We start from the raw sequence: 69,370 nt of genomic DNA, 5'->3' as shown, positions 1-69,370 counted from the left end.
CTGGTGCTGAGCTGCTTTGGATCCTGATTCTTCCCACGGAGTCCTCCCTCACCCCCATTTTAGAGGTGTGGAGACTGAGGCCTGGAGTGTTTCTGTGATCTGTTCAAGCACATGCGACTGGGGAACAGATGGCCCACGCTGGTCTGATTCCAGAACTTTGCTGTTTCCCCCTACTTTCGGGCTGTGGTGCAATCCATAGCCTCGAATAGGGGACCCCGGTCTGGGAGGAGTGTCCCGTCTCCTCCTTGCCCCCAGTGTCCGTCACATCAGGTCCCCTGCAGCAGCTGCCAGTGGGGGTCCCCCTCCCCCCAGGTGACTTGCGAGCCTCTGGGCCTCTCCTTCCCCACCCGTCCCTGTGCCTGCCTCCCCGTGGGCCCTGTCCTTGTCACTTGGCACACCATCATGGTTGCAAACACTGAAGAATGATGGCAGGGCTTTGGCCCAGCGTCTCCAAGGTCTCCGTTTAATATACAGGGAGGCCAGAAGAGGAGACGAGGGAGTGAGGACTGACATTCCAGATTGATGCGGAGCTGTTTACACCTGAGCCTCCCTCAGAAGGCGGCCTCCGGGGGCGCCTGGGTGGCGCAGTCGGTTGAGCGTCCGACTTCAGCCGGGTCACGATCTCGCGGTCCGTGAGTTCGAGCCCCGCGTCAGGCTCTGGGCTGCTGGCTCGGAGCCTGGAGCCTGTTTCCGATTCTGTGTCTCCCTCTCTCTCTGCCCCTCCCCCGTTCATGCTCTGTCTCTCTCTGTCCCAAAAATAAATAAAAAATGTTGAAAAAAAAAAAAAAAAAAAAAAAAAAAAAAAAGAAGGCGGCCTCCGGAAGGCAGGCTCGGCCAGCCTGTTCCTCTCCCCGGGGCCCAGCTCCCCTGCCAGGGTGACGCCGTCATCGCCAGGCAAAGCCGCCTTCCCGAGCGTGGCGTTCAAGGCCCCTTGTATCTGGACTCCGGCCTCCCTGTCTCTCCAGCCTCATCCTTTGCTTGCTCATTTATTTTAAAAAACACTTATTGATCACTTGGGTGCCTCGGCAGTGTTCTAGGTACTGAAGATGCGGCAGAGACCGGAATAGATAAAGCCTCTGCCCTCCTGGGAGAAACTGACAGTAGGCAAGTTAGTTATACATCGAAAAACGTTATTCTGGGAAGGGGGCGTCTAGGCTTCACCGGATGCCAAAGGGTTCAGGGTCCCAGATGGGGGGCTCCCGGGGGGAAAGAAGAATGCAGAGGAGCGGAGCCAGGGGTGGAAGGGTCAGGAGGGCCTCTCGGGGGAGGTGACATTCGGGCGGTGACCTGAAGGAGGCAGAGACACTGCCACACAACAGTTCTGAGCGAAATTCATTCTGGGCCGAGGGAACAGCAAGTCTAGGGGCTCTGAGTGGGGAGGGGCTAGGAGGCCGGCGTGGCTGGAGCAAAGTGACAGTGGCTTAGCAGGAAGCCACTGCAGGGTGCTGAGCTTTCCACTGCAGGACCGCATTCCAATTGATGGAGCAGGGGGCCACTTTGGAGGTTGAGCAGAGAAGGGAGCACTGAGCAGTGAGCCAGAGGGGAGCAGGAGACTAGGCGCGAGGCCCCTGCAGTCTTCCAGGGGACCGAGGGTGGCCGCTTGGACCAGGGCGGGGATGGGAGAGGCGGTCCCATCCGGGAGATATTTTGAGGCAAGAGCCGACAGGACTTAGACTGAGAGAGCCCCGCCGAGCTTTCACACCTCTGTGCTTCAGCGTCCGCTCACCCCCCCGCCCCCTGGGCCGTGCCTTCCTGTGGCTTCAAACCTCTGGCCCAGAACCCTCTGATTCTCCACCATGTGGCAGAGCCAGCTAGCAATCTACTCTTACCCAGTTCTCCCTCCTTTCCTACTAACAGATCCCCAGCATGATCTGGGAGAGTGATGTGCCCACCACAGATCTCCGCCTCCTTCTAACTGGGAGGTGCCACAACCAGGTGATAGGAAGTCACAGCGTGCAGTCTCCAGGAACAGGCTTTCATAGGACGTGCACTCAGCCTTTGGCCCCTCTTCTTCCTCTTTCTTCCTGCCAGAAACAGGGACATGATGGCCGGAGCCCCTTCCCCCAACAGCTTTTTAGAGACCGTGAGGGAAATGTCAAGGACATGACAATAACCTCAACTCCGATGTCCTTGGGGGCTGAACCTCTATCAAAACTCATCTTGAGAAAGATCAAACCTTTGTGGATTCAAGCCACTGTCGTTGGATCTCTGTTACTAGCAGTAGGATAAAATTCCCACCTGATATGACCCCAACCCAACTGCCCATTGGATGTGTCCCTCTGAATAACACAAGCCCCTCGGGCTTAACATGTCTGCTGCTGGGTCTGCCAGCTTTCTCTCAAGGAACTTCTGACTGGGGAGTCCAGACATCTGGGAGAAAAGAGAACTAACCGTACAAGAGCTGCATCTGTTCACCCACCTCCCACCTTTCTATTTATCCATCCACTTTTATATCAACCTATCCATCCATTCATCCATCCGTCCATCCACCCTTCTGTTTGTCTGTGCATCCGTGTATCTGACAAACTGCTTTTTTTTTTTTTTTTAAGTGTTTATTTACTTTTGAGAGAGAGAGACCAAGTATGAGCAGGGGCGGGGGAGAGAGAGAGAGGGAGACACAGAATCCGCAGCAGGCTCCAGGCTCCGAGCTGTCAGCACAGAGCCCGACGCGGGGCTCAAACTCACGAGCCGCGAGATCGTAACCGGAGCCGAAGTCGGACGCTCCACCTACTGAGCCACCCAGGCGGCCCTTCTGACAAACTTTTATCAAGCGTCTACCGTGTACCGGGCCCTGTGCTAGACCCAGGAGATAGAGATGCGAATAACATATTTTATTTGATGCCCGGTTGCTCCTATATGAGCAGAATATCTGTGGGAGGATGCGCCAGAGGCTGGAAACCATGTCTGTCCCCACAGAGGGGGACTGGGCACCAGGAGACAGGGATATGTATTCCTTTTGAACCCTTTGAATTTCGCATCCTGCGTTTGTGCTATCTAAACATTCTAAAATTAAAAATATACGCACATCTCATCTGGATTTTCGGAATTTGCTTTGCTCCTGAAAGGATTTGAGGCACTTACGAGAATACACAGAGATGAACAGATGCTACCCTGCTGACGGGGGGTTGACAGTCTCGTGGGGAAGAGAGAGGAGCAGACAATTCCAATATCGTGTCCCATAAGGGGCAGCGGGCTGCAGGATGCTACTTGGCAGGGTCTTGAATGGTCCTGGCGGGGCACTCAGCCATGGCCCCCCAGGCAATGCCCTGGCACAGGCACCTTTATCTTGTCCCTGTCCGGGCTTGAAAACTAAGATGCCTACCTCCGGAACTTAGATGGATGGCCAAGACCCCCTCCCTTCCAAGTTCAGGCCCTTCTCCTTCTTCTTCCTCCTCCTCCCCCTCTTCTTCTTTCTTTAACATTTATTATTGAGAGACAGAGAGACACAGAGCATGAGCAGGCGAAGGGTAGAGAGAGAGACAGACACAGATTCCGAAGCAGGCTCCAGGCTCTGAGCTGTCAGCACAGAGCCCGACGCGGGGCTCAAACCCACCAACTGCGAGATCATGACCTGAGCCGAAGTTGGTTGCCCAACCGACTGAGCCACCCAGGCGCCCCCAAGTTCAGGCCCTTCTGTGAGCTGACCCCTAAAGTCACTGAGCCACACTCAGTCCTTATGCCCAGGTCAGGGATGGCCGGAAAAGCAGCCCATGGCTGGGGAAACACCCATCCTCATTGCCCGTGTGTTGTCGGTGTGTTTATTCTTTACTTTGCACCGCTGGGCCTGGGTGTGAATGCCCCGAGTACAGGAGGGAACTGGTCTCTGGGGCCCTGATGTCCAGCACGGCTGTGACCTCTGGCTGGGAAGCGAGGGCTGGGGCTGAGGAGGGGCAGGAGCCGAGCAGGGGGGAGAGAGGACCAGCCAGGCTGCTTGGAGAATGCGGTCTTTTTCTGAGCAGCCCTTTGAAATCGAGCAAGAATAACTTTAAACAATAAGATGCTTCTCTCTCTCCCCCTCGGCTGTTGCCCAGGCAACGCCAGAGTGCTCAACAACTGTTTAGTTTTTTAAGAAACCAAATCCCCCTCCCTTTGGTCAGCTACCGCCAGGAAGATGAAGAGGCAGCGTAGGCGCCCCTGGCGGCCCATTGTGTGGGAACCCGGGTCAGCCGCCTGCAGCAGTGACATTTAAATCTGACGCTACATATTATATATGAACCTGGAGCCGCACTCCTCAGTGGCTTGTGCTCCCTAACCGGGGGAGGCTTCAATCTCCCGCCCCAGACTCTTTGCCTGCATGTGGCTCTGACAGTTTGGGGGTCACTGCAGAGGCTGATCGCCGCCTGCAAAGCGGCGGGTGGCAGCGTGGGTGTTGGGAGGCGATCTGTCCCCAACCCTCTGCATCACCTCACCCAGGAGAGTCCTCGTCAGGCCAGAGGTCACTGTGTCCACGCAGGGTAGTGTTTAGCCTCCAGAGGCTCTCCTAAAATCCCCGCCTTTGTGGGACTTTGACCATTAACACCAGCAGCTCACCTACTTTACATTTTCCTGCTGGTGGGACTGAGGCCCATTATCTCTGTGGGGCCTCCAACAACCCAGCGGGGGAGCTTTTTGGCCTCCCCAGGTTACACAGAAATCCAGGTGGCAGGGAGTCCTGAAAGAAGGCTACTGGGGGCTACGCACTTAAAAAACACAGCTCCGTAGGGCCGTGCAAGGAGGTGGATGTTACCGTGAACCCACTTTATCGGAAGCGGAAACTGAGGCTCCAGGGGCTGACATGACAGCTGGTGGATATGGCAGGATTTGGATTTGGGCGGGCGCAAGTTCAGAGCCTGCGCTCCTCTGTCCCACCTTGGTGAGGCTGTCCCACCTTGGTGAGGCTCTGTGATCTGGGGAGACAGATGGGCAGATCTTCCTCTGGCTCCTGGGACTTGGCCAACGGGCTCTTCTGGAGGGGCGACTGCTTTCCTTCTGGAAGGAAAGTGGTGAGCTTTGGCGTCGAGGAGTTCTGGATTCGGGGTCCTAAGGCAAGCCAGAGAGCGTATTTAGCCCCCCACCCCTGGCTTATCTGTAAGATGCAGTGCAGTGGGGGAAAGATAGTAGCTGCCAATCAGGGAGAGGCTTCCCTGCGGGAGGCAGCCTGCTCACACATATTCCCTCATTTAATCATCTAGTGACTCCTGACACAGGTATTCTCTCCATTTTCAGACGAAGAGCTGGAGACCCGGGGAGGCGGAGCCCCTGGCCCAAAGTCACAGCTACAAGTGAGAGCTCCTGAAGATAAACCACAGGGCCAGGTCCTGGCACGTAGTAGGTGCAGGGCAGGTGCGGGCTCCAGTCTCCCAGGAAGAGAAACAGAGGGGCTCCGTCGCCCGGGAAACAAAACTGTGGGACAAAGTTAAATTTAGAAGAGCCAGACCGGGTTAGAACAAGCCCCATATCCAGCTCAGCCGCAGAAGCAGGACGGGGAATTGGCTTCAGCCACGACAAAAGCCTAGAAGTCTGGACACTGGTGAAATGAACCAGGCCGCAGTGGGGGAGGGCGGCTGCGGGGCGGGGGAGGGGGGGCCACCTGGGCTGAGGAAGGAGCCCCCACCTGGGTCAGGTGGTCTTGCCCGGCCCCCGGCCCTGGGAGTCCCAGCAGTGACAAGGCAGGGCGCCACATCCGGGCTGACACCTCCGCCCCCGCGGCCGGTCCCCCCGCGGACAGCGGCAGAAGGGAGGTCCCCCTCCGCTTCCCACCTCCTCCCCCAGAAAGCCCGGTCCCCGCCCAGCCCGCGTGGCTCGTTTAGCACCGCTAAGTGGCAAGCCCGGAGGGGCGGCGGCGGGAGGGGCCGGGTAATGAACTCCTATTGGCTTCCTTCACAAGATCACTGCCTTAATTTACGAGGCCTGAGCGACTCTCATTTCCCCAGTGCGCGTTGAGTAATTAACTATTAATAAAAGCATTACCGAGTTAACCACGGGGGCATGTTTAATTCATGGGGCAGCCCTGGAACAGGACGGGAGGCTTTGGCTCAGTGGGGGATTCCTCCCAGAGCAAAATATTGCCAGCGGGAGGCTGACCCCAGAGCCAGTCTCTCTGCCATCCTGGACGCCCCTCACCAGGGGATGCCAGCATCCCCTCCAGAGCGGGCCTTGGGAGGTATGAATCCCAGTGGAGACGGCTCCTTGCTGTGACGGGGAGCTAGCAAGTGACCTTGGACAAGTCACTTGGGCTCTCTGAGCCTGTTTGTCATCTGGAAAACGGGGTGGCCGATGACACTGACCTCCCAGGGGTGGACTGCAGGTGTGAAGGAAGTCACTCACACTTTTCTTGTGTCTTTGAATCAGCTCTCCTCCCTGCCTGGTATGCCTTACTCCTTGTCTGTGGGGCAATTCCTATTTAATCTTCAAGGCTTTAGTCTTCAAAAGGGTCAGCTTCCCCCGAGAATCTTTACTCTCCTCCTGCCCCAGGCAGAATTGGTTGCTCCCCTTTCTGTCCTTCCCATACGTTCTATTATGGAATCCATCCATCCACCCACATACCCACCCACCCACCCAACCACCCACCCATCCAGGCATCCATCCACCCACCCACCCACCCATCCAGCTATCCATCCATCCATCCATCCATCCATCCATCCATCCACCTACCCGTCCAGGCATCCATCCACCCATCCATCCATCCATCCATCCATCCATCCATCCATCCATCCACCCATCCAGCTATCCATCCATCCATCCATCCATCCATCCATCCATCCACCTACCCGTCCAGGCATCCATCCACCCACCCACCCACCCACCCATCCAGGCATCCATCCACCCACCCACCCACCCATCCAGCTATCCATCCATCCATCCATCCATCCATCCATCCATCCATCCACCTACCCGTCCAGGCATCCATCCACCCATCCATCCATCCATCCATCCATCCATCCATCCACCCACCCACCCATCCAGGTATCCATCCACCCACCCACCCATCTACCCATCCATCCATCCCATCCATCCATCCATCCATCCATCCATCCATCCATCCACCCATCCAGGCATCCATCCATCCATCCATCCACCCACCAAGGCATCCATCCAGGCATCCACCCATCCATCCATCCACCCACCCACCCATCCAGGCATCCATCCAGGCATCCATCCATCCATCCATCCATCCATCCATCCATCCAGGCATCCATCCATCCATCCATCCATCCACCCACTCATCCATTCACCCACCCACCCATCCAGGCATCCATCCAGGCATCCATCCAGCCACCCATCCACCCACCCATCCATCCAGGCATCCATCCATCCACCCACCCACTCATCCAGGTATCCATCCATCCATCCATCCATCCATCCACCCATCCACCCGTCCAAGTACCCATCCACCCATCTACCCATCCATCCATCCCATCCATCCATCCATCCATCCATCCATCCATCCATCCACCCAGGCATCCATCCAGGCATCCACCCATCCATCCATCCACCCACCCACCCATCCAGGCATCCATCCAGGCATCCATCCAGGCATCCATCCATCCATCCATCCATCCATCCAGGCATCCATCCATCCATCCATCCATCCATCCATCCACCCACCCACCCATCCATTCACCCATCCACTCATTCATATTTATTGAGTAGCTATAGTTTGCATCTCTGATTATGTTGTTTTGAAGTTACGGATAAGCGTGGCTCTCCTGAGACCAGCGGCTCTTGTCTTTGGGGGGTCAGGGTCACTCCCCCAGAAAAACGCACATATGCACACACATGCCTTGTAGCTTCCCTCTTCAAAGATTTCTGGTCGCCACTGAAGTTGGGCTGTGGACCCCCATGTGGCAGGTGCTGTGCAGTGCTGCTCAGATCCCTCTTTGGGATTGAAAGACTGATTCCCCAGCTGCTGGGGCTGGGGTCGTGGCTGGAAGATAGCCAGCCCTCTTTGGAGACCGTGCTGATTGGAAGAAAACTGCCTCACCCAAAGTCATGCCTTCTACCAGGGGTAGGCCCACTGTGTCACTGTTGCAGTGACAGATCAATTCGGACCTGCAAAGGCCCGAACCTCTCACGCCCACGTGAGCTAAGTCCGCAGGGTTATTCCCTCCCCAGAACTCTCTGGTGGGACTGCTTCAAAGCTGGGCTGCTTCTGCCCAGACCTTCGTCCTGCTCCTCCCTTCTGCAGGTGTTTTTCCCAAGAGCACTTTCTAAACAACATCCTACACACCAATCTCCAGCTCTGAGTCTACTTCCCAGGGAACCCGGTGGATTAAAAAGCGCTGGGGAAGTTGTCTGAGGACAGCGTCAGTGTCTTCGTGACTTCTGCATCTCCTGCAGCTCTCGCCGGCTGCGGTGCACCGTGGATGCTCCAGAAACATGTACAGGATACATCTTAGTGCATTTTCTCCTGGTTCTCTGCTCTGTCTTCCTGTTGTCCCAGAGAGAGAGTTCTCAGGACACCCAGGAGAAAGGGACAGACGGCCCTGCCAGCAGGATGCCAGTGGGACCAGCGCTGTAGGCCTGTTTCTGGGAAATGTACTAGTTGCCAACGAAGCCGTAAATAACCATGGGAACAGAAGTCAGGCTAATTGGTTGCTACAAAGCGGGGGCAAAGGGGCCTGGAGGATGTCAGGCTCTGTGGTTGGGGTGAAGGCTCCCGGGAATGGCTGGGAGGCTGGAGGCCAGCAGGGATGGGTGGTGCCGGTTAGGGGAGGGCAGCGTGTTCTTGCGGGGGAATCATTTAGAAGCTACACCGAGGTCTCCAGAACCTGGAAAATCCCCTTCGGTTTCCACTATTGAAATTCCTTCACAGAACAAATATCTATTAAGTGTCTCCACTGCGCCAGGCGTTGTAGGAAGGATGGTGGCCTCGAGGGGCCGGGGGCTTCCATACTGACTCCTCTCCCTTGTTTCGTCACCCAGCAAGTATGGTGCACCCTCGACGCCGACGGGTGCTAAGTGGTCACTAGGATGTGCCCAGCACCGTGCTAACTGCCTTAACTACGTGACTCTATTTCGTCTGTATAAGAGCTTCATTAAGAGATATGGATTATTATTATTCCTTCCTAACAGACGAGGAGACCGGCTCAGAGGGGATCAGCAACGTGCCTGAGACACACGCCTCATCACAGGGCTGCGAGGAGATAAAAATCCAAGTCGGGGGTGGGGGGGGCGAGGCTGCTTTTAGTCACCGTGGTGCTAAAACCTCCACCAGCTTCCTTCCCACAGCTATGAAATAGGTACAATCGGTCCCTACTGCACTGGGCTGTTGGGGACAAAGAGCCTATACGAGAGGCCCGGAGGGTGCCCGGTGAAGGTGCATTCTGTTCTCCTCCCCAGTTCCCTCGCCCCCTGTCTCAAAGCTCCCCCGGGACCGGGAGGAAGGGTGGCCCCATTTGCTCTCTCTCCAAGGACACAAATCCCTAGTCCAAGTCCGGCACAGCGCCCGGCACGCGGCCAGCGCTCGCCGAGTGTGGCTGACCCACATGGATGATCTGTGAGTCCCAACTGTGTCCTCTGGATTGCAAGCTGGGGACCCCTCTCAGTCCAACATTACTCAGTGAGGCGGAAAGCTGTGGCCACCACGGCGAAGACAATTCTCTTGGTGCCCAGAGGACTCCACTCTCAGGCCACTGGGATTTTCAGGCTTCTCTCAGCGGAAAGGAGCAGAAAGAAACGAAGGTGGTCCCCGAGCCCAGGCAGGGCAGGTGTCTCCCACAGGCAAACCCAGCTGGCTCTCATCCCCACCACGAACCCCAACTGCAGACATCCTCACGTATCGGGGGCATTAACCTTCCTTCCACCGCAGGCTCTGGGGAGAGACGGTGGGCATGTAAGCACTTAAAACTTGAACCTGCGGGTCAGCCCTCCTTCCTCCCTCCCTCCTCCGCAGCAGCTCAGGAGTCGGAGGCTGCATGCGGACAGACGTCACAGCCTTGGAGAGACAAGTCACATCCTCAGCTTCCCTCAACCTGTTCGAGCACCGAGTTGCCATGGCGACGCTGCAGCCCTGAGATGCATTGGCTGCAGCTAGCATGGGTGCTCCTAGGGCTCAAAGCCGAGTGGACGCGGTCTGGCCTCGTGGGCCAGGGACGGGGGCGGGGGGGGCCCTCCTCTAGGCTCAGCTGCTAATTGCTGCTAAGTGAGGGGCTGTCATTGAACCCAATATGCAGGCACCCTGTAATTACCGCACCAGACAGCGGGTGCTTACTCCCTGCGTGGGGAGAGGGGGACGGAGGGGGAGCAGACAGGAAGCTCTCATTCACCTGAGCCGGCGGGGCTGTGGCAGGCTCTCTCCGGCAGCGGCGGGAGGCCCCCAGCCCCTCCTCTCCGCTGGCTCTCCCCAGTCATCCGTCATCCGGTGTGGAACATTGTCGCCTTTAATCCTGGCCTCTGAGCTTGTAGAATCCGAGGGGGGCAGAGGTGCAGACACAGATAAGGCACCACCTCAGGGGAGCTCTTGGTGTTGTCCCCTCGTTTCCAGAGGAAGCGTGTCTGCATCGTGCTGCCCTGCTGGAGGCAGCTGTCATTCTAGTTCCAGCACGTCTGGGTGGCTCGGTCGGTTGAGGTCTGACTTCGGGTCAGGTCACGATCTTGCAGTTCAAGAGTTCAAGCCCCGCGTGTGCTGACAGCTCAGAGCCCGGAGCCTGCTTCAGATTGTGTCTCCCTCTCCCTCTCCCTCTCCCTGCCTCTCCTCTCCCCACCCCGTTTGCGCTTGGTCTCTCAAAAATAAAACATTTAAAAAAATCTTGTTCTAGTTCCTCCGGAGCCTGGAGGCTCTGAGGACCTCAGGCTAGTCACTGCCCCTCCTAAGCCTCAGTTTCCTTCGCTGTATGACCAGAAGGTGGGTCTCAATCATTCTTAAGGGTTTTTCTACAGCAGGGGTTGGCAAGCCAGAGGCCACAAGCTGAATCCTGTTTTTGTAGGGTTTCGGTGGAACGCAGCCACACCCTCTTGCTCCGGTGTCCCTGTCTGCTTTCCGGCTACAATGGCAGACCTGAGCAGCTGTGATAGGGACTATGAGGCCCTTTACAGAAAGTTCGCGGACCTGTTTCTAAAGTATCGACGTTTCCCTAAGCTTAACCGAGGAAGCTTCTGTCACTTCGATGTGATGAGAACAACTCATTAACAAGCCCTATCCTGGTCCCCACCCACAGACACCACAGTCCTCTTCCGAGGACCCCAGCCTGGATTTGGAGAGCGGAGGCAGGCGGGGCGGTGCCGAGTCGCTGCGTGGTGCAATGGCGCCACCTGCTGTGAGTGCCCGAAAACACTTCTGCCTGGAAGTACTTGTCCCCACGAGGGGCTGGGGGGCGGGGGCGGTGGGGGAGGAGCCGGCTCCCAGGAGCAGCCCAGGCTTCCGAACCCTTGCACATCAGAGCCAGGATCTCGCACCGTCCTCCCCATTTTATGAAGACCGCAGCGTAGAGGGGCGGCCTGGCCTGACTGGTCCAAGGTAGGGGGAGCAGGAAGCTCAGGTCCCGGAGGCCCGGAGGCCACTCCATCTATGTTCCGCGGGCACAGACTTGGCATACAGACCTGGCGGTGAATCCTCGTTCCATCACTCATTTGGGGTCTCGGTTCCACGGCTGTTGAAAGCATTCTCAACACAAACACGTAACATCTGTTACCAACTCGGACTCAATCTTCTGAATAACTCTGAAATAATTCTTCCCATTGCACGGGTTAAAACACTGTGGTACAGAGAGTTTAAGGAATTCGCTTAAGGTCACAGAGCCAGCGACAGTCAGGATTCAAATCCAGGCTATGAAAGCACTACACGCCCCGGAACACCACTCTATACATTTTTTTCCTGCCTGCAGGTGTGCTGGGGCCCCAAGAGAGGGCCCAGGGGCCCAGAGGAACCCAAGAGATGCAGGGAAGCCTGGAGTCTGCCCAGTCATCTGCAGAAGCCCCAGCCAGGAACGAGAGTGAGGCCCCCGCCACCCCCTCCTGCCCCCATGCCTCCAGGCAACACGAAGTGGCCGCGGACCGTAAATCCTTTATTTCCAAACTATAAATAGATCTGCTCTCTGAGAAAAGACGCTGTCCAGGTGATGAGGCTCCAGCCTCTCCTTCTCCCCTTCCCAAGTGCTCCGCAGTCTAAACCCAGTCCCCCAAGAAACCCGCTGTGCCCCGGAAAGCACCACCTTGGCCGCCAGAGCCTGGCAAGCGGCCGAGGACCGCCCATTCCCTTGTCCCGCTGGGCCTCCAGCAAGGCCTCTGCCCTGCTCTGGCCCGACGCGCACCCCGCAGTCTCCTCAGCTCCCCGAGCGAGCCCCGCCAGGCGGTCGCGCGCTCCCCAAGGCCCGGCCTGGGAGAGGCCTGGCCCGCTGCTCCCCAGCTGCCACGAAGGGCCCCCTGGGTCCCCGGGCTGCTGTGAGGTGTGAGGGCGGGGAGAGGCCTGCCTCCAAGCTGGTCTCCCGGCTAGTCACTGCTGCCCCTGGGCCACGAAGTACGCCTCTTCCTCCTCATTGTCGTCCTCCTCTGGCTGCCCGCTCCGGAGCAGCAGCTCCAGGTCGGGGTGGGAGCCCAGCCCCTTCGAGGGCTTAGGGCCCGCATCACCTAGAGACAGAGAGAAGCCAGCTGCAGACCACTCGTGCTTTCCTCGGCGTGCCCTGATGGGGGTGCTGAGTCGCCTAGGCCCCCACCTACCCCCCCCGCCCGCTCCCAGGACACCGCCCGTCTTCTCGGAGCAACGGTGGCAGGATCGCCGGGCTTACTCCCTGGCGGAGGGGCGGCCAACGCGGAGGCGGCTGAGCCATGCGGACCGCCACCGGGCTGGAACCGCCTGTGGGCATGCCGAGGGCCACCTGCCTCTTCCTGGTTGGGTGGCTGGGGACCCAGGGCCGGGCCGAGGGGAGAGCAGAGGGACTGAGTCACGAGAACACCTTCAGAAAAGAGGCCTCGGGAAGGCGCTCCGGTTTACCTCTGGAGTGCAGAGCTTTGAGAGCAACGTGCAGGGATATGCCCGAGAGGCAGAGGGCGAAGCCCAGCCAGTTCAGGAGGCTGATCTGGTCCCCCAGCAGGTGAGCTGCCAGCAGCAGAGTGCAGACTTCCTGAGGGCAGACAGGCGGGAAGCGCAAGTGATCAGGAGGAGGAGGTGGCCCCTTTGCCAGGAAGGTGGACGGCAAGGCCACCACCACAGGGGAGAGCCTGACCTGCCCGAACTCCCGGGGCCTGGGCGGGCTGGCCAGCTGGGCAGAAAAGGGGCTTCCCTGCGCCCAGAAGACCAGGCCTGCCCGCAGGGCTTTCCTCCCCTCGCGCGGCTAAGATGGGACAAAGCAGATGTTTGCATAGTTGTTGCGTCAGGGCTACGAGGGGGGAAACCAAACTCGGGGCTGGGAGCAGAGCGCCTGGCCCACAGCCCTGTCCGCAGGAATAAAGGGCGGCCACACCTGCGGATGGACAGCCCGACAACGTCACAGGAGAATGCAGTGTCACAGGGCTCCGCGGGACACACGCTGGCCACAGGGCTCTTCACGTGGTGGCTGTCATACACAGTGGCTGCAAATGGGGCTGGTGGGGCGGCTCATTCTGAGAACCACAGCTCACGCCTCGTCTAAGCCCCTTGGGGAGACTTACGGTTCTGGGTTTGGGCAACACTAGTCCAGCACCTGTGTCTGCTTAGTCAAGGTGAAACTGCACTGCCCCACGGCCCTGAGCAGGGTGTGGTGAGAGGCGGCAGGGGAGGGGGAAGCTGAGAGCAGAGGCATGCGTGTGGCCAGGCAGCAGTAAAGGCAAGACAGGCAAACACCGGGCACTCATGCCTAGCACTGCCCCTTACTCTGACCACGGCAGGCATCACCAGTCAATCACCGAACTCTTTCCCCATGAGTCTGGATGGGGCTTCTCAAGCCAACTGCAGGCCACGGCCAGGCAGCCAGAGTCGGCATTCACGGTAAAATAAGAGTGTGTCCCAGGCCTGGTGGTCCGAATCCCAGCTCGGCCACACACTGGCTGGGTATCTGTGGGTAGATCAGCCCATCTGTGGAACGGGGATGACCGCCCTTACCCCCAGAGCTGCGGCCACGATGGGAGTTACAGACAGGAGCACGGCACACGGGGCCCTAACGAGGCACTTCCGTCTCCTCTGCAGGGCCCTGGGGCACGGGAGCTGGGACCGAAGCTGCGACTGAGCTTGGGGGCTGCACTCTAAGACAGGACCAGGGCCACCCCCAAGTCTGTACCTTAAAAATGCCAGCAATGGAGAGAGTGAGGCTGGAGGTTCTGGAGACCAGGAGGAACTCGGAGAAGCCCAAACCGAAGGCGAGAATCCCGCCAAGGAAGAGGCTCCCTAGTACCCGCAGGAGCAGCCCTGTGTCCTGGAAACGGAAGATTTTCTCAGACGTGGACAAATGGAGACCTGAAAGCAGAGGGGGGAGACAGCGGGAGGCCGCGTCCTGGGTGAGCCTGCCTGGGTGGCCTCACCCTGCCCGGTGACCCAGCACCGTTGCAGCCACGCCCCCTGAGCACCTGCAGACTGGCCGAGGCCCGGAGGACAAGGACAGGCAGGGAAGAGAACCCTGCGGCAGATGGCCTGACACTTGGGGGGCCGGGGCAGCAGTGATGGTTCCCAGAGAGTCTCGCAGGGAGCCACGTGGAGGGCTTCCGAGCCACTGGGCTCGGGTAGAGAGCACGGCACTTCACAGAACATCGGCCGGAAACACCTGTCCCTTCCCACGGTAGGTACCTGTCTTTGGGAAGGAGGGCGACTTCATGTGGCCCTTGCTGCTGTGGTTAAGAGAGCAGGCGGGCAGCCCATCCCGTGAGGACTGTCAATGCCCTGGGCCACCTACCAACAGGGACAAGTCTTATCCTCACAAACCTTCCCCGCTTTAATCCCGGTCTTGCTATCACCCAGCTGTGGCACTAGGTTGAGATGTGTCCTCTTTCAGGACCAGTTTCCCCAGTGATAAAATGAGAGCATTTCGACAAGCCCAGCGTTTCTCAGAAAGTAGAATGTGACAAACAGTTCTCAGAAAGTATACACACACACTGCAAATATAGGACAAAGCATTCTAAAGACACCCGCATGGGCACCCACACACCAAAGTTTGCTCGACTTCCAGAGGATTCCCGGCCCTCCAACACCACCCCTCTGAGAGAGTGATTTTGCAGGTCTGTCTGCACAAGAACGGCCCGAGCTAGGCACAGCAGAGACACTTGGGGGCGGGGGGGGGGGGGGGGGGGGGGGGGGGACACGCGGGGATGGAGGCTGGCCAGGCACTTGGGGAGATTTTTGGAGGGAAGCACCAAAGAAATGCAGAGTGACGGTCCCTCCCAGGCAAACAGCCTCACGATGTAGGACATCTTGTCTGGTGCTGGGCTCAGCAGTACCGCAAAGGCGTCGGCAAATTGAAGGGAATTCGGGAAAGAGCAACATAAGTAATGAAGGCGCTTGGGGGATTAATTTACCAGAAAAGATTAAAGGAGCTAAATCCACGCAGCTTTGCTAAGTGACGACTATCAGGGCTTTCGGATGAGGGTCTGCGGAGATGGGGAGCAGTGTAAACAGCCAGGACAGGAGGCGGCGGCTGTGGGCGCGGGGGGCACGAGGAATGGGGGGCGGGGGGAGAGACATTAAAAAGGAGAAAAACGAGGCTGCAGAAGTTTCCTGGACAACGGGGCTGCAGAATAATTTTCTCAGAGAGGTTTGAGACGCTTCACTGCTTGAAACTGAAATGGATGTGGGACAGAATGCTCTGAAATGACCCTGAGCACAGAAAGGACTCTGGGAGGAAGGAGAAACAGACAGGCGACAAAGACTAATCTCAAAACATGGGAGGAAGGAAGGACATGGAGTGCACTGCCAGCCTAGACCATTCTCCCTGCCTCGCCTCGCCTCTCCCCTCTCCGGGAGGCAATGGGGGGCGGGACTGCTCACCGGCCCAGACTCCTGTGCAAGGGCTGGCCGCACAAAGTCCGGCACACTCCCCCTGTCCCAACCTACTGTTCTGCCACCATCGGCCTGTCAAAGTCCCATCCAGCCTCCAAAATACGTTGCCTGGTAAGCCTTTCTGACTTGGCTTTCCACCCTAGCATCCTGAAATAATTCATGGCCTTCCGTTCCTTCTAAGAGACAGAACACATCATGGTTAACACGAAGGACTTGGAAGCCTGCTGGAACCAAATGCTGGCTTGTTTATGAACCACAGGACCTTGGGCAAGGTTATCTTCTCCCCACTTGTTTCTTTAACTTGCGCGATGGGCATAATGATAGTACGGCCATGTGGGGTTTTGGGGCGTATGAGTTAGTATGTTTAAAATGATCAGAAGAGCCCTGGCACACCTGTCCGCATCCACTGTCATCATCATCTGCTGTCTTTCATACACACTTTCTGTGTAAGCATTTATCATGCTGGATTCCAGCCATCCGGTTTAATGTCTCTCTGGCCCTTGAACCAGGCACTACCAAGGGACGGACTACACCTTTGAGGTCTGTAAACTGTGCAGCTACCACAGGGCTGGGCTCAGAGCAGGGACCGGGGATCTGTTGTACCGAGGGGCCGCCAAGATGGACGACCCAACCTACCTTCAAATATGGCAAAGAGAGGGAAGAGCCCCAGAAACATGAGTGGCTGCAGGTGGAACATGGTGTCAATGGGGTTCTGGAGCCCTGCGGAATGGGGACACGGGTGAGCTGCCAGGCCTGGCCTGGCCTGCCCCCACCCTGCCCGGTGCCCCCAGGCCCCTCTCTCACCAAGTTCCGCCTTCTGCAGGAGCATCTGGGTTAGGGTCCAGCGGATGCCGCCGATGAACGAGGCCCCCAGCACCAAGGCGAAGCCCTCCACGTTGAACTGTGTGGACTTATAGGTGAACATGAAGAGGCCTCCGGCGATGAGGAGGACCACCAGGACCAGCGCTGCGCGCTATGAGGATGAGGAGCAGTGGCAACTGACTGTGGGCTCTTGAGTTCCTCAAACCTGGAGCTTAGGCTCGGTAGCCATGTTGGCTGACCCTGGGGCAGGAAACCCTTCTCCCCTTCGACCTTGGGGGTCCCGGCCAGCAACTTCCCATCAATGTAGGCACGGCTGACGTTCAGTAGATATGTACCCTGCATCCCTCCTTGATCTAAACTTCTTTAGTGCTTTCCTTCGGTTATAGCAAAGGGCCAGCTGTGCCTGGTCCCTGACCTTGAACCCTTTCTCCCTTGGTCATTCTTTTGGTCATTTCACCTGCCACGCCAGTTGCTAAGTATTATTAGCAGTGGCCTGTCCTAGGTCCTTCCTCAGTGACAGGAGTTACTGCCACCTGGGCTCGTCTCCTCTGTCACATACAGTGATTAGCTACTGCCCAGTCCTCCCTTTTATTCTTAGCATCTGTGGGGGTAGGAGGGACCAGGGGAGCTGAGGCCTCACCAGCTCCTCCAGCTTGAAGATCAGCGAGAAGATCAGGATGAAGAGGACAGCGGAGGACTTGGTCATCGTGTACCTGCAAGGACAAAGTACCCACGATGCACCGCCAGGGCTCAGGGCTCAGACCCGCCACCAGGAGAGGAGCCCACGGACACTGCTGGAAAAGGCGGGAGGCCGGGGGAGCTCTGATTTCCCTGAGGGCAGCCGGCTCTGCTCAGGGCAGCCGGGCAATCTGGGTATAGAAGACCACAGGAAGGCAGCCTGAGTCATCTGGACTGATGACGTGACCTTTAATCAGAAGAAATCTTGGCCTAAGAGGACTCTTGCTACCGCCAGAGAGAAAAGGCCGCGGGTTGGACGCTGAGCTCACTGAGTCCTATTATACCTGCTCCTCCGTGGAGACCAGGATAAGGAAGGAAGGAAGGAAGGAAGGAAGGAAGGAAGGAAGGAAGGAAGGAAGGAAGGAAGGAGAAAAAGAAGGCAAAGGCTGTGCTCCCTGAAGTGCAGAGTCAGAGATGAGGGAGGACGGTCACACCTGCCCTTCTGCGCAGCCACAGGCACCACACACCGGTCAGTGCCCTCTCTCCCCTGCATACGGTCACCACTCTGAGTCCCTGGCTCCCCCCGGGGTCGCCGGGCAGGCAGGCACAGCACCCCTGCGAGCTAAGTTTACCGCAGAGGCTGTCGGCTTCCCAGAGAGCCGCTGGGTGTCAGGAAGGAGCGGAGATCAAGGGCCGGTCCCAGAGAGGGGTACGGCGCTGGCCCGCCGGCAGGGTGCGCGCGAAAGGCTGGACGGAGGTGGCGGGGTGTGGCCGGTACTCACAGCGAGACGGTGATGTAGAGGAAGCTCCAGTTGGACAAGCCCACGTCAAGCGCTGTTGCCAGTGCTGTGGAGACAGGGGCGCCCCCGGACATGCAGCCAGGGCAGGCCGGCACGCGAGCGCCGGCCGTTCAGACACCTCCGAGAGGCCCCCGAGTGTTCCCTGCTTTGCCCCGAACACCCCGGCTTTCTCTGGGGCCCTCGGGCCTTCCTTTCACAGCAGCTGAAGGGTCAACTCCTGGCCACAAAACGCAGGGGGTTCCGCTCCAGCATTAGGACTGGGTAGTTCCCAGTGGCTGAATACGGCGAATGTGTGAATGTCTCCTCCCTCAGGATACAGGAACACTCGTCCTGGAGGCCTGGGTCCTCCAGGGTCTGTCCCTGCCACCCCCTCATTTCTCCCACTTCCCCTCACCAGCGCTGAGTCTCGGCGTCCGGAGACGCTTTCAGTTCCCTTTCAGACCCGCACACGCACTGAAGCCTCGGCCGCTGTAGCCCAAGCTCTGGGAAGCCTCCCCCTGGGCCTGGGCTGGTGCCTCTGGGCTCCCAGGCACCCCTCATCGTCCCACTACCGCCAGGACAGGGACGGGACTCCGCTCACTGCCGTCTCCAGGGCAGGTGTCGGCTCAGCATACACATCGAAGGCCAGACAACGACAAGGCCATTGCTGCCTCCATGTGCACGAGAGTGCGAGCACTGTGTGTATGTGGGGGGCAGGGGGCTGGGGAGTGCATAAGAGGAAGAAGCAGGGCCGGGCTAGGGGGGGAGGCAGGAAGAGAGGAGCGGGAGGGCCTAAGCTCCGAGACACCAAGCCCTTGTGTTCTTGGCCCGTGGCTTTCCAAGCGCCCTCCTCTGCCCCGGCCCCAGGCAGGCCTGTACCTGTGGGAGCTACTCTCCTGAGGTAGTCCGTCCAGCTCAGCACCACGCGGGCCCTGTGGCTGGAGCACTGAACCAGCGCCCTGGACAGGGCAGAGAACAGGAAGATCACGGCCAGGTGCAGCATCGTCATGAAGAGGGGGAAGTGGAAGCTCTACGGAGCCCAAAGCACAGACCGCCCAGCACGGGTTACAGCCTGCCCGCAGCCCGTCCCCCCGTCCGGTGGCAGCGACGCCAACCGGGTGGCTCCCGAGGGTCTGCAGCAGCCCAGGGGCTTTCACCCACGTTATAGTCACTGGAGACAAGAGACGTGTGGTTCCAATTTCAGAAGTCACACAGAGAGCAGGTGGCGGGCACGGCGCCGTCCCCACCGCCCTCGGCCTCCTGCTGCGGCCCCTCCCCAGGAAGGGCCTGTGCGGCCGGCTCTGCTGCACCGGTCATGAAAACCCTGAACCGCTTCTCCACTGGCCGGTGAGCAGCTGCCGCCTTAAGCCTCCCCAGTGCCCCCACTCATCCTCAGTCCTCCCGCTTTCCCGGATTCCCCTCCCTCCGCCCGTTTGAGGGGAAGCCTTGGCACGGTGGGGCTCTAGGGCCCGGTCCCATCACCAGCGTGACTGGCTTCCAGTCTGACTGGCTGAAGCCTGTGCCGTCCTGTTGCTAAATATTAGGGGTCGCTGTAGCCACGGCCACAGTCACCTGCCACCCAGCCCCCTGCCCAGCAAGGACCCCATTACCTTGGTGAGCCATTTGTTGTAGAAGGTGATGCCGATGGAGAAGCAGTAATAGAGGAGGACCAGCCCCAGAGTCAACACCGCCTTCCACACAAAGGCCACGTCGAGGGCCCACCTCCCCATCCGGGGAAGCCGCAACCCCCTAGCTCTGGGTCGGTGGGAGCCTCTCCCGAAGACAGCCGGCAGGATGGGCCGGCCAAGCTGGGCCACAACTTTCAACAGGAAGGTCTCCTGGCCGGAGGAGTCCTCTTTGCCTCCATGATTCAGAATCGTCCACGGAGCCCCAGGCAGAGTCCTCACCTAAGGGGCTGGTGGCCCAGGCCAACCCTCTCCATGATTAAGTGGACGCAGGGCTCACACGTCCCCAGGGCGGAGGCTAGAGGAATGGAAAGGAAAGAGGGCTGTCTGACTGGTCCACCCCACCCCTGCCCACATGGGGCAGGCCAGAGTGGACTCAGCAGGAGCAGGAAGGGGCCCAAGCCCAGCACAGGCGCTCAAGGGAGCTCCAATCACGTCAGCTCTGTCGCCTCGAGCCGTTCTCCGTGATTTGCCACCAAACTGACCTTTTAAGAACGTAAATCTGATCATGTCAGATCAGACATCGGCCCTTCAGTGGCTCCCAGTGCTCTTATGATAAAGACCAAAAGCCTTTCTGTCCGCTAAGACGGCCTGATCTGTCCCTGCTGGGCTCTGTCCCCATCCCACCGGCCACCTCAGCTCCCCAAACACACAGGCTCTTTCCTACCACCTGAAGGAATGGACCTGCCACCCTTCTCCATTCCTGTCTCACCTGGTCCTAGTCAACTTCAGCTCAAATGTCGCTTCCTCGGGGGCTACCCTGTGATGGGGCTGCTCTCACGGCCCCCTACTTTTCCTTCAGTGCCCTTGTGTGGGGCGTGGTCATCTGAGTGACGTCTCTGTCCCCTGGGAGGCTGTGAGCTCCGTGAAGACAGGGACCACCGTGCCCCTTAGTCTTACGCTCACTGGGCACATCGTGAGTTGTCCATACGGTTCCATGACTCAGCGCAAGACACCGGGCACTTGGCTCTCTGGGGGCTGATCTGGTCTTTGAGGCGTTAAAAATGGACCAGGAGGGGCGCCTGGGTGGCGCAGTCGGTTGGGCGTCCGACTTCAGCCAGGTCACGATCTCGCGGTCCGTGAGTTCGAGCCCCGCGTCAGGCTCTGGGCTGATGGCTCAGAGCCTGGAGCCTGTTTCCGATTCTGTGTCTCCCTCTCTCTCTGCCCCTCCCCCGTTCATGCTCTGTCTCTCTCTGTCCCAAAAATAAATAAACGTTGAAAAAAAAAAAAAATGGACCAGGAAACCAACACCTCCCTGCCCCCAGCCTCTAACAAGCACCCCCACAGTCGCCGTGCCCGCCTGAGGCTCTTGCCAAACCTCACCGCTCCCAGCCTATCGATGCAGGCAACTCTAGTGAGTGTCCAGAGCGTGTGGGCTCTGCGGACACCGGGCGGACCCAGGTCCCGAGTTATCCTGCCCGTTACTTCATCTGTGCGTCCCTCCGATCCCCATCTCCTCCTCGGAGAGGTTCCCAACCTGCTCCAGTGCCGCCACCTTCTTAAAGCCTTCCTAGAACCATCTGCTCAGACATCTACTTTCCCCACCCCCAGCCCTTTCCGAAAGGAGGAACTGCATTCAGTTCTGGACAGGGAAGCTGGGTTATCACTTCCTGTCCCCCAAGGCGAGATGGGAGCCAGCACAAGGCTTTGCCCAGAGGATACCCCCCAGGGCTGCTGTTCTCTCCAGGGGAGCTTTGGAACCTGCCGGTGGTATTTTGGGGGAATTCTCCTAGCTTTTTTTTTTTCAAGTGTATTTATTTATATTGATAGAGACGGCATGTGAGCAGGGGAGGGGCAGAGGGAGAGAAGAGAGAATCCCAAGCAGGATCCACGCTGTCAGCACAGAGTCTGATGTGGGGCTCCAACTCATGAACCGTGAGATCATGACCTGAGCCGAAACCAAGAATCAGACGCTTAACTGACTGAGCCAGTCAGGCACCCCAGAACCCTCCTAGCTTTTAGGGGGGGGGGGAGGGGCGGAGCGGGGTGGGGAAGACAGTCCACATAACTAAGACTCACTCTGGATCCTTTGTAGGGTAGAAGACTTACTTAAAATTACCTGAATCTAGAACCCAACTCTGTGTGTGTGTGTGTGTGTGTGTGTGTGTGTGTGTGTGTGTGCGCGCTTTTAAGTAAATTCTACCCCCAACGTGGGGCTCCAACTCGTGACACCAAGATCCAGGGTTGCACGCTGTACTGACTGAGCCAGCCAGGTGTCCCCAGACCCCAACTGTCTTACATGGGACACAGAGCAGTCTTTCCGTGGTTCCACAATGCACTGAAATTCGTTTGCCACGTACACCGAGGAGACGGCACTGCTTTTGATAAACAGTTTGGAGAAACCACGACATCCACAGCAATGGCACACGTGGTGTTTGAGCTGTCACACTCAAACGTGGCTGGGGCACTGAGCACAGGAGCTACCGCGTTCCCGGGGGTTCTGTGGGGTGGTGAAAGCATGGACTGCTTCCTCGCGGCTTCTAGCATCCTTGGACTCGGGAACTTACATATCGAAACACATTTTATTGCCGATTACCTTTTATTAGCAATAAGTTGACATCTCCCCAGCGTGTAGCCCTCCCTCTGACCTCGTCGTCAACTCCAGAGGAATAGCCAGTGGCCGACTGTCTGTCCGCACCTGGATGCCTAGTGTCCGGCACCCTGCCCCTGGGCAGGCACCCTAGCCTGCCCAGCACGGACTCCTGTTTCCTAGCAGGCGTCCAAACCTGCCCCTCCTCCCACCGCAGCCAGTGACACCTCCGTCCACCTAGGGGCTCAGGCCACAAATCTCGTCCCCAGCCTGATTCCTCTCTCCTTCAGCCCACGTGCAGTCGGCAAGTACTGTCACCTCAGGCTTCAAAAACATCCCCGATCTGGTCACATCTGCTGTCCTCCACCACTGCCCTCCGGGCCGCCATCCTCTCCCCCACCACACGATGCGCAGTCTCCTCCGCTTCTCCCCACATCTCCTGCAGGTCAGGCTCCTGCCTGCCCAGCTGGGGAGTGGGGCACACGGGCACCAAACCTACACCTAACAGGTCTTAAGGCCCACACGCTTTCCCTATACCTAGGTTTCTCAATCTTGGCATCACGGACAGGTGGGGCCAGATCATTCTCTGTGCCCTGTGGGATGTCTAGGAACGTTCCTGGTCTCCATCTACTAGGTGCCCATAACGGCCCCTCATCCTCAGCTGTGACAACCAAAAATGTCTCCAGACGGGGCCAGAGGCCACGGGGGGGGGGGGGGGGGGGAGGGGGGGGCAAAACTGCTCCCTGCCGAGAACATGCTTACACCACACAGGCAACCACACGGCGTTATAGCTTCTAGCACTCGCTCCCCAGGGTTTCCCACCCACGGCTCCCAAGCCGGGGCAGTCTACCATTTCCGTGAGTCAACTTCTTGCATCTTCTGCTTTTGGTGCAGTTCCCATTCCAGCGCTGCGATCTGTGCACCCCACCTCCCCGCCCTGTTCACGGCCTACCCTGCCTTCAGCCAGTCCAGGTCCTCCACCTCCAAAAAGTCCCCATGACTACCCCAGCCCGCGGCGAGCACGGTCTCCAAGTTAACAACACTCATTCTCGTTATGAGTCACCTAACCCCAAACGCAAGATCAGACTTCAGCCAGAAGGGCTCTTGGAAATCATGTGGCCACTTACTCAATGTGCATTTATTAAGCGCCACGGTATACCCAGCTCTGGAGACAGAGATACGTAACTGATAAGGTCCCTGCCTTTCTTTTAGGATAAGGGAAACCAGCCTGAAAGGGGCAAATGCTCTTTTTCAAATCACATTTGCCAAGAAAGGAATTCTATGTCGGCCTTACTTTTCCCCAGGGGGCAGCCCGGCTGGGAGCAGCAGCCCCCTCAGGGGAGGGCACCGTAGCACCTGGTCCCCCTCACTCTGTGTGGCTGTAACCTGGGCAGTGCAGTTTAGCGCTTCCAAGTGTGGGCTTGGAGTGAGAAAGACCTGGGATCCAGGCTTGGCTTCTTTACTACCTGGTGGCCTCTGAATTACCTGAACGCTGGACCTCAGTTTCCACAACAGTGTATCCACGACAGAGGATAAACTCATCTGCCTCTTGGGAGAGGAGTCAAGAGCATCATGTCCAAAACTGGATGCTGGTTTGTGGCAGCAGCGGCTTGCACCCCCTCCTGGCTCCTTTACAACAAACTCCCCCAGGGCCCCGTGTCCTGCCGTCCCTACTCCTTCCCAGTCTGTCCCCACTGCTCCGAGTCACCACACCCTACTCCTGGCTGCCCCTCCGAGGATCAAGTCTCAGCACCTTACACAACTGACCACCTCCTCCTCTGCGGAAAACCTTCTCTTGGCTGCCACACCACACTGTCCTGCTTTTTCTTCCTTTCTTGAACTCCTTTTCCCAACTCCCTGCCTTCTTCGCTGGTTCCTTCTCATCAACCAACCTGTAAAAGTTGGCCGCCTGAGCATTGGACCCTGGCTTCTCTTCCCTTCATTCTTGGGTCATCTCATTCCATCTGATGGACATTCCAGTGATTTCTAAATCCTTTTCATTTGCCCTACCCTCTTTTGCCAGCTCCCAGGCTGGTATATCTAACAGTCTACTTGGTAGCTCTACTCGAGATACCTCAAACTGAAGGTGCCCCCAACCTATACCATTAGCGAATGCCAGCAAAACACACCTGGTTACTTACGCGCAAGCCCCCAAATCAACGATGAGCTCATCCTTGCCCACTCTTTCCCTCCCTCCTCAAACCCTATCCTGTCCGTTCCTGCTCCCATATCCCTGTGGCCCAGCTGCCTTCGCCTCGGTGGGGGCCGGCAGCCTCAGCCACGCTGATTTCTCACCTAGCGGCTGCAGCAGTCCCCTAACTGGTGTCCTCATTTCCTCTTCCTGACAGCCTCGAGTCCACGAGGCAGGGCAGCAGGGGCGAAGGCTTAAAACACAGAAAGCACGCCACGCCCTCCCAGGGCGAATCCCAACCCCCGAGCGGGCCCGCGGGGAGGGCCTCCCACCATCTGGCCTCTGCCGGTGTCTGTCCCGGTGCCGCGGCCGCCGCCACGCTGGCCCCTGGCCGCTCGCCAAACCCATCCCGCCCGTGTCGTTCTTTGCACTCGCCGTTCCCTCCTCCCTAGACCTTTGCTCGGCCGAACCCTCCTCAAGGGTCCGCGACTCGGGCTCCCGGCACCTCCCACCACCTGACGTTGCCCTGTTTGCCCACGTGTTTACTGCGCGCCCCGCACTCCCACCCCGCCGCGGGCTGCGGCCTCTCGGCGGCCCGGGCCGCGTCCGCGCAGTTCCCGCCTGGCTCCGGCCCCGGGACGTCGCGCGGGGCGCAGGCAGCGCCGGGAAACGCGCGGCGGGCGGCCGGGCAGGGCGCGTGGAGGCCTCGCCCCCTCCACGGCGCCGACACTGCGACCCGGAAGGGACAGGAGCCGGAGCGCTTCGCGCCGCGCAGAGCCCGGCCGAGACCCCACTCCCCGGCCCGGGCCGGTCGGCCCCGCCCTCGGGAGCGCGCGCGGGCCCCGCCGCGCGCCCACTCACCTCGGTCTCGGGAGTTACGGTCCGGATCCTCCCGCCGGAAGTGCGAGGCCGAGCGCCGCCGCGAAGGGTGTGAACTTCCGCCAGAAGCCGCCGAGGGGCGGGACCGACCGTCGGCCGCCGGCCGCCGGCCGCCGGCGGGGCGGGGCTCCGGGGGTGGGGCCTCCAGCATTGTCCGCCGCGGCCCCGCGCGGCTTGCCCTCGATCCCGGCTCCGAGCAGCCCTTCGTGGTGTGGTCGCTTGCGTCTCCGCCGCCCAATGATCGGCCTCGCTCTGGAGACCAGTCAGTGCCTGCTGGGGAGCCATGCGCACCGGGGGCAGCCAGAAAATAGCATCCTGTTTACGTCTATTGAACAGATTAATTTACTTTATTCCAGCCCAGTGCTGTGCCAGGCAGCCATGGAACCACGAAGATAAATCTCTCATGGGCTTTTTCTTCTGAGAACTCGTCAGCTGGGGAGTGATAACTCAGGGGCATTAAATTTTAGGACTTAGAAGATCCATGGGAGATGATAAATAGTAAACATTTATGAAACATTCTGTGTGCCTGAAACTTAAAAAAATTTTTTTTTAAGTTTACTTAGAGAGCAAGCTGCGGAGGGGCAGAGAGAGGGACAGAGAACGAATCCCAAGCAGGCTCCACACTGCCAGTGCGGGCCGGATGCAGGGCTCCCACCCACGAACTGCGAGATCATGACTTTAGCCCAAATCCAGTCAGATGCTTAACGGATTGAGCCTCCCAGGCACCCCTGAAACTTTTTCTTTTTATGTTTATTTATTTTGAGAGAGAGAGGGGAAATCCCAAGCAGCCTCAGTGCTGTCAGGTGCCTCCTGAGGTGGAGTTCGAACCCACAAACCATGAGATCATGACCCGAGCTGAAATCAAGAGCTCAACCGACTGAGCCACCCAGGCATCTCCCCTGCCTGAAACTTTCTAAGAAGAATTACCTCAATTTCCACAGGTTGAGTAGGAGAGGTGGGGAATGTCCTGGGCACAGGAAATAGGAGGAGAGGGGAAGACTGGAGCCTGGCTGTAGCCCAGTTGCTTATAAGGAGAGTTAACCAAAGCTATGGTTGGAAAAGTAGCTAAGGGGCAGGTTGCAGTGGTCTCAGAAACGCCAGCTAAGGAGTTCAGATCTCACTCGTCTTGCAGGATGGATGAGAAGAGGCAGAGGCAAGAACCCTTAGGAGGTCAGGGCAGGCTAGGGTTGCAGACTGAGGCCCAGTTTAGGACTTTTTGTCCTCCCTTCCCAGTGCCTCCTCGGCTCTCTTTTAACACTGGCTGCAAACGTGGATCCTGGTGTGTGACTTCCCTGGCCCCTCTGAAAAGAAGGCTCAAGACCTGGGTGTAAGCAGCGCGTTCTGCAAACCGCTGCCACTCCCAGCCACCGCCAGCTGGCATCACGCAGGCACTGGTTCCAAGCACCCACAGCACCCATCACTGCCCAAGGTCTTGGCTGTAGTTAGTTCTAAAGGCCTGTACCGCATGCACTTTCTATGCCTTTTGAAAGAGCTCGTCCTCGCCCCCTTCTCGAGGGGAGAGAGAGGATCTATTTTCATCACCACCCTCATTCAGGCCTCCCAGCTACCAAGGCTGAGTTTTGGAGCAACAGCCTCCAACACCAGCTGGAGGGCTGGGCACTAAGCACCGGCAACACACAGGGTGAAGAACGTGTCTTCTTTGTAAGTCACAAGAATTTGAGCTGTTCCCTGGCCGTGTCCCTGGCAGGGAGAAGAGGGAGGATATGTTCACGGGGGTGTACAGTATGCCTTTCCCTGCTGTGCCCAGCAAGCCTGGGCAGAAAACACTTTGTCCTGGTGCAACAATCTGTGAGCATCCTTAACTGCGGAAGCGTGCGTGTGTGTGTGTGTGTGCGCGTGCATGCACACACACGGGGAGGGCGGAGTGGTTGAAAAGGTGGGGGGGGACCCTTGGAAGCTGGCTGGTGGCTCCAGCTGGAGCTCTCCAAGTCTCCCAGACACAATGAAATGAAGGCTTGTGAAGGTGAGAGCTCCCTTGGGCGGACGGCAAGTACAGAGACACGGCTGTTAATAGGTACCGCAGTTTGTACATGAAAGAGTATTTATTGAAAACATGGTTACTGACAGGAAGCTCCTGGCTGCTCTCGGGTCACTCTCTTGACTCACAACGGGAAGTGGTTTTTGTTTTGTTTTTTTTTTAGGGGGAGCCTCCAATTTTATTTTCCCTCCAACGTTGCATCCTAGGATAGGGAGATCTTATATAAATATATATACACGTCTGTATAAGTATGGCCTATAGTAAAGAAAATATATAGTACACTCTTCATGGGGCAGTACCTATCATGCCAGGCTACCAATGCTGAATGCCACCGTGTTCACGTGTCCAAGGGGAGAGGCTGGGCACGTGGTTTATAGGTGCCGCAGCACCAGGGAAGCCCCATTGGCACAGCTGTGGCCTCAGCCAGCTCCCTGAAATCATGGCCAATGGCAGAAACCACAACACTGGGAGCAGGGGGAAGGGAAGGCCAAACTTCCTGAGGTCGGGGAGGCCAAAGGAAAGCCAAGTGGAGGGCCGCAATCCAGGTTAGGTGGGAGATCTCTCTCCGAGGAAGGAAAAAATGAAAATTGGGGGGCGGGGGGGGGTTGGCGGGAGTGGACTCTAGTGGCCTCACCAGCCCCAGCCCAGGCCTCATCTGGGCTCTCCCTGCAGAGTTCTTTGAGACTAGAGGACAGGACTTAGCTCGCACGTCTTTGACTTGCCAGGATGAGACACCGAGAGCTTGTAGGGAGAACTTTCCCTCTGCCCAGACAGCTGTGTGGGCAAGAGAGATCTGGTGGCTCCGGAGACCAGAGATGTTAGAGCCGAGCCTCAGTAGCAGCAGCTCGTTGGCACTGAATGAGGCCGGAGTGAGCCCTCACGAAGGCGACGAGAGCAAGGGCAAGGCATCTACCAAGCAAAGGACGAGGCCTCCACTTGGATCGGAGACACAGGCACGGGTCACCCACAGGCAGTCTCTCTGAGGCTCTCGACACGCCCAGAACTTCTGTCTTCTGCGGGGCAGCCTTTCCCGGGCCAGCTGTTGCCCACAAGGGGATCCAGCCAACTGGAGAGCAGGCTCAGGAAGAAAAGGTGAGTGAGTGACTCTCGTTAACTCCAGCGCAAGCAGTCCCCGGCCGGGAAGGCAAGAGCGTCTGCTATTCATGCCTCACGCTCTGATCCCAGGCTCCATGGTGACGGTGGGGGCAGAGCACCCCCGCCCTCGTGACTTAGAGTGGGCAGGGACCCAGAGGAAGCTCTGGATGGTCCGAGGTGAGTTTGAGGAATGGCTGGCGTTTACTGGCCACCACGGTCACTACAGATTCTGTACAAGCAAAAGACAAGGCACCAGACTGTAGGTGTTTCTCCTGGGCCCAAAATCCCTTCCTGGGTACACGGAGTCTGGCTCCGGGCTCAGCCGTAGTGATAGACAAAGTCATAGCTGCTGGGCTCCTTGGGCACTGGTGGTGGGGCTTCGGGAATCTGGATGTTCTCCAGGTCCAGGAGCCGTAGCTTCATTTCCATGCTCAGCAAGGTGTCCAGGTCACTCTTGGTCAGCTCACTGGACATGTCCTTCCCCAGAAGGGCACTGAGGCCATCGATCCAGATGCAGTACTGTGGGGGGCAAGTTGCAAAACGTCACATGGTGGCCCCTGGTCAGCAGGAGGTCCTGCCAAGGTCCCTTTGCTGAGAGGACTCATAATGGGCTCTTCTGGCACGACTTAGTGTGTCGGCAAAACCGATTCGGGATAATAGCAAAGACAAATCGGGAGGCGATCGTTCACTTTCTCAAGGACACCTTTTGGCTTTTATGAGGGGTTTACGCTTAAGCTTCCTGAGATAATCTGAAATATGATTTGTTTTTATTTTATTTTTTGAAATAGAATTGTTTTAGAAGTTTTTAAAATTTATTTATTTATTTTGAGAGAGAGAAAGAGTGTGGGAGGGGCAGAGAGAGAAAGAGAGAGAGAGAGAGAGAGAGAGAGAGAGAGAGAGAGAGAATCCCAAGCAGGCTCTGCACTGTCAGTGCTGAGCCTGATGTGGGGCTAAAACTCACGAACCGTGAGGTCATGACCTGAGCCCACACCAAGAGTCAGGCACTTAACCGACTGAGCCACTCTGGTGCCCTTGAAACATGATTTTTTAAAAAAAGTTTTACTCGGGGCACCTGGGTGGCTCAGTCGGTTAAGCGGCCGACTTCGGCTCGGGTCATGATCTCACGGTCCGTGAGTTCGGGCCCCGCGTCGGGCTCTGTGCTGACAGCTCAGAGCCTGGAGCCTGTTTCAGATTCTGTGTCTCCCTCTCTCTGACCTTCCCCTGTTCATGCTCTTTCTCTGTCTCAAAAACAAATAAACGTTAAAAAAAATTAAAAAAAAAAATTAAAAAAGTTTTACTTATGTAAGTAATCTCTACACCCCATGTGGGGCTCAAACCCATGACTCCAAGATCAAGAGTCATATGCTCCTCTGACTGAGCCAGCCAGGTACCCCGAAATATGATTTCTACAAACGCAACGAATGGATACAGCAAAACGAGACCTGAGTACTGGGGCGTCAGCTACCTGAAACTACCCATGAAATTAGCAATGGCGGGGGCAATACATATTAGGCGAAAAAAGCAGGATACAGAAGGAATCACTGTAGGATCTCAATTCTGTTTCAAAAAAAGTAAATTAAAAAAAAAAAAAAAAAAGCCCAGTCAGCAAATGTTAAAATAAGGCTAGAGAAACTGAACTTGAGGGTCTCAGCATAAGCAGGAATAATAGAGAATTCTCGGCCCGTCCCTCTCTAACTCCACTTGTCAGGTCTTTTTCCATGCCTTTGCTCACTTGTCTCCCCACCTGCTACTTCTTCCTTTCTTCCCAGCAGAACTCCACTGGCAGCTCAGGGCCTGCCTAAGCATCTCCTCTTCCAGAAGCCCCACCTCCAGTTCCCTCTGATGCCCCCGGAGCTCAGCAGACACGCAGGGCTCAACCCCAGTCACTCACTGCGCATGCAGTATCTTCTGGGGCCGCGGGCAGAGCTGCGAGCCCCGCGTCAGCAGGACCGGGTCCATCCGGCCTCAGAGCCCAGGCCCTGGGCTACCGCAGGTGCCCAGCAGCCCTTACGAGGGAGAATCTGTCAGGTTCGCTTGGGAAGGTGGCCATGCAGAGATTGAAAACGGGGAGAACTTTCCTAGTCCAGACAGGTTAAGTTAGCCCCTGGTGACCCTGTCTTTCTAATGACAACTCACGACTGTCGCTAAAGAGCAACCTGGGGAGCCCAGCACAGATGGATGGACCCCAGCCTGGCAGATCTCAGTGCCAAAAAGCCTTCATGACATGCTGGGGTCCCCTGCCTTTCGGGGGATGTCCCTGTTCTGCCCACTCCTCTCCTGCAACTGAAGAGACGGAGAGGGCTCGGCTGTCCAAAGCGGCTCCACACTGCTTACCTCATACTTGTTAGGTGCGATGAAGTTTAAGGTCTCATCGGGGTCATACAGGATGGAGAAGGCCAACTCCAACACCTCCTGAAGGAGAAAGGGTTTCAGTTACGTGGAGCAATGGGATGGCCTGCGCTGAGCACGCCAAGATCGTGGCCAAAGTCCTAGTCACTTGGCCCCATCACTGAACGTGCTGATCCAGAAGTGGTATCGTCAGGCCCCAGGGCACGTGCCCAAGTGTGGCTGCAGACTCCCCGCCTGAGTCACACCTAAGATGTGGACACTTCTAACAATGGAGAAAAGTCATTTCCCAACACTCAGAACCCCTGAATGTCAGAGTCCATGACTGGAGATCACCTTCAGTTACACGTGTTGGTGATCAAACTGAAAGTCTTTACAGTTTTTTTTAATCTTGATTTTTTTAGGTTTTTTTTCAATGTTTTTTATCTTTAAGAGGGAGAGAGAGAGAGAGAGAGAGAGAGAGAGACCGTGAGCAGGGGAGGGGCAGAGAGAGGAAGACACAGAATCTGAAGCAGGCTCTAGGCTCTGAGCTGTCAGCACAGAGTCTGACGTGAGGCTCAAACTCATGAACCACGAGATCATGACCTGAGCCGGAGTCGGACGCTTAATCAACTGAGGCCCCCAGGCGCCCCAAGTCTTAACTGTTTAAAACCACCATAATGGTAACAAATTGTGGCCAAAGATGGGGGAATTGAAGCATCGACAGCATAACTGTAATGGAGTGGAACAAATATCATCTGCTTAAGTCTAAGAGTTCACAGGAACACATCCACAAAACACATACACAAAGTTGGTCACTGTTGGATGATACCAGAGAACCAACTCATTGTTTTAAAAGTGGGTACTTTTATAAAAGGAAAGAATCAATCGCTTATCCTTTCTTATATAAAGTGGACCACTGGGAAACCAAGAGTAGATGATGGTAAGTTTCTCTTTAGAGAAGTAGTTCAGCTCATAAATGAAAAGGAACAACTGCACTGGAACACTGTTAGTTTGCAAATATTAATTGGCCAGTGGATTGAGGCACTCGGCATTAACAGTCTGCTAACATCACAAAAAGAGAGACCATCGCGCATCGTGTGTCTCTTGATAGAACATAATGCCACCTAGCAAGTAGTCTTGCCAAAAAAAAAAAAAAAAAAAGGGTCAAACCTGAACTGGATCAAGCCTCCCCCGAGGTCTCTCCACCAACGTCCAGATCTGGGACGGAGGGACAAGTTAAACTATACCATGGGGAGACGATCAGCAAATTTCAGACTCTGAGAAGATACCAAACAAGCAACCTGGTTTCTTCCACTGATAAACTGTCAAGAGTGAAACGAACATGGAAAAGCTAGAGGGGAACTTGGTAATCAAGGAACTTAAAAGAATAATCACAGTGTGCAGACCCTGTTTGGTTTCTGATTTAGCGAACAGAACGGTGTGAGCGTGCGTATGTGTGCGCACACCGTTTGTGTGTTTTTATACAGAGAAATTACGCTATTCACAAGACAGCGCAAACATCTGTGGGATATCTGACATTAAGTAACAACTTTTTCTTTCTTTTTAGGTGTGATCATGGTATGGTGATTATGGTAGGAGCCCTTATAATTTACAGATCCATTCTACACGTTGAAAAGGAAACGACGGCATAACTTGAGATTTTCTTCAAAGTAGTACAGTAGGTGGATAGCTGGGACCTGCCAAGGTTGTTGAGGCCGGGTGGTGCATACGCGGGGGTTCTGCAAGACCTGAAGGAACAACTTAGCGGGAGAGAGTGGACAGAAGAGCGTGTGCTCGGACAGCGGCCACCGCCGACTGCACTCTCCAGGCGTCGCAGTGACGGTGACTCTGCCAGGGCCCCCGTTCCACTCACCTTGTTCTGCTTCAGAGCGCTCTTCTCTTTCATGTGTGGGCAATCTTTCCCGGTGACAATGGCCTTAATGTCTGCAACAGGAACTGGCAAATGAAGAGAGTTAGCCCGGAAGATTTATGCTGTAAATGGGTCTCTGCGTCAGTGCTGGAGGGGAAGCCCCAGCCCCCGGACCACAGGGCTTGATCAGCTCAGAGAGAGAAGCCTTGTGTTGTTTCCTCCTCCGTGGTCCCTTCCCGTGGGCCACGGCTGGCTGGGCTGTGTCAGATCTGACTGGGGGTCAGTTCAGGGCTTTGGGATGGTCTCCCCGAAGGTCTGGGGCCTCAGAGGCTCACGCCCCCTCCACGGCATAGCATAGCGGTTAAGAGAACAATGCCACGAGCAAGTAGCTGTGCTCACTTACTACGTGACAGCCAATGTTGTAAGCGATTTACTTACACGACTCACTCAATCCCCTTACAAAGGAAATGTGCCTATTATTCCCATTTTGCACAAGAAACCAAGGCAGAGGTGAGAATTAACTTGCAGTTAATGAGAATTAACGGCAAAGCTAGGATTTGAACGCAGCAATCTGGCTTCTGAGCTTCGGCTCGTTAACACCGCCTTTCAACACAGTCCTGTATCACCCTTGACAGTCTACAAAGCCCAATCACATCAGAATCTCACGGAATTCTCCAAATAGCTCTGTGAGGTAGTCCAGGTAGAGATGACCTCTGACAGAGGAGGCCAGAGAGACAAGCGGCTCAAGACCAGATAATCGGCCTGAAACGGCCGGGACTAAAACGCAGGTCTCCTGACATGGAGTCCAGCTACTATGACACGTCAACGGAGAAGTGAACCTACTTTTCTCCTGCAGGGACTCAAACGTCACCTCCCCTTGAGGGTTGTCGTCCAAGTCACCATAGTGCAGGACCTTGTGGTTCAGGGCCAAGCGGCAGTACCAGAAACGTTCTGCAACACACGGGAAGACAAACAAGTGACCAAAGACAGGTCCGGGAAGGGCCTGGGCACACGGAAGGCAAAACGACGACCTGTCCCCTGTCCGGCAGGCTCTCTCCCCAGGGCACTGACTCTGAGTGGTAAGGACCGGCCCAGGGGCCCAGGCCCCCTCACCTTGCCTTCGGCGGTTCCCAATCTTCCGGAAGCTGCTGCCCTCACAGAGACGGTTCAGGCGCTGCTGCTTGATCAGCTCAAGGATCTCGGGCTGGATCTTCTCCCTCAGCTCCCTGTGTGGACACGCACCGGAGCGAGGGGAGGTCACGGGACGGCACGGCTGGTGGCGCCTCCCCCCAGCCCAGCCGGCAGCACTTACACGATCGGCGGGGACTGGAAGTCGTCCTGACTCATCCGCTCGGACTGGCGCAGCCGCAGGATCTCAGAGTAGCTCAGGCTACGCAGTTTGCTCTTGAACTGATCCAAGGAGCTGGGTTTGGAGGGCAAAGCTCGAGTGATCTGCTCTCGAACCACCTGCATGACCTGGAAGGGAAGAAAGGAGGATGGCGTCTGCCTGGGCCCCTCCGGTGAGGGGCCAGGCTGGTTCCGGGTCCCATGGCTCTGCCCCCACCCCGGAGGCCCTACAGACACCCGCTGGGTGAACAGGAGTACTGGCTCTCTAAGGCACACCTTCTTAGATGGCCCCTTAGGACAAGTGCCTCATGGTGACAAATGCACAGGTTTTGAAGTTGGTGAGAAATGGGCTGAGATCCTGACCCCATCTCTTAATCTGTTCCTGGAGCAAGTTGCTTAGGGTCTGCAGGCCCCCACCCCCACTCATCTTTTATTTTTTTTAACATTTATTTATTTTTGAGACAGAGAGAGACAGAGCATGAACAGGGGAGGGTCAGAGAGAGAGGGAGACACAGAAGCCGAAGCAGGCTCCAGGCTCTGAGCTGTCAGCACAGAGCCCGACGCGGAGCTCGAACTCACGGACTGTGAGATCATGACCTGAGCCGAAGTCGGACACTTAACCGACTGAGCCACCCAGGCGCCCCCCCACTCATCTTTAAAACATGAGAAAGGAAGGCACATTTTCGGGTATATGCTGCCCAGAGGCGCCATATGGATGCTATATGGACGCACAGCGTCTGGCACACTGAGGTGGGTTCAAAAGATGGGGTATTTCCCTAAAACAACAGGTAAAGAAAAAAAGGGCCATCACACCACACATCCAACAGCTCTGCACTCAGCGGGGCCGAGTCTATAGGGGAAAAGAAGACGAGAGAGAAACAGGGAAATGGTCGTCGCTGGGTGGTGCGATTATAGAGAATGTTCTCCTCTCTATACTTTGCCAGTTTTTTACAATGAGATGAGAAGTTTCTAGATTATTCTAGCTTCGGAGGGCCCAGCGGGGCGCGACAGAGAGCAGGTACGTGGTGTGCCCTGGGAGTCGGTACCGAGTGGGTAGCCGGACCACACTCACCACGGAGGTCCGCCCCCACTCTCGCCAATGTTTCCCGCCTACAGAACCACACCAGTGCCTGCCCATAGTGGGTGTTTGGCAGACCACGGCGATTAGTGTCAGGCTTGGCTTCCTGTCCTCCATGGAAGACGGGCGGGGCACGGCCTGGCTCCACTGGGTCAATGAGGGGCCCAGGGCACTGAGGGGCAGGTCCCGGCTCCAGGCTATCACAGAAGAACAAGCGGAGGGACCCGAGGCGCTCTCGTGCTCCGTCTCGGGACCCAGTGCCGCCGACCAAGCCGGTTTCCCAGCTCAGGGGGTCACAGACCGTCACGCGCCCACCTCAGCCCGTGGGCATCAGAGCTCTGGGACACTGACCTTGTTGAAGTCCTCGGCTGTCGCCCTCATCTCCTTCCAGGTCTTGTTCAACAGCTGGATGCAGATCCCAAAGAGCTCCTCAAACGCCCGGTCATGGGTAAAGAACATCGGGTGGTAGTCGTTGCGGCCCTCGTTTGCTACAGAGGATGAGAAACAGGAGGGTGGAGCTGGGTCCTCGCACTCAGAAATGTTGCATCGTGTGCACCGAGGCCCCAAGGAACAAAACAGAGCAAGGCCAGGGCGAATGAAGAGTGTGAGACGGGCCTCTCTCGACTTCCTTCGCCAGGACGCTTTCTTGGTCTGGCACTGCCTTCTCAGAGGCTCAGCCAGCCTCACGCACAGGGGCAAACGGATGCTGGTGTAGCTCCGAACACCTTCAAATTACCCGCTCAAACAAGGCAGCAGCCATGATTCCCTTAGACGAGGATAGGACGGATCACAGCTCACACACCGATTACCAGAACTACACACAGTAATTGTCCAGTCCCATCGACCCCTGACCTTGTAACCTCGAGTCCCCCAAGGCTCCTGAGTTTGGAACGTCTGATAGAAGAGTGAAGCGGCGGGGACTTACGCAGTTCCCCAACCTGCAGGATCTCACAGAGCATCTTGGTGAGCTCGATGGCGCTGCGGCCGAAGGGGCACTCGTGTTTATCCTCTCGGCTGCTGTTCTCCAAGACGATCTGTGAGGACAGAGGGAGGGGGGATTAGGGAGGCAAGAGACGTAGCAGGGCTGAGCCAGCTGGCCCCCAGCCTTTACCCGGATGTAGGTGTCCTGATGGACTTTAGCCAAGTACAGCATGTTGTCCAAGGCCAGCATTCCAGGAGGAGTCTGGGTAAAGTCCATCGCTGGGTTGATGTGGTTCTGGGGAAATAAAGAAACCCAATTTGAGACTCGGTAGCCTCACGTGTGCAGAGCCACTGGCGGGGAAGCCCTACTGCCCTCCCCTCGATGACACTAGCTCTTGTGCTCACCTCCTTCCTTCCCGCCATCTCTACGAGACTGGGAGCTCCTGACCCTGGCTGTGCGGACTCATCCCGTCTCCCCAGAGCCCAGCACGCCATGCCCCGAGGAGGCAGGTGCACAGTGAGTATTTAATTGAACGAACTTCATCCTCAGGCTTTGTGTCCAATCACAAAATAGCCACTCTTGCATTTCAAAGAACCTAGCTGCTGCGGTGAGAGGTCCTCTCTTTGTCTACGTGACTGACCTCCTGGGCCCTCCAACAGAGAGATTCGTTCCACGGGGCCAGATGCTGCACAGAAATGTGTAATCTGCCGTCACCAAGGCAAACTAAGTATCAGCCCCCCGCCCCCACCAGCCCCTCGATGTCATCTGTTCCAGGACCTCCATTATGAAGGGGGGCTTCTCAGGGCTCTGTGAGGGTGGGCCCTCTGACCTCCTATCAGGGGAGAACGTCTACCAAGATCCGTGCTTTGGGAAACTTACTGTAAACCCCAGCATTTTGTAGTCCTTGGTGTACATGGCTTTGCGTTTTTCAGTCCCACTCCCGGGGACGTTGCTAGGGTCGGACTCTGCATCAAACGCGATCCTCCTCAGTTCAAATATAATGTCTCTTTGAGCCTGAGAAGTCAAACAGACAGTCAGCAGGTGAATCAGCCAACCCAGGGAAGCAAGGAAAAGAAAGAGCAGGTCGGACTTTTCTGCACGGAACTCTGGCCCCGATCAATCCCCGAGAAGGCATCACCTCTACCTTGGCAGGACAGAGGTGGGCTTGGCCCAGAGAGTCACCCAGAGGGAAGCGACCGCAGGGAGGCAGAGCCAGGTTTCCCAGGGCAACACAAGCCATTTCTGCAGACACAATCAAACACAGTCCCTGGCACACAGTAGGTGCTCAACGCATGGCCTAATGGTGGAATGTACCACATCAAACAATGCATGATTTAAGCCAGGAGAGCTCTGTCCCGCTGAGCACTTACCTGGTCATTGGGGTCCATCTTGGTCATCATCCTTTCTTCCAGAAGGTTAAAGGTCAGGACTTGGAGGACATACAGCTGATGGGCCATCTCAGTTTTGATTGGGCGGTTCCCTCGGATCACATGCTGTAAAAAGTAAGGGCAGGGGGCAGAGGGCTGAACTGATTTTCTTCTGCGGGAGAGTCACATCCATGCTGGTGAAAAAGAAAGTACGCTGGGCAGGGAACAGGGTTTCCCTCTTACACTCAGAACTTCGAGACTTCGTGTTCTGGAAGGGATGGAGCATGAAAGGGCTTGATTCAGGGTGAGATGATTCACTGCAGGCCCAAAGGGCACAGTCTCTTTCTCTGCATTCCCCTGGGCAGGGAAAGTGGAACCAAGGGTGGAGGCTGTACCCAGCCACGCCAAAGATGAGGGAGGCTACCCGGCTAAGATTATGACGCAGGTCGGGGCGCCTGGGTGGCTCAGTCGGTTACGCTTCTGACTCCCGGTTTCAGCCCAGGGCATGATCTCACAGTCTGTGAGTTCGAGCCCTTTGCAGGGCTCCGCGCTGACAGTGCGGAGCCTGCATGGGATTCTCTCTCTGCCCCTCCCCCACTCACACAGACATGCTCTCTCCCTCTCTCAAAAGAAGTACGTTAAAACTTATTTAAAAAAAGATTATGAAGTAGGGCTCAGCAGTGGGACTTTCCCCCAGTTGGGCACTCAATCCAAGATGAGAGAGTGTGTACAGAGGACTCCACTCTGTCTTTCTTTAGAAAAACACAACGGCGTGGATGGCCTCACCAAGTACAGGCTTTAGGAAAGGTCGTTTTCTTCAAATGGTACGGAGACACCTCCACAAGGAGGGCATCTAATGCTCCTTGTCTACGCCCAACACTCCCACCACCTTCTCTCCTGTCATTCTCTATGTACCCTCCTCCCTATATCCCCTGTGTTCTGTCCTGTCCCCTCTCTTCCCATGACCTCCACCATGCCCTCTCAGTCCATCACTACCTCCCTTCGTCCATCTGACACCCACCCCACTTCTCCTTTCCTCATGCCCCACCTTTTTCTTGCATGGTACCTCTCCCTGTGTCCCTTGGGTTGACCAATGCCTCACGACGTCCTTGTCTCCTACGGTCCGGCTCTCACTCTCCCAATGGCTGCCCTTTCTCACTCGCTCCCCTGTATTTCTCGCTCCTCCGCTGTCTTACCCGCCATCTTGAGTCTAGTTGTTCTTGGTCTCTCCTCACCCAAATGAGACTCTTGCCCAGTTCCCCCCACACGCTACCTCTGTGTCCTCTATGTTCTCTCACTCACTCCAGCTCTATGTCTCTGGAGCTCTGCTGTCCAATATGGTGGCCCCTCGCCACGTGTGTTTCCGTGAGTTAAAATTAATTTGAGGTAAAAATTCCGGTCTTTGGTCACACCAGCCCCATTTTAAGCTCGACAGGTATATGTGGCTAGTGGCTACCACCCAATGAGAAGAGTAGATATAAAACAGCGCCATTAGCATAGAAAGTCCTAGCAGACAGCACTGCTCTAGAGTTCCGTAACTCTAGAGCCTACTCTGGCTCGAGATCAAGGTCTTAGGCCTGTGATGTCCATTGAACACTGGAAACACGGCTGGTCCAAACTGAGATGTGCTGTGAATGTAAAATGTACGCTAGATCTCAGCGCCTTAGCGCGAAAGAGAAAATGCAAAATATTTCATTAGTCGTTTTCTATCGATTACACGTTGAACGCATAGTATTTTGGATATATTGGGTTAAACCGAATCTACCGTTGAAATTGACTTCCTGTATTCCTTTGTTAATGCTGCGACTACAGCATTTAAAACGAAATCAGTGGCTCTCACTGTCATTTCTACGTGACGGCACTGCTCTAGACTTCCTCTCCCCGGCACGTGACTCCAGGGTGCTCTTCATTCCTCTAGATCTGCCCAGCTCAACGCAGCAGCCACAAGCCACGTGTGGGTGTTTTAACTGAAATTTTAGAAGATTACAAATTTGGCTCCCCAGTCACAACTAGACACGTTGCCGGGGCTCAGTAGCCACACGCGGCTAGTGGCCACCATTCCGGACGGCACGTTCATGCTGCGGAAGGTTCTGCGGACGGCGCTGCTCCTGACCTCTCACTGGAGCGAGTGCCGAGGCCCCCACCTCCTCCGAGCAGGGGCTGTCTGTGGCTGTCTCCACCTCCCGGACTCTCGGCTCAGGCTCAGTGCTCACCTCCATCCCAAACTGACTGCCGCTCCTCCTCCTCCAACCTTAGCTACCCGCCCACCCCCGCCAGTGTCTCATCGCGCAGGGTCCCCTTGGTCCCCTCCACACGTCTCGTTTTGCCCCTCTCCGAGCCTCTTCCTTTCTCTGTGCCCCCTCCCTCTGCCGCTCCAATTCCTCCCTACCCTACCCGGCTCTCCGTCTTCCTTCCTCCTCTCCTCTCTCCATAATTCATAAAACCACTTTGAGAAGAGGCTAAAGATAATGTGATACGGTTCTCATTCACTTTAATCCCCCTCTCTCAAACTTAGAGACATCACAGCGGGAAGGTAATCACTCCAGCCAGCAACGGGCTTACGGAAGTACAGCCCCAGTCTGAGGAGCCAGTTTCAGAGCTTTTACCTGGAGTCTTATTTGACTGATGAGTAAATGGAGGCTTACGCTCTCTGGCCTGACTCAGTGAGCTCCTTGGACTTCAGTGAGCACGCATTTACTGTTTTGTAGAGAAACACTGAAGTCCTGAGTCTTGACCCTGCATTGTCTTCTATAGTGGAATCTTCACTTGTCCCAAGGTTTGTCCAGAAATGAGCTGAACTAATCCTACTCTGGTAATTAACAAGCCTCGGGATTCATTAAATTTCCGTCAGAAGGCGACCCTCGCTCCCACACATGCACAGGATGGCGTCCCACACAGCTGCTCAGGAATGTGGACAAGCACGCGTGGGACCCGTGCACGCCGCCTCACTCGCAGGCAGCGGGCCGGAGCGTCGTCCCTCCTGCCCGAGTCCCTCCGTGGCGGTGGGGCCGAGACCAGGGAAACGGCCAGCAGGCAGGAGCTGGTTCTGCAAGGTGAAGTCTGGCGGGCTGTTCAGAGCAGCCGATCGCTCAACTTTGCAAGTGCTCAGAGCTCACTTCTTGAATTCTCTCACCTTTGTATCCTGTTCACGGGTAAGAGAACCCGCTGTGAGCGGGGTGCTTACCAAGTGCCAGGCACCCTGCTAAGAGCTGTATATATATATATATGAGCTCGTTCAGGCCTCACATCCAGATGAGCAAATCAAAGTAAATCGAAGTTAAGTGAATTGCTCAAGATCACAGATTGCTTAATGGTAGGGTGGAGGTGGGGACTCTGAAGTTCACGCTCAGAATTATCAAGCCTTTCACACCTGACTTCTGATTTCTCATTTTATTCCCTTCACTGTGGTCTGGTTTTCCCTTGGTTTTGACAACTGATAGAATGGCCTCCCTTGCACCCAGATCCTCGGCTCACTTCCCCAGTTCCCACCCCCACCCCAGCCAGCTCTCTCTCACCCACATCCCTGCGTGGGAACAGGGAGTCAGCCCTCTTTCCAGATGCCTCCCTCCTCACCACCTCCCCCTCTACTCTCCTCCCTCACATACCCCCACGAAACATACACACCTGCTAGTGTGAGGTTTCTAAATGCCAGCCTGGTTATGTCACCATCCCAATTAAACCCTTCAACTCTGCTTGGGAAAAAGACTAAGGCCCTACTCGATCCGGTCTTTGCTCGCCCTCCACGTGTCTGCTCCTTGCCCCACCCTCTACCCCATGGCACATTCCTTCTAGGTTCCAGCCAATTCCAGCCACTCCTGACTGGATTTCCTTTCCTTCCTGGACGAATGATGGAGGCTCAGCCTCAAGGCGTCATTCCTCCAGAGGCTTCCTGACACCTCCTGCAAGGCAGGCGGTGCTCCTCCTCCCGAAACCCCCAGACCATGGAGCTCCAAGGAACCACTGGCCACACACTGCTAGCGCACCGTCCCTACTGGACCGGAAGATCTCTGGGAGCAAACACACCACACTGTCTCGTCCGTCCCTAGCGGTGCCCCACACAACTCAGGTCTGATGGATGTTAGCTGAAAGAATCCCTTTCCTCTTTGGGGCCTATTTTGACACATTCCTTCTGGAAAAAAATTTGGAATTGCAAGGCAACAAACCGTGTAGCTGGCTGGCCTTAGGACCTTAGAGGCTCTGTAATTCCTGGTGGGACAGCCTCCTAGAGACAACTCCGCTTGCAGAGGATTATAAGAAAAAGCTTCCCAGCTTAACATGGGCTTATTCGCACCTACCCGTTGGTTCCCCGAGTGCCATCCCACTCGATAGTAAATTCACTAATGACACCATCACAGAACAGTAATACTTGCTATCGCTAATAACAAAACACAGCTTGTTGTGGGAACTTACATTCAGGATTATGGAGCGAAGGTGCTTCTGTGCAAATGCGTTGGCCATATCCTATTGAGAAAAACAAGCAAACGTAAGGCACGATGGCACGCGCCCAGCTGTGACAACTATCGAGAGGAAAGTGGCGTCGGAGCTCTGCGGCTTTTTCTCTTAAATGTTTTCTCCTTTCAATTAAAAAGTGGGCAAATGGAAAAAATCCACGGACCCACCCAACATCTTTTATACTCTGAAAAAATTCCCTTGTGTTTTTTTTTTCCCTCTGGGAATGCAAACGGAGCCACACAGGGTGTCCCTCCCCGATGGCACAATCAACCACATCGTCTTCAAAGAGGAACAAAGACTGCTTCAGGACAAGACACTTGTGTTACGAGGATGCCGGGCAATGGACAATGCGTACGGAGCACAGAGCAGCGTGATGGTTCCCATGCACCGTTCCAGGCAGACACCCACCACCGGCCGGATGGGCCTCCTCCAAGCCGAGGAAAGGGCTTTGGTCCCAGCGCCCCCCTCGCGCCCCCCAGCGCCGCACCAGCTGGGGAGCCGGGGAGCGGATGCTCTGGAACAGTGAGTAGTCTGTGACTCACTTCTGACTGCTTTGGAGAAGAGCGTGCTGGTGCTTTTGGGTAATTTCTCATAATAGGGTCACCTTTTTTATTATATTTGGTTCAGATTCTGACAGTAACACTTTATTTATTTGGCACGCTTGGGAAATAAAGTACCCTCCATAAATGAGTCTTCCGGGGAGCGAAGCCTTAAGGGTCCTTTCAGGACCTTACTGGGACCGTTCTTAAGCAAATCCTCTGAAAATATATACGTTTCTTTATTTTTGAAGGGACTGCAACGATTATAATTTAATCACTGCCAAGGACTGGGCTCAACAAAAAGAACAGCGTGTTGTGACTCCGTAATAGCCCAAGGAGCTCTTGAATGTGCCGCTCTTTCCCCCTAAACAAAAATGGTCCCAGCTTACTGTGCTTTTAATCTTTCTGACAGCTCTTCATAATTCTTCTGTCTCCTCCTTCCAATCTCGGCCATCACTTCCTAGCACGTTAATTAGTATGGCTTCACTTTCTAAACTGCTGCCTTAATTTAATTTTATGGATAATTCTGAATCACTGGGCCTGAGGGAGCTGTCACGCCTCTCCCACGGAGCGGTGTCTGTGAGGGTCTCATTTTTCTCGGAGCTGAAAGGCCTTTTGCTCTCGCTTCTCCATTTCTAGCCATACTCCAAATGGCTGACGCTGCCAGGGACATTAAGCTGTACTTTGCTTCCCCTGAGCACACACGCTGGCTGGCAGAGGAGAAGGTGGCCTAGAAGCTTCTCTGGTGGCTAGAGGAGGTCGGCTTGAGATTCGGCCTTGCTGTGGACAACTCACAAAGCAGGCAAGTGGCAGTGGTCTGCTCCCAGAACGTAACGGCCTCACACCCAAAGCTCCTCTGCGGTGCTGGGGCAAAGCGCTCATTCTCAGCCTCGTACAGCCGACCTCTAAAGCTCCCTCTAGCCAAGAAGCGAGCAGGCAAATTCCCTTCTGTCAACTGTCTTAAACCCTGTCAGATTCCTACGGTCTAGGACGCATCCAGGGCGATGTGGATTTATCTTCGCTCTCTGCTGTACCAAGCTGGAAGGCGACACGCCCATGGGATCATCTCGGCGAAAGTCTCAGGCTATTTCCGAATCTGATCTCCCCGGGCTGACCCACAAACTCACGGAAAGGCAGGTTACAAAGGGAAGACTGGGCAGCATTCCCTAGGGTGGACATCCCCTCACTCCTGCACGTGACGCTAATCTCCAGCACTTCCCGGAGTGTTCTGACGAACGGGATCTACAGCACCCAGAACTCTGGGTCTCACGGTTTCCTGAGCACCTGCACCAGAACGTGAGGTTCTTGCCCAGCTCTGACCTCCCCACCTGGAAGAGGGCTGGGGCCCCTTCCACGAAGCAGCACTACTTACAGTGACAGGTAGGTCTAGAGGGTTAAGGTGCTTGTCCTGCCGGCAGAAAGCAAAAAGCACAGAGAGAAGCAGATGGGAGAATGAGCTCACATTCAAAACTGGACTAGGAAGGAAGAGATTAACAGAGCAAAGCCATCCAAGAAAGACGAGGACAGACGGAACCATGGACGCTCCGGCTCCTCCCACCGGAACCCACCAGGAGCTCAGTGCATGAACCCACGTGGATTTCAACTTTACAGAGCCCATGGTGTTGACGGAGAATTTTAAAGTCTTGTATACACCACTTGGGCTTTTACCAGCTGTATCTAGAGTGTCAGTGTCGGAAGGGCCCTTAGCGATCACTTAATCTGGCCCTTTCATTTACAGAAAGAGCAACGGAGACCCAGAGGTTAAAGCACCTGCCCAGCCCAGAAGAGCACGTAGCCTCAGGGCCCCGGACTCAGGTCAGTGCTCGTTCCCCGCCCAGCTGATTCCTGGTTTCCTCACTTGTAAGACAGGGGTCTTGTTTCTTCTCCTCACATCCCCGTGAAGTCAACGGGGCAGATGTTGCCGCTCCCAGGTTACAGATGAGGAAACTGGGGTTCAGAGAAGCAGAGTGATTTGCATTATGTCACACAGCTAACGAGCAGGGGAAGAAAGCAGCTTAGAATCTGGGCCAGAGGCCTTCATACATGAAACTTTGTGCCAAGTCCCCCCGCTCCCGCCCCCCCCCCGCCTTGCTTCCTTAAGTAAGGGTCTCCGTGGACTTGACAGTGATGCCTGGAAGGTCTCCTCCCCCTTCTTCTTGACCCTCTAAGCCAGGGTCAGCAACTAAGACCAAACTGGGCTTGTCCCCTAGTTGTGTATCTAAGGTCTTTCTGGAAGACACCACACCCATTTGCTTTCCTATTGTCTGAGGCTACTTTGGCTATGATGACAAAGTGGGACAGCTGCTACGCAGACCATCGGCCCACAGAGCAAGAAATATTTACTCTCGGGCCCTTTGGAGGAGAAAGTTTGCAGGCCCCTGCTCTGACGCGAGACCCGCGGGGTCCCCTTCTAGTTCTTCCCTGGAACTAGGGGGCCTGACACACAGGGACAGGAGCAAGGACTCTTGGGGGAAATGGCTGCATTTCTGCTCTCCGTGCAGCAAAGGGTAGGTGGGTGACAACTCTTCTCCTGGAAGAGCCCAGATGAAAAGCTTGAAAAGACAGCCACAGACCTGTCGCTTGTCCTCAGGAGCCTTCAGGAAAAGCGCGTTAATCAGTGCAATGGCGTAGGTCTGAATCTCCTGGTTGGAGCTGTGCCGGTGGAGAAAGAAGGCAGAGGGACATTAGAAGACGGACCAGCGAGAGCCCCGTGGGGCGTTTACAGCAGTCGCTTGTAGATGGTAATCAAATAATCGTCTGGGGTGAAGCCTCAAAAGCCTCGAAAGTGGGCATACTCTGTGACCCGGCCACTCCACTAAGAGCAACTTATCCAAAGACAGGAATCAGAGAGTTGGGCAAAGTGTTTCATTCGAGTACTGTTAAAAAAAAGAAAGAATGGTAAATAATCCAAATGTCGTAGGTCATCAATAAAAATCATGTCGGGAAGGTTCTTCACCTGGGACTCGGGGATGAGTCTGGAGTGTCTGTAAACCCTAGAAATGGTGCAGAAATTATTCCATGCGGTTGGTTGACTATGTGTTATTTTCTCCAAGGAGGTGAGAGTCTATAACTGTTACTGAATTTTCAAAGGCATATGGCATGCAAAAAAGATTTAGAACCACCAAGACTCTTTAACATGGGGAAACGTTCAAGAGATATTATTTCATAAGAACGTCAAGGTACACACAGTATGTGTAGTAAGCTCCCAGTTTTGTTAACAAAAACATACACAGAAAAAAAGACTAGCAGGGCAGTTAATTTAATGTGAACAGTAGTTATGTCTGCAGGTAGGAAAATGGGAAAAGGACTGACTCTTTGTGCTCCTCCCTATTTTCAAAGTCTTCAACTACAAATTTATTTCATTTTGTTTATTTTTTATTTTGGGGGGAGAGAGAGAGAGGGCGCGCACGAGCCGGGGAGGGGCAGAGGGAGAGAGAGACTCGTAAGCAGGCTCCACGTTCGCACAGAGCCCAACGCACGGCCCGATCCCATGACCCTGGGATCGTGATCTGAGCCAAAACCAAGTCGGATGCTCAACCAGCTGAGCCGCCCAGGCGCCCCTAAACTTATTTCATTTTAATACGAATGAATTAAAGACAACCGTTCTCTGGAATCTTATAATCCAAGCACTTGGCAAAATGTCTCCAAGGGCCGCACTGGGGATGCATTCCGTGGCTCTCTTCTTAGACGGGCTAACAGACTTCCTGCTCAGGTGGGGTGAATGGGCATCCTGGAGGTCTCACGGAGGGCACTAAGTATCTCTCAGCCCCAACAGCAGAGGACATAATTTCTGGTAGTAGCTACGGGCTGAAAATATTCACGGACTGACCCCTAAGAAATGCCATTGTCCTCTATCATCCTTGGGTACCCAACTGGGTCATTCCTGATTCAGAAACAAAGAAACAGAGAGGTAAGTCTGACGTCAGGAAAATCAGAACTCTCCATCTGGAGTTTATAATGTTCCCTTCACTTCAAACAACCTTTTGGCTTTGGGGTATGAAAACAGAGACTGAAGAATTCCTTAGAAGTGACAAGGAGAAATCGGGGCTGTTGGCGGGAGGGTGGGGTGAGGACAGGTTGGGAGCACAGCTGAATGAAGACAAGGCTGCTATAAATAAGCAAAGCTGGGAGCTGTGGCTTCCCCGGGCCTGACAGGTCATTCTGTCGGCACTCTGTCCATGCCCAAAAGGCTAAAAGGGAACAAAGGAGTCAACAGTATCACCACCTTGTTTTGGGGAGTCCAGCCCCCTTAAATAGGGTTAAAGTGAAGTACAAAGAATGGGGAGGAGAGGAACAGGGCTCCAAAGGGCTCATCTGTCTTCTGGTTTTACCATTTGACAAAATGGCCTGGAATGGGATAAGCTTCTTCAAAAACAAACAAGAACAAAAAACTCCTGAATTATATACCCATCCTACGCTGGCCACTATGCTAGACCTTCTAACCCCTTTGAGCCTCACAAGTCTGAGTAATGGAGAGGGTGAACCCCAGCCTGGACCTGAGGAAACGGAGACCAGATGGGACAAGGTGACATGTGGAAGGCAGAGACCTAGTTAGGACACAGTGGAGCCGGGATCTGAATGGAAAGCCCGAACTCGTGTCCTATACAATAGTTTTTGCTACCCTCCCCCCGGCCCCACACACACAGCACACTGCTAGTTTGCTAAGTGTTCATTCTCAAATACTAACTGACTTCTCCTTAAACCAAAGCAAGGGATCCAAAAATAACTGGTCCCTCTTCCCAGAGAGCTCAAAGCTTAAAATGGGAGGCAGATAACAAAAACAGGGGATTTTCTATATAATTCTCATAGGTACAAACAGAGACTATTTGGCCCAAAGAGGAGAGAGCATCTAATTCTGTCTGGGACACGGCGGTACAGGGAGGCCGGGAAAACTTCCCTTCAGCCTGAGGGACAAGGGGCGCCGCGGAGGATTGCGGCAGGAGCGTGACACGATCGGGGCCCAATCCCGGGAGCGTTCCCATAGTGTGAAAGTGCTGACGAATGAGTGAACAAGCAGGCCAGTGGTTTGGAACACAAGCAAAGGGGTAGGACTGGGAGACCTACGGAGAATAAGAGGCGAGAAGGGGGCCGGGGCGGGGTCTCTTACTCACACCTGGAGGTGAGAGATGAGCTGTCCCACGGTGATTTCCTCTGCTATCTTCTGGTACAGGCTCTGGCTGTTCAAGACCATGCTCTCCAGGATGGCCAGGGACCTCTGAAGGATTGACACGTCCACCATGGGCTGGCTCACGTACCCTGCAATCTACAGCCAGCGAGGGCCAGATCAGTCAGGGAGCCCGGGGCCCAAGCGTGCTGGGCGACTCGAGTCTCTGTTAGCCCACGAAGGCTCTCCTTCCTGGTATGCCATCCATACCGGGCCACTGTCCCCACGTGGACAGCGGTGTCTGGTTTATGGTCCCTAGGCATGGACAATTCAAATTCAAACAACAGCTTCCAGTCAACTGTGTTTCCTCAAAATCTAAGGGCTCGATCCTTTGTTTTCAAAATGAGGTTCAGGCATGGGAAAGCGGAGTGGAGAAAGCACAGGATCTTAATGAAATCGGGAACTCCTTTTATCGCCATGGGCCCTTGTCCTGACACACACACTGTGCCCCTACACACACACAGGCCGGCAGAGGCTCAAGAGGCAGGAAGCCCTCAAAGTCTTGTAATCTCATCACCCCCCGTTATTCTCAAGCTCCATTGTAATGTCCTCGACACGTGCCCATTTCACTTTTGCCTAAATATCTCCGGCGTCAGGAAATTCCCAATGTCCCGAGCCAACAACAGGTGTGATTCTAGGTCAGCAGATACATTACTCATTGGTTTTAGTTCACTTTTTGGAAGTGACGCTGCCCCTCCCTACAGAACAAAGGAAAGCAAAAGTACGCCCTCCCATGCACCCAGGTCGATCTGACAACCCGAGCAGGTTGCCTTGCAGACCCGCCGGCAGAAGGCAGACTGACATACAAAGCGGACGACATGAACATGTGTCTCAAAGAGAAGGGAGTGCGCAGGGAGCAGGTCAGAGACGCCGGGCTCGTACTGGCTGACCGGCTGGTGTCGTCCCAGGCCTCACTGACAACCCCGTCCCGCTTTGGCCACCTCCAGTTCTGGGAGCCCGTTTCCATCTTCAAGGGCAACGAAGGAATTCTCTCAGGAGCCCCAGGAAGACCCGAGCGTGAGGATAAAAAAAAACGGGCCTCGGGGGTAGAGAGCCAACCGCCAGCAGCACGGCGATCTCGCCGGCATCTCTCCGTGAACCTAGAGGACCAGCGGCCACTGAGGGGGGCGGGGAAGACGGAAAGCCGGAGGCCTCACCTGCTTGATGAAGGTGATGGAAACCATGTCCCAGGAGACAATGCCATGGTCCATGAGCTCTAAGAAGGCGGTCAAGGTGAATGCCAGCATCTCACTGTAGCTGAGACATCAACGACACACACACAAAATAATACAAAGATTCAGAACCAGGGAACACAGGTGTGACGGCAGCCGCAACAGGGACGGATTTCGGTGTCAGCACCACACCAGGGGTCAGGCGGTGTGGCTGCGAGTGCCTGCATGCGTGCCTCGGCAGGTGTGCAGCAAGTTCTGTCCAGGTGTCCATCCGTCTCTGGGAAGGGCCGCTGCGGGTCAGGCTCTCCTTCCCCGTACTGCCTCATCTCAGGGAAACACAATCACTCATCCATTTCCCAACCCGAGAAAGCTATCAGACCTTTGTCAACCCCAACACTTGGCGGGGGTACCCAAGGGAGCCCACAGCCCATGTCCAAGGCCAAGAGGGGGCAGAGTGCAGGACAGGGAGTACAAACTTCAGACATGGGTTCAATCCTGGTCAACTATTTACTAACTGTGCACATTTTACCTTTCCAAACTTGAAATTCCTCCTCTGTAAGACTGCATTGGTCTCACAGCGTTAACATCACAGGGCTGTGGCGAGGGCAAGATGACAAGGTATGCGAAGCCCTTACTGCAGTGCTGGAGGAGGACGGGGATTACGACGTCTTCTCTCCTGTGTCCCTCCTCCTTCTACACACAACCCTTTATACGTCTGTACGGTGCTCTCGATTTAACAAACGCTGTTCCCAATGGCGAGGCACGTTCGGACCCATTAATTCCTCGTGACAATACGGCAATGGAAGCAGCATCTCCGTTTTAAAGAGGAGGAAACCAAGGCCAGCCAAATGCCGTACTCCCGGCAGACTGCGGAAGTCCTGGGCCAGCGCTGATGGCAGCGGAAGGCTTCAGGATTTCAGTGCAGCTGCAAAATCGGAGACTTAAGACAAACACCCATGATTAGCTGCTTGGTTTGGCTGAAAATTTCAATAGCTGATCCACTGGCTGAAAGATTTCTGACTCCCTCTCTGCCAGCTGAGGCACCACAGGCCTGGACGGCTAACTAAACACCTGTTCGTTCACTGCTGCTCACGGTGCGGTTCCCCACCACTCCCATTCTAGCAGGGAGATGGAAAAGTTGCGGAGCTTCGTCTCCCCGTGACAATGGGTGGTGGGGAGATGGCGAACACAGAGGAAGGCCTGTGTGTGCGCACCTGTGTGTAAGCGGGGAGGTGACTGGAAAGGGGAGAGAGGAAGCAGGGGGTGATTACAAACAGACCCCTGTTCTGGTCAATAATGGACACTCTGCTCACTAGCCTCCCCCAGGCCAATCATTTTCCATAAATTAACAGGTTTGTCATGAACCGACTTCTCTCTTCTTGACTCCTGAAGCCCCTGTTCTCGCTCCTACGCGGCATCTGTGAGAGCCCAGCTAGACTACGAGACTGAGGACCGTGACGGTGCATTCCTCTGTGCAGACCCTAGTGCCTGGCACGCTGCTCTGCACCCACAAGGTGCCCAGTAAGTTCAAGAGGCTCGGCGGAGGTGAGGGAAGGATGCCCCGCCGAGCGTAGAGTCTCTGAAATCCCGAGCAAGAGCCCAGTAATACTCACTGGGACAAGAGCTTGGTTCCACTCTCCACAAGCCGCGTCAGCACCACGATGCCGTCCATGTTGATGAACTCGGTGGCGAAGGTCACGTCGGCAGAGAGCTTGGCCAGCTCCTTCATGGCATCCAGCCGGGCCTCCATGTTGGACGACTGGGTCCTCTCCATCAGCTGGCGTGCAGCCCGGGACTACGAGACCAGAGACAAGATGTGTGCCATCTGGTCCTCGCGGCAGGTTACCGCTCTGTGAGTGGCTCATGAAGGCCTTTCTGTGGCCATCCAGCCCGAGGCAGACCCTGTTGCTGACAGTGTCTAGGAGCTGCTTACTACAGGCTTATTGGACCAATCAGGAAATTCCCAGTATGCCAAGACCGATCTGTAGTTACGGGTATCCCTTCTGTAGCACTCTGGTCTATGGATTACAAAAACTTCCCACGGAAGGACTACAAGAGACACTGAGGAGACAACAGGCGCCACCTCTGGCAGACAGAGAAACAGATATTGGCTCAACAGAGGGAAGTTTTCTATTAATTTAAGCCGTCAGCCAGTAGACGACGTTGCCTCTTGATGTAAGGAGCTCTCCGTCACCAAAAGCAATCAAGGAGAATCTGGACAACCGGCTGGCCAAGATGCCACACAAGGGATTCTTGCGTTGACGGAGGATTTAATCTGATGGTCCCCTTTAAGGTCCCTTTCAATCTGAAAACGTGGTAAGCCTGACATTTTTTTTTTTTTTTTTTTTAACCTTCTCTGTAAGTCCGTATCATTGTTCTTCAAAACTGACAGTCCTGGGGAAACTTCAAGAGTATCAAGGAGCTGGAAGCTTTCAAAATAGCTTTTTCAAAGTGATGGCTGGTGACTAAGCTTTCTCCTAGCCCACCAACTTTTCCCAGCAGGTTGCTTGCCTCCTTTCTACAAGCTTCGGCCATAAGCCCTTCCCCAGTGTTCGCTGGTCCTTCCTCTTGCTGAACTTAACTAGCTTTATAGTCAGTGCCTTGCAAGTGACCGATTCATCATTCTTGATTTTTTTGTGTGCTAATTCATATTCTCAGCTGGAACGGAAGAGCCTTGAGAGCAAAATGCTCTTGGGGTCTTTACGGTGCTAAGTAAGTGACCGCAGCCCGGCTCCTGCTGCTGGCAAAGAGTCAGGCCGGGTCACCTCTCTCCCCTCTGCCTTTCCTCTTTTATTCTTACAAAGACGGCCCTAGACCAGCACACGGCTCTCAAGGACACAGAAATCCTCCACACTCTCCATAGCGGAGAAGGCGCACGCCACGAGAAAAGGTCACAGGATAGAACAATTTGAAGAACACTGGTCTGCATCACACTTAGAAACTTCCAACTCCAAATGTTAACGTTCCTCCTGAGACAGCGTTTCTGGGCCGCTGCCTCCTGCTCCAGAGAGATGTACTCCCGAGAAAGTCAACTAGTCTGCGCAGGAGGTCTGTAAAACGCTTCAGCACGTCTGCGAAAGCAACTCCCGGGCTGTCACGTTAAGCTAGCGGAGCTAAGGGGGGAAATGAAGTCCTTAAGATGAGCAGAGTTCGGGAAGGGGGGGGCGGGGGAGCAGGAGAACGTGCTGGTGAGAATACTGGCAGGGAGTCAGAGAGCCCTGGGTTTGAGAGGCAGCTCCGCCACGTTTTCATCTGTGTGACGAGCGGCAAGTCGTTTAACCTAAGCCCCAGTTCGCCCATCTGCAAAATGGGGCTGCCAGGAGTACCCATCTCATCGGGTGTCTGTCGAGGTTAAATGATAGCACGTATGTAAAGCGTTCAGCAGAATGCCGGCATTCCGGAACCGTTAGCTGTTACTACTCCGCGTCGCTTTTCCGCGCAGACGGACCAGTCTCGTCCCTCACCAAGAAAACACGTGTCATCGTGCCCTTAATTTTCTGGCAGCCCTTCTCCACCTAAGCCACCCCCATGCCCGACTGTCCTCCTTGGGGACTGAGCAGTCGAAAATCCCTCCACCGGGGCTTTGGATTCCTCCTGTCCTGACCCAGTAAGGTCCCGGTCCGTTTGCACCATCGACCTTCCTCTCCCATCTTAGCTTATTCTCGAAGACACATAAAAAAAATTGCACCAGCAGTTAGCAACTATAAAGGGTGGAGGAGGCGGGGAACTAGGTAGATGAGGGACAGGGCAGGGAGGGAGACCTTTCACTGCATCTTTGTCAAACTCTTTGATTTTTGAAACACATGAATGTTTTACCCCTTTAAGAAGTTTTTTTTTTTAATGTTCATTTATTTTTAAGACAGAGACAGGGCACGAGTGGGGGAGGGGCAGAGACGGAGGGAGACACAGAATCCGAAGCAGGTTCCAGGCTCCGAGCTGTCAGCACAGAGCCTGATGCGGGGCTCAAAGCCACAAACCGTGAGATCACGACCTGAGCTGAAGTCGGACGCTTAACCGACTGAGCCACCCGGCGCCCCTGTCTTACTCCCTTTTCAACAGCATTCTCTTTTGGGCTCCACATCCCCGAGTTCTTGCCTTCTGTGTCTACTTCCTCTTATGACCGAGCTTCCTGACAGCGCGGTAAAGTCACGGACCTCACTCTGCTGCCACTGTAGTCTGTCTGTCACCCATCACCCCACCAAAACCGTCTTCGCAGAGGCCACCAGGGACCAATGGGCTTCCCAGATCAACAAACGGCTTTTCTGCTCCCGGTTTTCTTGCTCTCTGCTCACTGCAGACCATACCTTCCTCTGTCCCGACACTCCCTGCCCTCAGCTCCTAAGCCACTTCCTGCTCCTGGTTTTCTCTCTGCCCTTCTGGTTGCTCCCTTGGTTGCCTTTAAGGGCCACTCTGGCAGGAATCGGGGAGTCACCTCAAATTCTCCCTTTTCCTTCCATATCCGGGATGTCACCACATCCCCTGGTTCACCTCTAAATATTTCTCATGCCTGTCCTTCCGTCTCCACTGTCACTTGCCTTCACGGGCTCATTAGCTTCTTAAAGATTCCTCCTACCACCAACCTTCTTTTTTTAGCCCATCTTTCACACTGTCACTAACGTGATCTTCCTAAAATATAAATCTAAACATAATATACCTTCCTGCTGAAAATCTTTCAATGTCCCCACGTTCCCTTTCTGCATAAAGTCCAAACCCATGAGTAGGCCATCTGAGACCCCTGCCATCCGGGACCCTTCCGGGTCTGGCTCTCCCCTGGCTGCTGCGGGCCCTCTGCCACCCAGCACCCCCGCCTTCCCCAAAGCACATCTTTCTGCTCGGGATACTTTTCATTTTCTTCTTTCTTCAGCTGATTCTTGCTTATCCTTCAACATCTGCGCTAAGCTTCCCCCTTCTCTGGGAAGGTTTTCTGGGAATCCTTAGGCTGAGCCAGGCGGTCCCTTTCTGAGTCCCCCACAGCTGCCTAAGCAACTTTCTGTCAAGATGTTTAAGAGAGGCCTTTGGTTGTTTACTCCCAACAAGGCTGTGAAAGCAAAGACGGACTTTTTTTTTTTTTTTTTTAAAGTAATATCCACCTAATACTGGGCTTGAACTCACAACCCTGAGATTAAGAGTCGGCTGCTCCACTGACTGAGCCAGCCAAGCGTCCCTCAAAGATTGACTTTTTAAGCTGTGTAGTCTTGGTTGCTGGAAAAGAGTCTGGCCTAAGGTGGGTGATCATCTAATGTGTTAAATAAACGTCCCCCCGAGGAGAGCCGGATACCTACCGGGGAGATAGCCAGCTGTAAGATGGTCCCATTCTTAATATCACTGCGCGTCTGGGTAGCAAAGAGGAAAAAAGAGTAGCTGAGATAAAATATTAAAATTGTGCAAGCCAGCTGAATCAACGAGAACTTGCTGTCATTTTAAAGTAGTCGTAACCGAGCCTCTTGGGTCAGGCCTCCTTCCGCGTGCTTCTTGCCCGAGAACTCACACCCCCTCCGCGTGCCCCGAGCCCTCAGGATGTAGAAGCCATGGTTTTCCAGCCACTAAAGGAAGCAGGGGCTGGTGCGTCCCCAATAAACAGAAGCTGGCTGCAGGTCGGCCAGGCCGACAGCGCCACCTCCCTGGGTGGCTCGCTTCCGAGTGAGGCCTGACTTGCTGCTTCGGCACTGACCTGCTCCGTGATGTAGAGCTGGGGGCCGTCTGCATAACGGAGGGTGTAATACTCCGGGTTTGGCAAGGACCACCTGTGTAAGAAACACACAGTACAGGCACTGGGCCCTCCCTCCAGGCCTGGCTAGAGGCTGCACGTGTTCATTTCCAGCCCAGCCGCTCAAGGGCTTGGGCGGCCTGTTTGGAGGATGGGGGGATCCCACGGGTTCAGGCGGAGATGCTGAAAAAGCAACTTGCATAAAGATGGGCACCGCGAAAAGATGGTGTGCACAATTGGGGGCGGGCCTCGCACCCCGCCCGGACCTCGGGCAGGACATTCTTGGGCTTAAAGGAGGAAAAAAGGTTTAGGGGAGCTCTTAGGGACATCCTCCTCAGCTACTTCCTTTGTGACACAATGATCCACAAAAGCCCCATCCCGGGGACGCAACTAACTGGAGACTCCTCTCAAGGTCTGGCAGTGTTCCTCTAGTAGCCAGCTTATCCTTGTCCAGAACAAGGACAGTGTCTACTCACCCGTCACAAACTTCCTTGATGATGGATGCCAGAGGCCGTTTCTGAAAGAGAGAGAGAGATCTTTCACCAGCAACCACAGGCTATTCACGCTAAGGTTCTGATGAGGGGCTGCTAAGAAGGATCGACCTGGGCCTTCGTGTGGACTGCCTCCCGGAGAGGAAGCCTCTCCCAAGCCGGGACCAACCTTCCACAGGGCAGGGCGGGACAGGCCTTGACATTCGTGTTGCTGGTTCTTACTCCTGATGCCAACGGCCCCCACCCCCGAAGACACCCTCTGCCATGCACTTCCCAGATCCTGCTCCCCGCATCTCTGCTTCTCATTTCAGGAGCTTACCTGGTCGATTTCAAGGAGCTGAGCATTAGCACCTGGCCATTCGATGGCTACTTTGACAATGTCTGATGGTGGTGGCATTGTTCCCAATGGGCCCTGTTTCTCCAAGAAACACACACAAACACAGCCGCCTGGAGACAAAGAATCAGAAAGAAGGAAAGAGTCAGAGACTTTGCCTTCGTTTTCCACTCCTTAGATACTTTGGAGAATCAGAAGATAGATAGTGTCCAAAGTGACATACCGAACTACTTGGTTGGAATTTTTCTATATCACACCGTAACCTCTCCTTGGGCTTTCTGTCTCTTTACATTAAATCAGCAAGTAGAAACGGGACAAAGCCTATCCATCAACTGCGGATCAGCCGGTAGCAAGATCTGCCGATGTGACACTTCGGTCTAAGGGTCAGGAGGACTGTGTGGTAGAAGGATGAATTTACTGCAAAATGCCGGCCTTGGGACCTTGAGAGGGAGAAGCATAGCCTCTGAGACAGACAAGAATAGGCAGAGCCTGTTCTCGGTCGAGTGCTTAGCTGAGCGGAGCCAGCCCTTCCGTCTGCAGCCATCCTAGGAAGACCCCCGGTGTCGGCCCGGCCCGGCCACACACTCTCTCGCCTCCTCTCCGGTTTCTGCTGCCACTCCTTCCCCCTCAAAGGACACAGTGTGGAGCCTCCTCTGTGTGGGATGACGCAGAGTTCAGAAAACGGGGAAGAGAACTGGGACAGGAAATGCTATTTTAGTCCCTACTGCCAAGGGCAAGGGCTGTTGAGAGCCCAAGCGTGGGGCGGCGAGGACAGCCTCACACGAGGGCCCGTCTCTAGAAGGACGAGGCTCCGGAAGTACCTCTGACCCCCCTCCCCCATGTGTCTCCAAAATGAAGGGAAACGAATCATTTTGAACAGGTCTGGAAGATGGGCCCATGTGACCGGTATCCTAGGCAACTGCCAGCTTAGTGGTGCTCCAAGCAGTAATTAAAGCATTTTCTCTCCAAGGTCTGATGAAGGGAAGTCACTCGACTGATGGGTTATTTCCACGTATATTTACATTCCTCACCTACAGGCTCAGGACAGGCCTCTCTCTCGCTTAACGAAAGAAACCTTCCTCCTGCATCCACCGGGCTCAGCCTCTCTCCGCAGTTCATGCTTCGCTAACGAAGACCGCCCGGCCCTCCCGGAACATGCTAGCTGCTGCTAACTGTTATTCACTTATGCTGTCAACTGCTAGGCCCAGGCACAGATGTCAGTTCTCGCAGCCTGGGAAGCACACACTCCTTTGGTGAAAGGGGTCACAGTTCCTTCCCCCACACACCCACGAGTCTCAGAAAGAGGGAAGCTTCCACGACCAGTGTCCTGATCGGGGCGGGCTGCTCCAGAAGTCAACTGTCGAAAATACCAGCATTTTCAGGACACGGCAATGGAGAGATGGTTTTCAAAGTGCTTCCACCGGTTTTGCTGAGCCCTCCCAGCAGCCTGAGGAAGTAGGCGGAATCAGATTACTACTCCTGTCTGAAGAGGACACAACTGGCGCTCAGAGGCTGGTTAAACTGCCTCAGTTCCACCAGCCTGTAAGTAGTAAAGGACACAGAACCTGGGGCTGGCTTTGGCCAGTGCTCTTCCCCTCCCCGCTGAGCGAGCCCGAATTTCGGTTCGCTGGAACGAAATCAAGCCTGAAGGGGCTGCAGGGGGCCGGCCTGATGGCCCCTAAAGCTTCTCAGCTCCAAGCAGAATTTTCCACATGCAATGTTTATGGGCCTAGATACACAATGAGCCTCTGGCAACTGTTCCCATTAGAATAGCTCCTGGCTGAGAAGCTCTGCTCCAGTGACACAGCACAGCAGGGGCGGTACCATGAATCTCGGGGTGCCTGGGGCAGGTATCCCCATCCTTAGTGGTAAATGTGCCAGAATTAGGAGGTATGACTATACAGTTGTGAGATCATTTTTTAAAACTGAGATATAATTTATATATCATGTATATTTATATACGTGAAATGCAGAGCTCATGTATATGCATGTATATATATATATAAGTATATATAATAGAAACACACGCATGTCGGGGCGCCTGGGTGGCTCAGTCGGTTAAGCATATGACTTTGGCTCAGTCATGATCTCGCAGTCTGTGAGTTCGAGCCCCGTGTCGGGCTCTGTGCGGACAGCTCAGAACCTGGAGCCTGCTTTGGATTCTGCGTGTGTGTGTGTGTGTGTGTGTGTGTGTGTGTGTGTGTGTCTGCCCCTCCCCTGCTTGCACTCTGTCTCTCTCTCTCAAAAATAAATAAACATTTAAAAAAGTTAAAAAAAAATACACACATCTCTCTATAACCACTGCCCAAAACAAGACCTGACACATTTTCATCACCTAGAAAATTCCCTCCTACCTCCTCCTAATCAATCCCCCACCTTCCAGCCCTCCAGGAGGCAACTCCTTCCTGACTTCTCTTGCCATACGTGACTGCTGCCTGTTTTTGTACTGTAAATACATGGAACTGAACAGTATGGCTTTCTTAGACCATTTAGTACTTAGTTCAGTTCTTCTCTTTAAAATAAGGAGGCAGTGCAGGTGCAGCAAGATCACTGGGCTGGGATGATTTTGCTGAAGAAGGAACTAGATTTGGATCCAACGGACTCAGGACCTAGTCACAGTCCTGCCCCTAAGTGCTGTGGGGGGAGGGGATGTGTAGGCGTCCCTTTCACCCAAGTCTCTACCGTGAGATGTGAGTGTTGAACTAAACCACGTGTAAAGTGCCTCCTGAGTCTAGAACTCCATGATTCTAAAGTAGAACGTTCAAACCCAAATGAAGACTGCCCGCTTCAAAGTCCTCACCCAAAGAAACTACGCCCTTAGTTCAATGTGTTGCTAAGAAACAACCAGTATCTGTTAGAACTCCTTTCTGGATACTGTCTTTGGAGAGAGTTCTCAGCAACCCTGCCCTTTCTCACCAAGTGCAGGCAGTCCGTTCATATTGAATGACACCCTCCCCAGCGGTGCCCCAGCTAATGGGACCGAGGGGAACACTCAGCCTCAGCTGGACCAATCCAGCTCTTTCTCTTAAATTTAAAGACACGGGTTAAGGACGTTGGATCACAACGGGCCCTGGATCAGAAATGTTGCAGTCAGCCTCACAGCAGGTACCCTGCCAAGCCAAAGCCACCAGCAAGTCAAAGATACCGCGAAGCAAAAACCAAGAGCTTTCAGAGGAAGCTGTTCTGCAGGAAGAATCCGGAAATGTGCAGTAGATAAGCAGAGGCCACAAACTAGAAACCACAAAGTCCCAAAAAGAGATGGAAAAAGCCTGATGATTTCCCAGATTCCATGGCTCCAACTCCTACACTCGGGGTGCCTGAAATTCCCCTGGATCCTGCCAAAAAAACTCCTTTCAATGGAACTGGACTGCTTTTCTGTTCATTGCAATGAAAAAGCCTAAGGCTGAGTCTGACCCCAAGCTTTGAAGGAACTCTAAATGGAGGCCCAAACAGACAGCAGCATGACAGGCTTAAGATAACGGCACTGAGGGGCACCTGGGTGGCTCAGTCGGTTAAGCATCTGACTTCGGCTCAGGTCGTGATCTCACGGTTCCTGACTTTGTGCCCTACGTCGGGCTCTGTGCCGACAGCTCAGAGCCTGCTTGGGATTCTGCCTCTCCTCATCTCTGTCGGCCCTCCCCCACTCACTCTCTCTCTCAAAATAAGTAAAGAAACTTAAAAAAAAAAAAAAAGATAATGGCACTGAGCAGGCCCTCAATTAACACTGGCTGAATTAATGAAGAGTGAAACCCACTTAGGTAAGTCTGGTGTGTTTAGAAAAGACCAGTGATACGGTGACATGTATGTGACAGTTGTATGTAACAGTTAATAGGTAGACAGCCTCTTTATAGCCGATCACTCAGTTCTACGGCATTTCTACAGCTGATGCTCAAAGAACCCTGTAAATCATCCCTACTTTACACAGAGGAGGCAAGTGAAGTTCAGGTCGGTTGAGAAGCTTGTCTTCCACACAGCTCCTTCCCACGCCTCCCTGCCCTCCCAGAAAAGAGAGAAATCGTATTAGAATTGGATCTCACGGCTGAGTCTTATGACTTCAAAGTTAGTTCTTTCCCCTCTACGTCGTACTTCTTTGATGCTGATGACGTTAGCTAACAATGGCATGGTGCAAAGGTAGTATTCTGAGGGCTTTACCTGTATTAATTCATTTAATCCACCAAGCCACCCTGTGTGGCGTATTATTATCCCCATTTAAGAGACAATAGAGGCACCGTGAAATTAAGTACCTTGCTCAGTGTGACACGGCTACCTTAATAATTAGATCCCAGGTAGTCTGGTGCTGTTTGAAGGCCATGTGAAAAGCAGGCAGTGCTGTACGTGGCCCACAGCAGGTGTCTGGAGAACGGTTCTCCACTGTCTGGAGAAGGAGATCGACACCTCCCCGTGTGGCATTCGGTTCTTCATAACCTAGCCAGATCTTCCCAGCATACTTGGTATTTCTGTGAGGCAGGCCACGTTCTTTCATTTCTTTTCTTTTAAAAAAAATTTTTTTTAATGTTTTATTTATTTTTGAGACAGGGAGAGACAGAGCACGAGCAGGGGAGGGACAGAGAGAGAGGGAGACACAGAATGCGAAGCAGGCTCCAGGCTCCGAGCCGTCGGCACGGAGCCCGACGCGGGGCTCGAACTCACGGACCGCGAGATCGTGACCCGAGCCGAAGTCGGACGCTCCACCGACTGAGCCGCCCAGGCGCCCCTCGTTTCTTCTGTACCCTTGCATGTCCTCCCCCTCCCATGGACGGTCAAAAGAGCTCCTATCCGAACATCAAAGCCCAGCTCACATGTCACTTCCTCTCTACCGTTCTTAGCTTTTCCCTAGCAAAATGAGGCTGGAGGGGGCCACTCTGTTCTCACAGCGTTCTGTCCAGACCCCTGCGAAGGCTCTCGTCCTGCCCCGTTACAGGTATTATTATTGTGGTTGCTGTACATACTATTACAATGGTTATGTATTTACACGTCTCTCTTCCTCACTAGCTCCTCCCCCAGGGCAGGTACACCGTGTAGCTCCTCAACCTGGCACGGCACCCGGCATACCGGCGCGGTTCAGAAAGGACGAGTGTCTGCACAGATCCGTCGGCTCTGACCTCCTCAGCTCCTACGAACCAGGCCTGCCTCTGAATGGAGAGGGACTGGCCAGAACCGTGCCGGTTGTCTGGCGTTCCCTCCGCGTCCTACCACCTTCCAACTGCACAGCGGTTCCACTGTTGAGAGTTTTGCCGTCATCTCTAACGTGAGAACGTGTCTCACCGGAAAACCAGATTTGGCGCCCCTGACGCTACCGACAAGAAAGGGGCGAATAACCCCCCGGCTTTTCTCTCTGTTGGAGGCACCAGGAGACAGGAGAGTCGGAGCAGTAAATGGTCCGGAGCACATTCCCGGACGAAGGGTCTCCTTGTGGGGAACTCTCTCAGTACTGGCTTGCTTACTCTTCTCGTTTTCATTTTAGAAAGGAAGTGGAAATTAGGTCGAAGCGATTCAGTAACATTGCAAAACTCTCGGGGTTATAAATAGCCTCTTGGCCGGCCGCTCAGCAGTGCTCCAGAGCTCAACACCAAGCAGCCAGGATAAGGGAGCTGCAGTTCACATCCAGGCCCGGGGGGGGCAAAGAAGTGATAACACCTCTTCCGGATGAAACAACTCTGCCAGCCCTCACCTGCCATCCCCTTTGAAGTGTTACAGATGTAAAGCCGGCTTGGAAAAACTCAAAATGCCACAGGACGGGAGAGATGAGAGACGCACACACTGATCTGAGGAAGAGAAATCTGTTTCACGCAGGAGAATGAAAGCACCGGGTTTCAAAGGCAAAGCTGGGGAAACGAGAAAAATCGTAGCATCGGTGTCTCCAATGGAGCATTCCCTAAGCGGCTTCTGGAAGGTGTGTTTACAAAATCAACATTGTTACCAAGGGCCCCGTGGAGCTTTGTCAATGATGGCCCAGGCAGTGACGGCTTCCCCCCCCCACCCCCGCCCCCGGCCCCCTGCCGCCCCCAGTTCTTTTAAGGATGAGGACTGACATGTGCCTTTTTGTTCTCTTCTTTTGCTTTTGATTCAGTGGGGGCGGCATGGGTGAGTCTGGTTTATGTTTCCTGCAACAGAGTCGGCCACACCAGGAAGGGAACTGGAGGTCACACCCTCTTTCTAATCAAAACCACAATCTCACTAGAGGCTTCTCCTTCTGAAATCTTCTCATCTGAGAAGTGACTCAACTTCCCTTAGTTAGGGCCACTGAATGAGGATGAGAGCTCTGAGGTGCAGAAGGGGGGAGTTGGGTTGGCAGAGATTCAAGTTCTGCCATGCACTGCTCACTGCTAGAAACACTGAGAAGGACCGTCATGCCAACAGTAGCTGACTTTTTGGGTTTTTTTTTTTTTTAAGTTTATTTATTCGAAGTGGGGAAGGGCAGGCAGGGGAGGGGCAGAGAGAGAAGGAGAGAGAGAGAAGCCCAAGCAGGCTCAGCGCTGTCAGCACAGAGCCCGATGCGGGGCTCGATCTCACGAACCTGAGAGCACGACCTGAGCCGAAATCAAGAGCTGGCCGGATGCTAAACCGACTGGGCCACCCAGGCGCCCCTGGCGTTTCTTTTTGGAGAAATTTGCGGGACACCAGACTCACCCAAAAGCCACTAACCTGCAGCCAAAGTGCAGTGAGTAAGGGTATGGGAACTGGGTACCTGTCTGGGCTTCTTCTGCCTAACACCTACCCTAAGAATCACCTGGGTCTCCTCTTACCCCGCGGAGAATCACTGTGCAGCGTTCCTATGCTTACAGAGCGGAGTTTAAACTCCTTAGCAGAGCATTTGGCTCACTCTGGGTCCATGTGGCTCTTGAGGCCAGAACTGTCATCGCACTGTCATCACGCTAGTATATCACACCAGACCATCCTGCTGCCTCAAACATCATGCTCTTCTGAACCTGTGCTCTCACTTGAGCTATTATTCCCTCCACCTCGTCCAAGTGGCAAAGTTCCGTTCATCCTTCAAGGCCCGGCTCACACGACGACTCATCTGCGTGGCTTTCCTAGTCTTCTCACCTCAGGCAGAATTCACCGCATCCTCACCGGCGCTCCCAGTCTCTTACACAACCCTCCACAATCCCAGGGACTTGCAATTCTCTATATGTAGCCTCTTCCCTTGCTACTCAAGTGTGAGCTGCACTCCAGCAGCAGCAGAGTCATCTGGGAGCCTGTGGTAATGGACAATCACCCACTCGGTCGGAATCTGCCTTCTAACAAGACCCCTAGGTGGTTCGCATGCACGTTCAAGTCTGAGAAGCAGACTGCAGGCCAGTGGTTCTCAACCCCGGCTGTGCACCATCAATGCCCACCCCACGCCACTGACTCCCCCTCCCCACCCAAGTGTTCCCCATGGCGGTCAGGGTTAGGAGCCACGGCCAACTGGACCGTTAGCCACCCGAGAGCAGGACCCATCCGGCCCACGTCCACTCCCCCGCCTTCTCTTCCCCAAAGTTTTCAGCACAATGCCCAGCACACGGCTGGGCCTGCAGAATTCCACCTAAAAATACCCTCCGGGATGCCCCGACACCTAACTGCCTTTAAAAAGAGAATAAAAACACTAATGACAGAGGACTATTCATTGCCTAGAACTTTATAAATCCCTAACTACAATCATCAGCGGATTTAGAAGGGGGTCAGTGTTTGCAGACCACTTACCTCGGTTTTTGGAAACAAGACACTGAGATGGAAAATATGGACGAACTTTAAGAAAATGTTTCCCCTCAACAGACCACTGTGGTTGCAACAGGGCGGCAGAGCTTGTGCAGGGAGGGGGTGTGGTGAGCCGTGAAGAGTCCTGGGTTATGGCTGAAATCCCGGGCTAAGGGCCCGACTCCTTCAATACCCACCATAACAACACAGCATTGTTCGTGTTGTAAAATCAGGCCAAGCCCTCTCATTTTATAAATAGGAGAACTGAGGTCCGGAGAAGCTGGCAAGGCCACACCACCAGTTGGGGACAAAAGAAGGTCTTGCCCCCCCATGTCTGGGTTAGGTTCCCCCCCCACTGCAGGGCAGGAGACCTGACTGCCCAGATTGGCGACGAGCACAGGCCTCTCTAGGCCTCTTGTCCTGATCTACGTGAGGGGGTTACACTAGATGTTTTTGAGGCCTCTTTCCACCGTGACCTGCTAGGGAGGCACTGTCACTTAGTGCTTAGGAGCTTGTGTTCTGGAGTGGGACAGACTTGGGTTTGGATCCCCCTCCAACAGTTTCTGTATCAGTGAAATGGGGGTTAAAATCAACCCTGCTCTATAAAGTGGGTGTGAATATTAAGTGGGATGATCTACGCGAATCATTTTAAGCACAATACCTGATAGGAGTAAGCAGAATCCCAACTGTGTGAACTTGAAGAAGTTACAAAAATGCGTTAACCGCGTTCCCCAGCACGAAGCAGCCCGACCTGCCAGGCTGCAGGATATTGATGACAAAATGGGAACACAGGTGAAGGCAATCGGGGACTACTTTCTTCCAGAAGAAGTACCTTGGAGAGTTTTTTAGTCACTTCCAAAGCAGGGGCCAAGTACAAGGCCTGGCACATAACAGGTGCTCAATGAACCTTCCCTGGTGACTCACGTTAAACCAGGATGCCCAGTGGGGTGACAGGTTCAAACGCCTTAACCAGCCGGGCAGATGAGGAAATAAGCCATGCAGCGTCTACGCAGGCACGGTGGCAGACTGCAAAGCACCCACCCACCTAAAGGAACTCAAATTCAACACTTTTAAGCACGTGACGCAGCTTGGCCTCGGCGGCAACTTTTCGGGCTCTGCACAACCACTGATTCTCTCTCACTCTTCATTGCACCACAGGGTGTCGTGCATATCATCTAATCAATCACCCTGTGACCTGGCCTCGTCTTTCCACAGTGAGCATCCTGAAGACGAAGGCGGTGACTTCTACTGCCCTAGGACAGCGCTGGCCTCACAAGAAGGGAAACCTCACTCAGTGAGCAACTGTGGACCGGAACAGCCACGCTGTTAACCCGAGCGTGGTGCTCCCAGCACCTCTGAGATGCTGCAGGGTGCAAATATTTTCTACCCGGCTCCGGGGACCGGGCCGAGTTGGTGTCCACTGTGCTGAGGTACAGTGACTAGGTCCAAGAAGGACTTGTCTTGCACCCTTTTCCTCCAACTGCATCAAAGATGCTTGTCCCTGAGCCACCCAGACAGGGGGCACCGATGCATGCCGACACACTACTGTGCATGAAACCAGACAGAATAGGCAATCTACCCACAGGTGCCACTGTTCTCAAGTTTCGTCCCCACTCCCTGCACCCCCAAATTTGCATGACACCTCCTACAGGCAGCACAGGGTATAGAAAGACCAGACTCCAGACTCCAGACGGGGTACTGGTCCTAATCTTTCCTCCTCCGCTCACAAACTCTAGCATGGTCACCAGTAGGCAACGTAACTTTTAGGAGCCACACGATTTTTATTAGTAAAATGCAGACAATAATTACCTTAGAAGAAAGTAAACAGGATTAAATGCCACAGGTAGGCGAAACTTTTAAAACTGCACAGCCCAATAGGGCAGTTCCTACCACAGTACTGCTCAGGTACCCCTGGAAACGTGGTTTCCACAAACTGAAATAGACTGGCCACAGGCAGAAAACACACACCAGGTTTCAAAGACTTAGCACACCCGCAAAAATGTGAACTATTTCATTAATAGTGTTTTTATATTGGTTATGTGTCAAAATAGTATTATTTTGGAATATGTTAAGTAAAACGTGTTCTAAAAATTAATTTCACCTGTTTTTTTACTCATTTTTAACGTGGCTACTAAAAAAATTAAATTGCATGCACTACATCGTATTTTTTTCTTCTTTTCTTAATGTTTCTTTCTTTTTGAGAAGGAGAGAGACACGGAATGCCAGCAGGGGAAGGGCAGAGAGAGAGAGGGAGACCGAGAATCTGAAGCAGGCTCCAGGCTCTGAGCTGTCAGCACAGAGCCCGACGCGGGGCTCGAACTCACAAAAACTCACGAACCGTGAGATCATGAGCAGAGGTGAAGTCGGAAGCTTAACCGCCTGAGCCACTCAGGAACCCTAGTGCATTATATTTCTGTTGGACGTCGAACATGACTCTAGCATAGAGCTCGGCACACAGGAAGTATTCCAACGTTGGCTTCTTTCTCCCACTGGCAGGCCGGCAGGTACCGTGATTCACGCCCCCTCCCTCCTGTCAAAGCCAAGTCCTCCCTGATTTAATAAATATTGACAGTGCCTGGTCCTTGTGCAAGATGCGGGAGACACAAGGAGCAAAACCAGACACAGTCTTCTGGGCCTCACTGTCTGGATGGGAGGGACAGACATTAAATACTTTCACAAATAAAAGGAAAACTGCAACTGTTCAAGTGTCACGAAGGAGAAGTGCACAGGGTGACAAAAGTGGGGAATTTACCTGGAGGAGGAGTCAGAGCCCAGGGATGCGACCCGAGGAAGTGATACTTGAGTCCAGGTTTAGAGGACGGAGGAGACTTTACTGGACTAAGCCAGGCCGAGAAGAGAAGCCCAGGCAGAAAGACTAAGGACAAGGACCACCCCCCTCCCACCCCGCCCCTCCAGGGCTTGGTATGTAGAAGGAATAGGAAAAGGGCCGTGTGAAGAGTACTGAACGGGAGGGAGAGGTCGGAAGGGCCAGATCTCCGGGGCTTGCGCGAGGATCTGGGGCCGATCCTGCAAGAGGTGGGCAACTGGCCAGTTTTCCGCAGCAGTGTCCTGATCTGATGTGCACCTTCAAACACCCCACTGGCCACGGTGCGAGGCCCACAGCAGAGCAGCCAGAGCGCGTGGGGGCACCTCAGGTAGGACAATGCCACAGTTCAGGTAGGAGGCGACAGACGCCTGAACAGAGGGGGAGCGGCGGAGAGAAGTAGGTGGACTGGTGGCTGCAGAGCCGGCCGGCTCGACGGGGCGGGGGGGACGAGCAGCGTGTGCTTCGGAGGCGGCGATGACAAGAGAGACTCCAGGACTGCAGACGAGGGCCACCCAGCCCCACACGCTCCTCGGGCTCCCAGCGAGCGTTCTCCCATCCCGTCCCTCCCCCATCTGCTCGCCGCGCCCGCAGGCTCCATCCTCCCACCCTCCTCCTCCCCACGCTCCTCAAGGCCCGGCCCTCCTTCTTCCCCACCCGACGCCCCTGCCGGTCGCAAATCTGCGGCCCGGCGGCCCCCGCAGGGCCGCGACCCCCTGCGGAACCTGCGCGCTGCAGCCCGGGCCCGCCCTCCGGCCCCTCTGCCCCTCAGTCCCCGAGGCAGATGCAGGCCGCAGCCTCCGGCCCCCTTCCCGGCCCAGCCTCTCCGCCCCGCGTCCCTCGGGCCAGGCCCCTCTCCGCGGCCCGCCGCGCCCCGGCGCCCGGCGCGCCCCGCACTCACCAGGGCGCCGACCTAGGCCCAGCTCCCGCGCCGGGGTCTCGCCTCCGCCGCTCCACCAGCCTCCGCCCGCTCGGCCTTCCCGGGATCCCGCCCCCGAAAGCCAGCCCGGGCTCCTATTGCTCCGCTCCGCCGTCACGCTGAAGTCTCTTTCTGTAATTGGGTTGTTTGCCTGTCACTCAAGAGGGGGCGGGCCCAGCTGCCGGGGGAAGTCCCCGCCCCACTAGCAGAGGCCCCTTAAAGAAACAGGCTTCCTTTCTCCCCACCCTCATCGCCCACCCCGCTGGCTGTGGGGTCAGGAGGGACGCGATTCCTCAGCAGATCCAAGAGGTGGCATTTTCTCCCCCAAACTTTTCTTTTGACACAGCCTGAGAGTGAAGGAAAAGGTTTTGGTTCCTTGTGACAACTCGGGGATTGTGAGGGCTGAGCTGTCCTCTGGTGGCACTCAGCCCCATGCCCAGCGGGCATGTAATGCACACTCAACGGTGGAGATAACTGAGTGGGAGGTGACAGTCGTGTCAGAGGCTGTGAGAAGCCGTGGCTGCTCACCACCGAGATGGAGCTAATTATACCGGTACCCGGGGCTGACCGTGGGCGCTGAGCAGAGGCAGAGGGGTACAGCTCTGCTGTAGGATCAGTGGGGACCCGTGGGAGGTGGCATTTGTCACCGTACCTGCGGATCAGAGCAAGGCCGGGCACCCAGCCAAGACCTCGCTGGGCTATCTCCCTTTATACAACCCTGATGTAAGGTATTATGCCCCTCCCTTCCTTTCAGATGCGAAAACTGAGGTTGCCAGAGGGCCAGAGATCATACAGCTAGTGACCGGACAAGCAAGACGCCAGACTGTGCTGGTTTGATTCTAAAGCTTATGGTTTAACCATCTTGTCTCACAGATCCTTGCAACAATCCTGAGAAGCAGGTATTTTGATGTCCGTTTCACAGATGCGCAGCAGAGACTAAATAATGAAATCGATACTACTCAGAAAGCATGAAATTAGTGACTACCGTTTATATGGCACCTGACGATCTGCAAAGCAGTTTTACATAAGTTGTTTCCTTTGATTGCAGAAACAGCTTGGACCTGAAGGTAACTTTGTTAGTTTTATTTTACTGGTGAATAAACTGGTGCTCAGGGAAGTGGAAACTTAGTGCGAGCTGACATCAATACAGTCCCCGCAGAGATCCTCTTGGAACTTTCCACAAAGGTCCAGATAGTAAATACTGGGCCATACGGTCTCTGACAACTAGTCAACTTTTCTAGGTGGTGACCTGTGGCCACAGTTTGCTCACCCCTGGTCTGTGTCACTTTGCTGGATATCAGAGTCTTTTATGGACCATTGCTTTGTGGGATCCCTCACCACAACTTTGTTATTATTCATACTGTTATTATTTATTGTTACTGTTATTATTTATTGTTACTGTTGTTGATGACGTCATCTCCATCATTTTACAGAGACGGATATAAGGTTGTCATGGTTAAGGATTTGCCCAAGGTCAACACAGGAACCAGAAGCCGGATCCAGCTTTCCTCACTCCGAATCCCATCCTCTGTCTACCACGCTGCACTGTCAGATTCCATTACTTGACCTTGTGATGATGACAAGTCCATGGTGAGAGTCCATGAGGGTTCAAGGTGGGTAGCAGACCTCCTTCCTGCCCCACTGCAAGGTGGCAAGCCGTGTTTACCTTTACTTCCCTGGGCTCTGGGGAAAGGTAACGCCTGTAGTTCTCCTCCTGAGGAACATTCTCCTACTCCTCCCTGCCTTCCCCGTTTATTCCAGCCCCTGAATACCTCTCCCTCCCCCAGCCCCCAGGGGGCTTACACTCAGCACCCTTGATTCTTAAAGAGAAATGGTCTCCATGTGGGCAGTGACTGTCGTGGCTGACCAGCTATCTGCCAAACCCCTCTCCCTGCCTTCTGCAGTCATGTGGCTGCCCAGCTAAACTTCACTGCTCAGCCCCACTCGCAGTGAAGGACGGCTGGGTAGCTACGTTCTTGTCTAAGGAATTGGCGTGTGAAACTTCAGGCCAGGCCTTTACTCAGTAGGCCTGCCTCCTCCCTGCACTTTGGCCTTCTCGCCAGCTGGACCCAGCCTTGACCTTGTCATGATGATGATGTGCTGGGGGATGACAGCACCACAACACCGAAGGTGCCGGTGTCCCCAAAGGAGCACTTGGAGCAGAAAGCTGCCTGCTGATGGGGAATACTTCCTCGGCACTTCATACTCTGATGTGAAAGCGAATTAATCTTTGTTCTCCATGGGCCATTAACTTCTGGGGAGTTGGGGGGAAAGGGGCATCTAGTAGAGCGAGCCCTGCACTTACACAGCCTGGGGTGACACCTCCTTAATCTTGTGCCCTGGTGCCTCACCTGCCTTGCCCTAGTTCTGGCCCTGTTCGGGCCACATTTATCCGAGGAATGCGTCACTCATTTTAGCTTTATACTGCTTCGTCCTTTTCTCCTGATATGCCAGTGAAGCTTCTTTAATTGCAAGTTTCAGGAAGCAATCTGGCTAACTTCGGCAGAAAAGGAGCTTATGGGCAGGCTGGTGGCTAACTCACAGGCGTGACAGGAAGCCGAGAGCCAGGTGGGGAAAAGACAGAGACTGGAGATGCTGTGGGTGTTGAGGTAGGCACAATGCATTAGCCCCGTCCTTCCCCGCCCCCTCCGCCCCGCCCCTTTCTAGAACAGATCTTTGTCTGATCACAATCAGTCTC

At 54.8% G+C, this 69,370-nt stretch overlaps 2 protein-coding genes across 3 annotated transcripts; both read right to left on the bottom strand.

Annotated features, from left to right (window-relative positions):
- Nucleotides 1–11,967: 11,967 nt before the first annotated feature.
- Nucleotides 11,968–25,465, bottom strand: SLC35C2 (solute carrier family 35 member C2). The gene is made up of 10 exons (XM_042980260.1): nt 25,367–25,465; nt 19,770–20,142; nt 19,039–19,189; nt 18,163–18,226; nt 17,343–17,415; nt 16,685–16,853; nt 16,517–16,600; nt 14,172–14,347; nt 12,911–13,040; nt 11,968–12,546 (listed from the first exon to the last, which is right to left on the bottom strand). The coding sequence occupies exons 2-10, from the start codon at nt 19,887–19,889 to the stop codon at nt 12,413–12,415; spliced, it is 1,101 nt and encodes a 366-aa protein (XP_042836194.1). The 5' UTR covers nt 19,890–20,142; nt 25,367–25,465; the 3' UTR covers nt 11,968–12,412.
- A 1,963-nt stretch (nt 25,466–27,428) lies between these two features.
- Nucleotides 27,429–66,730, bottom strand: ELMO2 (engulfment and cell motility 2). Of its 2 annotated transcripts, none has more exons than XM_042980258.1 (21): nt 66,655–66,730; nt 55,235–55,362; nt 54,901–54,941; nt 54,389–54,461; nt 54,000–54,050; nt 50,331–50,512; nt 48,703–48,802; nt 47,493–47,644; nt 44,955–45,033; nt 41,801–41,851; nt 37,394–37,516; nt 36,903–37,037; nt 36,213–36,317; nt 36,027–36,135; nt 35,453–35,589; nt 33,989–34,152; nt 33,790–33,902; nt 33,520–33,627; nt 32,680–32,762; nt 30,813–30,890; nt 27,429–28,997 (listed from the first exon to the last, which is right to left on the bottom strand). In XM_042980258.1, exons 2-21 carry the CDS (start codon nt 55,310–55,312, stop codon nt 28,797–28,799), a joined length of 2,163 nt encoding a protein of 720 aa, XP_042836192.1. In that variant the 5' UTR covers nt 55,313–55,362; nt 66,655–66,730; the 3' UTR covers nt 27,429–28,796. The 2 variants fall into 2 exon arrangements, with proteins under 2 accessions (XP_042836192.1, XP_042836193.1); XM_042980259.1 differs by lacking the exon at nt 66,655–66,730 and adding an exon at nt 55,473–56,799.
- Nucleotides 66,731–69,370: the final 2,640 nt, after the last annotated feature.

This window comes from Panthera tigris, chromosome A3, assembly GCF_018350195.1.
Source record: "Panthera tigris isolate Pti1 chromosome A3, P.tigris_Pti1_mat1.1, whole genome shotgun sequence".
NCBI lineage: Eukaryota > Metazoa > Chordata > Mammalia > Carnivora > Felidae > Panthera > Panthera tigris.
Note: the sequence above shows the minus strand (reverse complement) of the source record. Positions and strands in the feature narration are given on the sequence as shown.

What these genes read in the sequence shown, in the direction of transcription:
- SLC35C2 (XM_042980260.1), bottom strand. Translation starts at nt 19,889, where the DNA reads ATGGGGAGGTGGGCCCTCGACGTGGCCTTTGTGTGGAAGGCGGTGTTG. An exon ending in TCTTCAAGCTGGAGGAGCTG is followed by an intron (nt 16,854 to 17,342) that starts GTGAGGCCTCAG and finishes TCATCCTCATAG; the next exon opens with CGCGCAGCGCTGGTCCTGGT. An exon ending in TCTCTTTGCCATATTTGAAG is followed by an intron (nt 14,348 to 16,516) that starts GTAGGTTGGGTC and finishes CTCTGCTTTCAG; the next exon opens with GTCTCCATTTGTCCACGTCT.
- ELMO2 (XM_042980258.1), bottom strand. Translation starts at nt 55,312, where the DNA reads ATGCCACCACCATCAGACATTGTCAAAGTAGCCATCGAATGGCCAGGT. An exon ending in AGCTCCTTGAAATCGACCAG is followed by an intron (nt 54,942 to 55,234) that starts GTAAGCTCCTGA and finishes TCTCTCTTTCAG; the next exon opens with AAACGGCCTCTGGCATCCAT. An exon ending in CCATCACCTTCATCAAGCAG is followed by an intron (nt 47,645 to 48,702) that starts GTGAGGCCTCCG and finishes CGCTGGCTGTAG; the next exon opens with ATTGCAGGGTACGTGAGCCA.